At 42.5% G+C, this 72,089-nt stretch overlaps 1 protein-coding gene across 1 annotated transcript; it reads left to right on the forward strand.

The window, feature by feature from the left end:
• Positions 1-276: 276 nt before the first annotated feature.
• Positions 277-44,535, forward strand: LOC143172834 (methyl-CpG-binding domain protein 2). The gene is made up of 7 exons (XM_076362655.1): positions 277-521; positions 14,761-14,920; positions 21,641-21,778; positions 32,094-32,184; positions 32,945-33,122; positions 41,780-41,920; positions 44,066-44,535. Exons 1-6 carry the CDS (start codon positions 409-411, stop codon positions 41,907-41,909), a joined length of 810 nt encoding a protein of 269 aa, XP_076218770.1. The 5' UTR covers positions 277-408; the 3' UTR covers positions 41,910-41,920; positions 44,066-44,535.
• Positions 44,536-72,089: the final 27,554 nt, after the last annotated feature.

The raw sequence follows: 72,089 nt of genomic DNA on the forward strand, positions 1-72,089 counted from the left end.
CTCGCAGGACGTCCTCGGGCGCCCCAAGATGCCGGCGCCGGCAGCCCGTGCCCCTGCCGGCGCCGGCACCGCCGCGGCCGCTCTGTCCCGCCTACGGCGCTCTCTATGGTCGGCGGGGGTTGGCCGCTCTGGCCCCTCTAGGCCGCGCCGCGCCCCGCTCGGAGGGCCGCTGACACGGATTCCGGGGCTCGGCCGCGGAAGCGGGCGCCGGGCGAGCGCTCCGCCGGCTGCGCGCGCAGCCCGCGCTCCTGGCGCCGAGCAGCGCGCCGCGGCCGCCATCGCCAGGGGGTCCCGGCCCCGGCCGCGTCCGGGAACAATAAAGCTCTTGTTGCGAGCGCCGGGGGCCGGGCGCCGGGCGAGCCCCTTCCCCGCTCGTCCCTCTTCCGCCTCGGGCCCTGCGCCCGGTGCATGGAGAAGCAGGGCAGGATGGACTGCCCCGCGCTGCCCCCGGGCTGGAAGAAGGAAGAGGTGATCCGCAAGTCGGGCCTCAGCGCCGGCAAGAGCGATGTCTACTACTTCAGGTACGTGCCGGCGGGGCCGCCCGGCCCGTGACAGCCCGCTCCCCCGGCGGGACGGGGTCGGCCCGGGCAGCGACCGGCGCCAGCGCTCCTACGCCCCCCCCCCACCCCCCCCCCCCGGGCCCGCACCCCGGCGCAGCCACCCGCTCCCTGAGGTCCCCCCCTGTCAGGGGCGGCGGGGAGGGTCGGGGCCGGTCCCGGTCCCCTCCCGCCGCCCGCCTGTCAGGGGCCGCGGGGAGTTCCGCTCCCCTCCCGCCGGCCCGCCTGTCAGAGGGCCGGTCCCCTCCTGTCGCCCGCCTGTCAGGGAGGCGCCGCTCCCCTCCCGCCGCGGCTCGCCTGCCGGGGGGCGGCTGAGGGGTTCGGTCCGCTCCCGCCGCCCGCCTGTCAGGGGCCGGTGGGAGGATGGGGCCGGTCCCCGCAAGCCGCCGCCCGCCTGTCAGAGGGCCGGTGCCCTCCCGCCGTGGCCCGCCTGTCAGGGGCCGTGAGGCCGGTGCCCTCCCGCCGCTGGGTGGTCGGGGCCGGTCCCCTCCCGCCGCCGCCCGCCTGACGGGCCGTTGCGGGGAGCGGCCCTCGCGGCCGCGCTGAGGAGAGCGCCGGTGCCGGGAGAGGAGGGGGCGGACGGGCGTCTCTCTTCGGGCAGCGCCCCGAGGCAGCCCAGCCCCGGGGGCGGCGGCGGGGGGGGATCGGTTGGCCGCCGCCTGCGGGGGCCGTGGGCGCAGGACAGCGGCTCCCGCCGGCGGCGTGGGGGGCCTCGGGGAGCGGCGCCCGCAGGGCAGGCTGGAGGCCGGGCCTCCCCCCCCCCCCCCGCCGCCGGAGCTCCTCCTGCCGCGTGTGCAGGAGCCCCGGCAGCCAGCCGTGCCCCTCGCTCGGGAGGAGCCGCCGGCTGGCTGTAGCGATGCTCCATGGTTCCCTGCCACCACCAGGCGACTGCCAGCGCGGGGCTGGCTGACTGCAGGGCTGACAGCTGGGCAGCCGGGGAGCTGGCAGGAGCTAGCAGGAGCCCCTCAGCCCGGTTTTCCTTTGGGAGAGGCGCGCTGGTGCTGCTGCCCGCTGGCCTGTGACAACCCTCCCGAGCCTAGTTTTTCAGTAGAGCGGGATCAGCCTAAAGAGAACACCCCCCTGCATTTAAACGGAGTCAGTTGCCATAATCTGTACCCAAGACGTCCTACCAAAGTAGTTAGGTCATTGGTGGGACACACAGCCCCCACACCGAATTAATTAGGAAGCTTACCATTAGTAACAACAGTTGAAATTTTAGCAAAGTTCAAAGCATGTGAAAATTGGAGAAGTGTTGCCACTGCTAAATGTTCTCGTTATTACTGCACCGGTTATAGTAAAACCAAGAGAAGCAACAGCAACCTAATTTTGTTTCACCCTCCCGCTTGCTTTCAGAAACTGAAAAGATAGTTCTTTTCTCAAGGCAGAAATCAAATAAATTCTGAAGTCTTGCTCTTAGGCCGTGCTTCTGTAAGTCCAGCTTGCTGCACAGCAGAGGAAGCCGTCTTCTGCAACGGCTAACCTCTTACCCACAGCACCTCTATTTATAGCTCTATATGCATCTGATGAACCACACCTGGAACCCCTCCCTGACACTGCTGTTTCCGAGCAGGCCTAGCAGTCTCCTTTTGTTGCAGTGAATGGACTCAGTCTTTCTGCTGCCCAGCTGGAGGAATGAGAAGCCGTGCTTGCTCCCTCTCAGATACCAGCTAATGGAAAAGGTGGTTTCCGTCAGTGTTGAGTATGGCATCATTTGACCCATCACGTGTTGCTGCTGAAGAAAATTAAACATCTGACAAAAGGGTCGCTAGATGTGGAGGAGGAATGTTGATTTTTCGTCAGCTTTTTGAATGAATCCGGTTGAAAACTTTTTTAGACAAGTTCTGTTTTTGTCTTACCGCCTTTGTCTGACTTGCGCTCCCAACCGTATGCTAATACTGCGGCAGATGATTGGGTAGCATCTGGCATCACTGTCTCTCTCTTTGCATCTGCCTTTCCTTTCTGCGGTGCTGCCTCGTGAAGCCTGTCTGAACGATTGCACTTGAGCCTACGATCTGAATCCTCTTGTCTGGATGGGTCCTGCTTTTCTGCAGATTGCTAAACTGAACTTTCTGCGTAGGATTATTCTTTCCGGAATTAAATGCCAGGCTTTTCTCAAGCCAGACAGTCACTGCTGACTATATTGGAATATATTTAGTGTAGACAGCCCAAATAACTTCAGCTATTTGCTCAGAATGACCTGTTTTAAAAACACTTGAGTTTAGCCACATGTTTGTCCCATCAGAATGTAGGGCTGTCGGTGTTTTATGTATTACAGATCCTTAATTAAACTATGAAAACATGGGGAAAATGCAGTAAGTTCTAGTATTTCCAGGTTTTAGTTTTTGCTTTGCAAAGAATGATATGCCACCCCAGTAAGTTCACTAAGGCACCTTAGTTAGCTGACTAAAAACCTGTGGTTTATGTTTTTATGATTTCTTAAGGCTAGGGAAAAACCCAAAATGGATTGGACAAAGCTTCATTTACTGTGATGGTCTAAATAATAATAGTAATTAAGAACAGCTCTTGCAGGATTAATACATGTTGCAATCTACCTCATTTGCATTTTGAAACTTGGTTGTTTTGGGACTGCTTTATGGTATTTTAACATGTCACGCTTTAGGAAGTTGTGAACCAGTTGCTCAGATAAAGTAAAACACTTCCCATAGCTTCTAGTAGAATGTTTTTTCCCCCCTCTTCACATACATCCATGAGCCTTCTGACCTTCGTGATTGTCATTAAAAAAGCTATTAAAAGATGGGTGTAGTGGAAATACTTCACAAATACTGTACTGGATCAAACCACAGCTTTTGAGGTTAGCCTCTTCTGTGTAACGATCTGAGCCTTCATTCTTCAGACTTTGCCACTCCTGTTGCCTAAAACCCTGTTAAGAAACTCTTTAACACAATTTTTGTTGAAGATGCAAGACTGTAATCTGCTCATCACTGACTCTAGAATTCTGTCTTTTTAATGTGGGAAAGTGGTAGGAATAAATGTTTCAAATTTTAGGACGCCTTCCAGCATGGTTAGCAGTGATGCAGATCTTCTGCCAAACAACCGCAAAATTGAAACTAAAAACTTACCAGGCAGCTCATAGCTTAGAGTTTGTTGATTTCACTACAGATTACAGGTTTGGAAAACTAAGTAGTCATTTATGTCTAGAGAAATAACTTCTGTTCAGTAACAGGACTACTTCTGCACAACCAAAGTGAAACAAATAAAAAATGTTTTTATGGCTGCAGGCAGGACTGGCATAGGAAATTTATCCTTCCCCCCCCCCCCCCCTCCCTTTTCATTCTGTTATAGCTATGAGGCAGATTTCAGCACTGCTATATTTAAAACAAATGGAAATCTGTTTTGATCCAGTAAGTAGAGCAGGCCAAATACATTCAAAAGAGTTACGTCACTCTAGCTCTGTTGGGGAAAAAAAAAAAGAATGTTAATAAATGCTACGTTGTTAAAATATGTAGTTGGGTACAAAGTGGGTTTTAGTTTGTGCGCCTTATACAGACTAATATTCCCTAAGAGCCTGCATCGTCAGGATTTGGCATGACCACTTAAAGAGCAATACCAGACTCTTTTGGCAACTGTAGGACAGCAACGAAAATGTATGTTGCATTTTAATTTTGTACATCTTCAGAATAATTCACTTAAACTTCCAATTGCTTAATTTTACGCAAACAGTCAGAAGAAATGGATTTCCATGTGTGTCTTGATTTGAGGATAGTAGGCTCACACAGGTGACACCAGAGGCCTGGCTTGGCTTGCAGAATCCTCATTGACGGTGATGGAGAAAAAGCTAATCCTTCTGGAGCTGAGTTTGAGGGGGGAGAGAATTACTATATTTAGTAATGTAAACTTATTTGATCTAGGGAATAGTGCGTTAAAAATCATTATACCAAATGTAGGACAAATGCAAAACCAGCACAGCATTCTCGGAATACGTATTTGGTTTAGACTTTAATCCTCACATCAGGTAACTTCCTGGAAGGTTATACGTGCGATAGGTCTGGTGCGCGGTGCCGGCGGCTCGAGTGCGTATTGCAGTGAATGCAGATGCTCTGTCTCAAGAGCAAGGAATATTCGCAGTGACAATGATAGGGATTAAAGTCAAGAAGAAGATTACGATGGTGCTGAGACAAAACAGTGTTCTTTTGAATCAGTTTGAGATACGTAGCAACTTCCAGGAATATATGTGATCTTTTCTGGTTTAAAGGAGGTAGGAATTCTCTTAATGACCGTCTTGTCCATACTATAAAGCAAACCCTCAACTTACAGCAAAGGCGAGCTGGAAAGTAATTTTTGTTCATCCTCAAGAAAAAGAAGTCCTCTTTCTGAATGGCTTGTCTGTCGTTGCTACAAAGTCCTTTATAATGTCCTCCCCATATCTGCAGAGTGATAATCTATGAGTATTCTTTCACTTTGTCTACAGACAGGATATTACATTTAAGGCTATGCATCTGATTTTTCTTTTAAATCAAGCTGCTGTGCTTGTATGAACCATATTTCCAGTTTCTCCTAACTGTTGTTACCTTATTTTAATCAAAGTTCTCTGAGAAACTGTACCTACACAAAGGGCATTTTTTAAGTGACTCTCCTAGTAGTAACCTATTTGTGTAAGGCCTAATACTGTAGTAAATTGGCATCAGGATTTTTTTAAAGTATTATTTATTCAGTGTAGTGTGAGGTAGGGGGTGCTGCTGTCCTGTCAAAAGACTCAGTCATACTTCCAAAGTCCTGCAAAAGTCTGAGTAAAGTGGGAACTTTGAACATGGGTATCTCAGCTTCTGATTTCTTTACCCCTTCTTTTTGTGGGTAAAATCCCTTTAGTGTATATAACCCCCTAGAGCGTTTACTGGTTGAAAAATGTTTCTTAAACTCTGGCATGAAATTACTTCTTTCATAGCAGCAGCAAGTTAATACTCTGTTTTGATGCATTTGTTCCTCGTGGGAAAAAAGCAAGCAAGAACTACTCCTTTCTAGTCGAGATTAAAAAAGCCAAGTAGTTGACACCGCTTTCAGTGGATTCTAACAGGCTGTTAAGTTTAACTACAAAAGCTTTTCCAGTATAGGTGTACCCACGGGGCAAACAGACATCCCTTTGAAGTTTGTTTTGTGGTTTGACAGTAAGATAAATGCCGGAGAGTTTCCAGTGACAGTAGGATTAGTTTAATTCTGTGCTTTGCTTTTTGCCTTTTTTTTTGTTTTGTTTTGTTTTGTTTTGTTTTAGGGAGACCTTTACCTTTGTCTTTAAAAGCGAGCAAGTCATGACTTCCAGAGTGATGTTCAATTGTGCTTATGTTATACATAGGCTTATTGGTTTGTTTTGTTTCCAAAGGTAATTAGTGCATAGAGCAAGTCCTAATAGTGAGGTCTAAATTTTGAGAATGTACTCCACCTTCTGTGCAAGAAAAAAATTGCTGCCATTAGCTGCTTGTTAATTTCTTAGTGCTGCTCCTATTATAGCTTTTTTTCTGCCGTGCACCCTCTTCAGGGGCTGGCCTTCATTGAGGAGAATTTTCAGTTGCCGTCTTGTTCTTCTCATCCCTTCTGAAGGTCTGCATCTTTTCTCCTTCACTGCTCATAACTGTACTGCTTTTCTAAACTTACATGAAAACCAACACAAGGCCAATGATAATAACAAACAAGTTAGCCCAAGTTTTCTTGTGTAGGCTTTCTCTGATCATCTTTAGGTTTTAGTTTGAATATTTTGGCTGCCTTTTGTTTTTGCCTGTTGGAAGGAGAATGTAAAAAAGAAGTTTAAGTGGAACAGGTGTTATTTTGTATTTCCATGGCTCAATTACTTTCACTGATCTCTGAAAATGCATGGTAACAATCTCCCCTTCGGTTTGGGGCAGCATTGGGAATGCTGGTTGAACTGTGCTGCCTAATAGGGTCTTAGTGTGTAAAATAAATTTATTTTCTTTATAGGGTGAATTCATCCCTGTACTGAATGATAATAAAGATTATTACGAAGTCATAGTGGTAACTCTGACTTCATTTTACGAGGGCACAATGAATCAGTCCTCTGTCCCAGCAAAGGAGCTCATCGGGTTGTTTAGGAAGCAGAAATAGGTTCTGACAAATGAATCCAAAATAGTTCCCTAAATAGAAGATTAAATAACAATCTAGAAATTAACCTTTTACAGTTTATTGGTGTCAATTGCTGTTGGTGATTTCGTGTGGTGGTATAAACTATACATACTATTGTGTAAAAAATATATTTTTGTTGCAAGTGAAATTAGATACCAAATGCTGAACTCCTTTGAAGGCATGAAAATGTATTATGTTATGCCATTCATGTAGTGACTTCTCTACCGAATCTTCGAACGTCTTGTTCAAGAGTGTGTGCTTGAGTATTTGCAAACAAATCTTTGAGGAAAGATACCTCCAACAGTTGCAGAGCAGTTTTGACACCGTGGTGAACAAATCTGTTGTGATCCCTTAGAGGTCAGCTACCTAGGAGGCTTTAGTCAGCAGCTGTCCAGTATTAGGTTCCCTTGAACATAAGATCAAACAACTAATTTTATTGTGGGATTTCTGTGGTCTTATTTAGTATTACACTATGAAATACTTGGATATATTTCCAATCTCCTCACTTTCCTGGGCTTCATTCCCAACCTACGGAGGGGAGTGACTGGAAGAAATACTTTGCCTTGCTCTACCTCTGTTAGGTAGCCCAATTAAGATGTCTTCAATCTGAATTGCCTTTTCAAAAGTGTTTAGCATTTTTCTTCCTCTTCACTGGTGTGTGGCTCTAGGTCAGACTACAGCCTGCCAGATGGGATCCTGAGAAAACAGGAACTAGGCATCTGTTGGCCACCTTGGGATAGGTGGCGTGACTGATTTGTTTAGACTGACCCTGCAGTGCTGTAGTAGAGGGTGTAAATACTAAATTAAGGGAAGGAATTGTAGTTTTAATAGCCATGAGATCACACCTTCTCTTTCTTCAGTTTCTTATCATTTTAGCCACTGCTGCAAAACTGTGAAGCTAGAGCTGCTTTGAAAAGCGAGACATTTTAAACCTGGAGAAGACGGCATGTTTTCCCAGTTATCATCTGCTGTTGGAGCACCTAGCTTGCTGTGGTTGAAATTTTCCTCAAAAATCTGTTTGATGGGGAGGGCCAGGAAGCAAAAACTCAAAAAAAAAAAAAAGGAAGTTTGCCAAAATTTTTTTGAAAGCAACCGAACCCAGAAATGTCTGCCAACAAGATTATTGTTTTAATAAGCCACACTACTATCTTGCCTGTAAACTTGCTGTGCATTTTGAACTGGGGAGGGGGCCAGATAGGCTACCATCAAGTAGGTTTTGCTGTATGATAAAATTCAAGGTAACTTCCTTGTACGTTAATTAGCTTGCTCTACTGCTTCACAGGAAACATCTGAAAAGTGTCTTTATTAAAAAAGTTCCTTGCAAGCTCATTATATAACATAATCACCTTCAGCCCACTAAGAACTTCAATTTGTATAGTATGTGAATTTGCACAAGCATATAGCTGGAGGTGAAGGGTTGTGTTCTTAATTTAATCTTGTATAAAGTGATTTAAGCCTTGATAAAGTCATTGAAAGAATAGTTTTCAGATGTTTTTGCACGTCACTTCTTTTGAGGTGTGCTGTTTTTTGTTAATTGGTTATGTCGAAAAACGTTGCACGGTGTTTAATTTGACAGGATAAAGTTTAAGTGCTCATACGCATGTCAACTATGGTAGAACTAAGTCTCTCAGGTGCACTAAATAGAATATTTCTATTTGGAAAAAAACCCCAGAAATTTCTAATTGAAGTTAAGAAATTTTTTAAAAAAGCTATAGAAAGTTAACTGTCTTTAGGTAAGACTAAATATTTGTAGCATTTTCAGTTAATACTTATGAAAAAAACAGTCTTACAACAATCTGTTGTCGAATTCTATGTGGAGATATTCCTGTGTAATCCCACATTAGTCTTGCAATTCTAAATTGTCTCAAAGTTGGGTCACACTGCAGTTTAGTCAGACCAGAGGCTCCGCTATGTCATAGAATCATAGAATCACAGAATGGTTTGGGTTGGAAGGGACCTCTAAAGGCCATCTAGTCCAACCCCCCTGCCATGAGCAGGGACATCGTCAACTAGATCAGGTTGCTCAGAGCCCCGTCCAGCCTGACCTGGAATGTTTCCAGGGATGGGGCATCCACCCCCTCTCTGGGCAACCTGGGCCAGTGCTTCACCACCCTCAGCGTAAAACATTTCTTCCTTCTATCTAGTCTAAATCTACCCCCCTTTAGTTTAAAGCCATTCCCCCTTGGCCTGTTGCAACAGGCCCTGCTAAAAAGTCTGCCCCCATCTTTTTTATAAGCCCCCTTTAAGTACTGACAGGCTGCAATAAGGTCTCCCCGAAGCCTTCTCTTCTCGAGGCTGAACAACCCCAACTCTCTCAGCCTTTCTTCAGAGCAGAGGTGTTCCATCCCCCTGATCATTTTCGTGTCCCTCCTCTGGACCCGCTCCAACAGGTCCGTGTCTTTCTTATGCTGAGGGCTCCAGAGCTGGACGCAGTGCTCCAGGTGGGCTCTCACCAGAGCAGAGCAGAGGGGCAGAATCCCCTCCCTCGACCTGCTGGCCACACTGCTTTGGATGCAGCCCAGGATACGATTGGCCTTCTGGGCTGCGAGCGCACATTGCTGGCTCATGTCCAGCTTTTCATCCACCAGTACCCCCAAGTCCTTCTCGGCAGGGCTGCTCTCAAGCCCTTCATCCCCCAGCCTGTATTGATACCGGGGGTTGCCCTGACTCAGGTGCAGGACCTTGCACTTGGCCTTGTCAAACCTCATGAGGTTCACACGGGCCCGCTTCTCGAGCTTGTCCAGGTCCCTCTGGATGGCATCCCATCCCTCTGGCGTGTCAACCACACCACTCAGCTTGGTGTCATCTGCAAACTTGCTGAGGGTGCACTTGATCCCACTGTCTATGTCACTGACGAAGATATTAAACAGTACCGGTCCCAACACGGACCCCTGCGGGACGCCACTCGTCACCAATCTCCATCTGGCCATTGAGCCGTTGACCACTACCCTCTGGATGTGACCATCCAACCAATTCCTCACCCACCGGACAGTCCACCCATCAAATCCATACCTCTCCAGTTTAGGGAGAAGGCTGTTGTGGGGGACCGTGTCAAAGGCCTTACAGAGGTCCAGATAGACGACATCTGTAACCCTTCCCGTGTCCACTGATGTAGTCACTCCATCATAGAAGGCCACTAGGTTGGTCAGGCAGGACTTGCCCTTGGTGACGCCATGCTGGCTGTCTTGAATGACCTCCCTGTCCTCCATGTGCCTTAGCAGAGCTTCCAGGAGGATCTGTTCCATGATCTTCCCAGGCACAGAGGTGAGCCTGACTGGCCTGTAGTTCCACGAGTCTTCCTTTTTTCCTTTTTAAAAATGGGGGTTATGTTTCTCCTTTTCCAGTCAGTGGGAACTTAACCCTGAAAGAATGCTTTCATGTGCTTCTTGTTGCATGAAAGAAGTCAGTATAAAAATGAATGTGCAGAATATGTGGATCAGGGCAAATTTTACTGGGTCCTCCCATATCCATGTAATGTTTCCTTAAAATAATGTAGTGGTCCATGCTTCTGACTTTTGTAGCAGCTGAAATTTTAGAGTATGTGAACTCAGAGCAATGCATTTTAAAAATCTTCTGCAGCAAGTGTGACTTCAAAGTCTGAGCTTTCTTCAACGTCCCTTTCAGTTTGACTTCTAAGATATCTCCAGAGTATCATCCAGAGTGCCTTCTCAGAGAGAAGAAAGCTTAATACCTCTCCTTCCACCTTTCTTTTCTGCTCAAAACTAAGTTTGAACATAAACTTGGTTTTAACACCTTTGGGGGGGGGAAAGAACATGCTGTTTCTTAGTTTCACCCAAGATGTGTAAGTAGCAGGCTTTTACGTAGACACACTGGTTTAAATAGGTTCTATAATCTCACTCTTTTCCGTTAGTGCATACTAATTATTTAATAGATGTTCAAATAAAGCCTCTGCAAATAGGCCTTTTATTTGACTTTTACGTCATGGAGCTTTCTCTGCAGGTAAGAGAAAGCTTTGCAGCAGGAGCAGGTTAGAGATTGAAGATAATCTGGGAATGATTCAGAAATTAAGGCATTACTTTAGTGGTTTGACAGCCTACACTTTCAGAGTAGAAAATGGAAACAACTGCAGGACTGGTAGTGAAAAAAAGAATATATGTGAAAGCTAATATAGGTGGGGTGGAAATAAAGTTTTGAGTTTATTCAAATCCTTCCAGCTCACGTATTCATCTCCTACTTAGAACAGAGGGAAGGTCTGAGATATGAAATGATGAGTCTGGATGGCAACAGAAAAAATTGCAGCCTTGAAACTGAACGGAAGGCCAGTGGGTATTTTGTTTGCCAGCTATTGAGGTTGAACCAGAAGGCTTACAGAGCATATACTTTCTCCAGTATTTTGACATCATATGAACTTGCTGAAACTCTGAAATGAAGAACAATTAAGGATAGGGGCTTTTGTGGAAAATGGAATCAAATGAAATGTAGTGTCGTAGTAGAATTCACTAGATTTTAGAGTTTGTGCCAAAATAATGTTCTGAAGTAAGCAGAAGGAATGCTACTCAATCTGTTGGACTTCAACGAACTGCACTTTCAATTGTGTGTCATTAGATTTCATTGAAGCTGGAGAATGGACAATACTACAGGTTTTGTGAAATGGTTAAGGTATGGAGTGAAGAGGAGACAATAATAGGTTATGATAAAACAAGGGCTTCTTGGTTGTCATAAGCTACTAATGGAGTTGCATGGATAATATTCTTGGCACCAGTCTGTTATTAATGTCCGTTAACTTGGACGCACAAGTGGTGTGTGCTATGCATCACGAGCAAGTTTCATACCTGGGGCATCATCAGAACAAGTGAGGATCAGAAAATAATCAGGAGAAATTGGATGATTTCAAAGATAAGGGGATGATTTAGGATGAAAATAATAAGGAATAGAAGACTATGCACTTAAGGACTAAGAAAAAGAATTTCTGCTTTTTGTCAGAGAGGGCAGATGGTTGATTCACCACTTGGAAGGAAAAGATGCATTGACAACAATATGAATGTAGTGGGATGCAAAGGAGTGACATACTTCTGTGGAGACAGGGTGGTACTGTGGTCACTGAGTGCTGACTGGAGGCAGCAACACCTGGAAAAGGAGTAGGACAGTGAGAATGAATGGTGGAATAAGGGGGATGTGGAGAAGTCCAGAATAAGTACTTGACTGAAGTGGCAACCAAAGCCAAGGCGGACAGATTCCTCTTTGCCTGCCTTTTTTGTTTGCTCTTGTCATGTCAGGTCAAGGGCAGATAGAGCAAGTCTATCATCCTTCACACCAGTGTGGGAAAACATGGAAGCAAAAGCTGTGGGACAGGATGTCAAACGCTTTTTAGTGAAAAAATGCCTATTTTCAGTTGCTTCTTTTTTGTCTTGGATTATTTTTTAATTTGTGTATTTTTTTATTTTTTAATCTTGGCACAAAAATGCAATTCTTAACACTGAAATTAAGATGAAACTAGATATTTAGCTAATGGATTGCAGTCTGTCCCTGCTAAGAGTTTCACCGTTAACTTGAATGGTAGATTTTGTGCTGTGGATTGAAATAGTGTTTAATACCAGCCCTACCAATGATCCATGCAGATGCTAATATGGAATATTGGATCATATGCTGTGATTTGCATTTTGATTATTGAACAAAACAAATAAACAAGACCCCCAAAATGTTAGATGTGTAAATAATAGAATTTAAGAATGTTGGATGCATTTATAAAGTTTGCTTTTGTTTCTGAAATCTGTTTTCAGGGTTCTACAGGAAGAATTTTTAGTGAAGGGTAGGCTGATACCTGCTCACTGCTGGAATTTTGGATTCCTTTGAGGTGTACATGAAGCATTTCTCTCCGAGGAACCTGAAGAGGAAAGCTAGTAAAAAGGGTGCTGTCTTGATGACACAGTCTGTTAGCTTCTTACGGAACAATAGAAGATGGTGATATGGGAAAAATGAAAGATAGCGTGTTTCATCTTTGGCACCAAAATTGGGATATAATAGAAGACGATGTAGGATGTCAAATTTCTACATCATTTTTAGTAGTTACTTAGCTGTGGGCTAAAATGACCCAGTGTATACAGTTTTTAATTAAAAAAAAAAAGTGTCTGGAATGGAGACTATTAACACCAACTTCAGGGTTTGCTTATAGTCATTGTTTTCTCCTTTTCATTCAGTGTTTTATGTTCATTAGGAAAGCTGGGAAAGCAATTCATAACAGGAGGCTTTATTCAGTAAATTCAGCCCTTCCAGTCTGTTAGGAAGCAGGGACATCTAGCTAGGCAGGCAGCAATTCTGGACAAGGTTTTATCCTGAACTTTTCTTACAGGTGCCTGAATAGGAATGAAAGACAATGGGTCAGATTATTTTAACAGCAAACTTACTTGCCCTGTCTCTGACCTTCAGTGCAGAATTTTTCCTACTGTTAACAAGCCAGGGTGTTAATCGCCACTATCTAAAATAAAACTGGTGGTGTGTTTAGTTTGGCTTATAGCATAGCTTCAATTACTGGTTTACGAGAAGTAGAAAAGAGTTTTGTGGTGGGGTGTGTGTACACGTATGTGTGGTGGGTTTTTTTTTTTCCCTCCCACACCCATCCTTGAGGAGGTTAGCTTCAGATTGTGATCTGTTTTAAGTCTTTTTCTCCCACCCTTTACCTCTTGGTAATTATGTCTTTCCATATTTCTGGATTCATTTAAATGACTTTGAAAACTGTTCAGCTTAATTAGCTATTTTTCCCAGAATTCAACACATATTCTTCTGTGGGGAAGTTCTTGCCTCAAGGTGTTTTTAAGTTTAAAAAAAAAAAAACACACAACACTTTGGAAAAGTGAAGAAAACAAAAAACTTCGGTAGTTTTCTTCAGAAAGGAAGTGGCGTGAAAAACTCTCTGAGCTCAGTTAACCTTTTGGGTTTCAGTAGTTGGGAGGATTTTGACACTTGGCTTGTTTCATTGGATAGAAGTTTGCATTAGACCAAGAGAGTGTTGACTTCACATGATGGGTATTTAGCCATTTTCACGGCTGTCTATACTGAGAGGCTATCACAAACTGGTGTTGTAGTCTGAGTTTTACATAGCAGTTCTTGATTTTCTGCTGAGCTTTGAAGTCTGGGGGCAGCACCATTGTCCCTTACAGTGAAACGAGCTATATAGCTTCTTGTCAATAAGGTGCTTATTAGCAATGGTTTGCACACAGGGCATGCAGAGTAGTTAGTAAGTCTACGGGAATCCCCAGTGAGGTCGGTGAAAATATGCATGGATTAAATGTGTATTTAGTGCAGACAGTATGCACAATGTGTGTGACTGTGTTCGGGATGCTTGAGAATGAAGTAGAGATGAGGGGATAGAAAGTTCTGTGATGTAAAGATCGGTAGATATACCACTTCCTTAGGATAGCTGGAAATCAGGTATTTGCTGATGTTACTCAAAAACATCAGCTGGGACTTTGGGGTAATAATAATTCCATAATTCCAAATGAAGATGATTTAAATAACTTCCCTACAAGTGGTTTTGTTTGTTATGGTGGCATCTATATACACAGTTGCAGCTTTGGACCTGTTTCATGTTCTGCATCATCTTGCTTGCTGCTTGCTTGCTTGTTGCTCGGTTACTTATCTGGCTTCGCTCACCAGTCTTAATGACTGAATAGCTAAGAGATGTCATGTCACCTCAAATCCTAGTTCTGCGCATCTGTTTAATGCCTTGCTGCTTGATAGCTGAGAAGGGTTGCTGTTGAGTCTAGGTTGGCCTTAGCTAGCATTCGGTTTAAACCTTGCATACAGTCTTTACATTAGTGCAGAGAGGGTCCCTCACTTGGCCACAGTCTGACATTTATACTTCTCATACTGGAGTTTGGTTTAGCTGTGCGGCTAACCCAGCTTCCCAAGGTGTAGTGTATCCTAGCCTCCAACAGTCTGACATACAAATTAAATCCTGTGCAAAGGATGGGAGTGGATATGCAGAGGTTGGGCAGGTATACCATCACCAATCAACACATCAATGAACGTGCCACATGGAATAAAGATAATGGAAACTTTTTAGATATTTAACAAGGTATAAAACCTGTTATAAGAAGTCAAGGTTGTATCCTCTTGTACAACAAAACATACTAAAGTGTTTTCTTCTTTTTAGTCCAAGTGGTAAGAAGTTCAGAAGCAAGCCTCAGTTGGCAAGATACCTGGGAAACACTGTTGATCTCAGCAGTTTTGACTTCAGAACGGGAAAGATGATGCCCAGTAAATTGCAGAAGAACAAACAGAGACTAAGGAATGATTCTCTCAATCAAAATAAGGTTTGTTAGTAAATACTGTGTTTAAGGATATCCTAAGAATTTCCTTTCCTGTAGTTCATTTAGCAATTTCATTTCTGCTTAAAGCAGCCCGCTTCTAAGATGTACATGTATGTTTAATTTTTAGTAGTGGTAGAGACGTAAATTCATAAATAGAAGGAATACTCTGCTACTACCGAGAAAATATCAAGGTGAGGTTAAGTATGAATCAAAAGTTTGAGTAATTCAGGAGTTGGCTTGGGACTAAGGACCTCAGTGCTAGTCATCTACCTGAATGATGTTCTTCTAAATGGGAAAAGTTAGTACTGTTGACACTGTGAGATTCTCCTGTGCAAGGCTTCAAATTGCTATGTTCATCTTCCTGTTCTGAGATGAAGTAGTTCACATTTTTAATGTGTGCAATATGTGCCAGGAAGCTTGTTTTCTGAGGCAAATGTGTTTATCTGTACCAGTCTGGATGTCTGTGTACAGCTATGTAGCTTAACAAGGCCAGGCGTTTTCCTGTTTAAGATTGGGCCTTTCTCAATTGATCTGATTGTTCTCTTACTGTCTATTTCTTTTTGAACAACAGTGAATATTGACGAAAATGTGTATAATAGATTAAAAATAAAAGGCTGAAGCATACGGAAGTGAAATAACTGATGTAGCACATAGGGACATGACAAGTAAATTTAGCTGACCCTCAGATAGTATGTTCCTGGACAAACTTTAGAAACCTCATATGACAGTTTGAAACGATGTCTGTAACAACCTGCAATGTTTTCTTTTTAAAGTGTTTTATTCTTCAGGATTTCATAACTTACAGTAGTGTATGAAAATACCTAACAATTTATAGCTATGCCTTGTGCACTGATGTTTTTTGTCATCTGTCGTTTGTAATGAACCACACATTTCATGCTGATTTCTTTTTATTTAAAGCATGTGTTCAAATTATTTAATATTTCCTTCCCACAGACATGAGGCTTTCAAATAATACAACATTTGGGCGTAGTCCAAGGAAAGGTTTTGGTTAGGCTTTTTGCCTGAGCAGAAATTACAAAATTTGGTATATAAAATCTAGATGAGTCTGAGCTCACTTTGCATTCCTGTGATCTTAGATTACTTGAATGTTGCTCATAGTAGCTCTGTTAAATACAAGATTAGAAAAAAATGGGGTTTTTTTTTAGGTAAATAACATTTGTTATTTCAAGGTGACTGAATCTGTAACTCAGGAGCTTTCAAGAATTTCTGCAGTATTTCTGTGATAGTTAAAAATGAGATCTCAACTTACTCCTGAAGTTACGTTTTCTTCCACAGACACCGAGAGAGATTGTTTGTGGTCATCTTCTAGTCCGCCTTGCAGCTGTGCTGCTGGGGGCCATAAAAGACAGACTTGCATAGGCAAGTTTCTGTATAAACTTGCTTACATTTTGTGGGTTGTTTGTTTTTGTACAAACAGTTTACCACAAATGTTTCTAAATTCTTTGGCTCCCTTTATGTTTCAAGAAGGAATATCAAAATATACTTGAGTCTTCTTTCTCGGACGTGTCTAGGCAGTTAGATTTATGCAGCTGGTGGATGGAAATGCTGTCTTGCCATACTTCTAACTTTTGAGATTGTCATCATTAGCAGACTAGAACTCAATGTCAAGATTGACATATTAATGCCACCTGACTTAAAATGGAACTGAGGATGGTACGTGCTAATGAATGCTCTTCATTTTGTGATGTTAATGTACAACAGTGTAAATGACATGGAAATACTCTTCTAGCAAAATACTTCTCTTCAATCTTAGCGTTGTGCGTTCTTACTGACCTTTCAGTATTGGCAATAAAGGCATACATTTGATAGGCTTACTTATGGTAGAGCCGCAGGAGTTTTGCTTCAACCTGTACTAATCTTGCCATTGTTTTCTGTGTAACCATTTTTACATTTCATTTGCAAATTGAGTTACTTTATTTCTTTGAAGTGCTTTTGAAGAGACAATGAAATAAGGAATACAATTGAATATGAAGCCAGTAGATGCAGCATACTGCTGTGCTTATAAAAATATGCTTACCAATTCTTTCTATTGAAAAGAAAACACAATAGAGACTACTGGTTAAACATGCTGTGTGGTTATAAGCGACTTCTTAGGTTAAAGGATTTGAAAGGCCTGGAAATACATTGCTGAGTTTTTAAAACGTTTTTACGTCTGGGGCACATCGATGCTTCTGGAAATACATGTCTTTGGAAAGGTAGTGGACTGAAATTCTTTTGGAAACTGTTGTTGGAACATAAAATACTCCTAATGAGTAAAAATGAGCAGGGAGCATTGCTAGTTCTGCTAGCTGATACATTGCTATAGTTCCCAGAGTAGGAAGAGATTTTGTTTTGTGATAGTAGTCAAGCAGTGTGAAAGCCCACAGTATGTCTGTGTTTCTGAAGGCTGAAGTTTTGTAGATGTGCCTAAAACTGAACATTGTGAGCTTAATCACCCATCTGAAATGAAGTGATCTGTGTCTGACCATTTGAAATACGTAGATAATGTCTTCTCTCTGGAAAGCTCAAAAGAGCTTTCTGTTCTTCAGGAGAGGTGTTGGTTGTAGAGATCTTTGTTACTTATTTCACTTAGGATGTACTGGAAGCTTTTCCTTTGTCATGAATAAATCTTACGTATGGCTGGCTTATGACTTCCTGTGAAAAAGAGTTTCTCTGAATATTAGTCGCTTCCTGTTAACGTGTGGGTTTTTTTTTTTTCCCCTGTACATCTGAAGATCTGCAGGTGCTGGAGATGGCTGAACTTAGCAAGTTTCTGTACTAAAGAGTTTATTTCTGTTGTTCAAAACGCAGTGCCACAAATGAGGGACTGTTTGTTTAGGATGAGATCAGAAAGCCCAGATGTGACTATGATTAGAAAGGAAATAAAGTAGGAAAGTAGTAAGATTATAATTACAGTACTTAGGAATTGATCTGGTCTTAGTTTAAACAGTTTATCCTAATGACCATTTTCTAGTATGTAGCCTTGATAAAGAGTATATGGGACATCTAGCCGTTGAACCTGTATTTCCTGCATAGTTTACAACTCATCAGGGTTTCGCTTTAATTCTGGGGGCCATGTCATTAATGTAGCTGAATTTTCTTAATTTCTCACACTGCCTGAAGAAATCTCCCTTTTTATTTTTCTAAGCTTAATGGATTTATTTTTTAACTTCTCTTAAAGTCACATTAGCAGCTGAAAGGAACCTGTAAATATTTTTCATGAACTTGAGATGAAGACCTTTGTTCTAGAAATGTTTGCTAAACCAGGTTTATCCCCCATATGGCAGATGGCTCTGTAATATTATTGGTTTTGTCAGTTTTAATAGCTATTTTACCACTAATACTGGTGCTACTGCACATGATGCCCTGGGGTCATGGACTTCAAAGCTTCAAATACTACTTTGAACTTGATGTCACAAGATCAAGGAATGCGAAGCTTGTAGGATAGGCAAGGTCTATCAAGGTTCTGGTGTAAATGAAGTTATGTGGTGAGGAAAGTTCATTGTCAAAATACTTTGTGCAAATTTAAGTACATGCGATTACTGTCTAGCTCTGGTTGGTGATGCTGTGCTCATCAAAGATGCTTTAATTGTATATGAAAATATATATTATATATGAAAAAGCGTAACATTATGTTTACTATTGTCATCATCAGTGGGGAAAAAAATAAAGCCCATAACCAGTATCCACCATGCAAAGCACATGCTAAAAGCAATGACCAAAGTATCTGAAAGTATTTTTCTAGTGGACTGGGACTACCTGGGTGAAACATTAGGACTGATGTCTAGATTTGTTTATAAGCTTAGTTTCTCACTTTTGCTTTGTATAAAAAGGTCTTACGACTTCTGTGCTAATTGAATGGTAATTTCTCCGGTTGGTTAAAACTATGAAGTGTAATCAGGCAGAAGTACTCGTGGTCTGTTGTCATTTGCTCTGGCCATGGAAACCCTGGTCCCAGTTAGACAAGAATCAACAATGTGTTAGGGATGGAGCTGAAGATGTGCTGCTTTTCCCATTTGAAAGCAGTAATATTGCAAGACATGGAGACTGGTTAGTTTCTGGCTGGAAGTTTATAAACCAGAAACAATAAGTGCCTGAATTTCTGAGGAAAACTTCCATTGGAATTTGTGGGTTTAGCCTTATTATATTTTAATGAGTTAACTGATACCTGCAAATGATGAAGAAAGGGGACCTGTAAAATAACAAGGTATATTTAAAGGAGTGGTAGGAATCGAGACCTGTGATCAGAATCGCTTCCATTGAAAAGGACAGGTTTCTAGAACTTTTTCAGAATTTACCTGTATGTTCTAGCATATTTCTTCTGTTGGTCTGGAAAACTGTTCTGGCTCTTATGAGAGGGTGAGCATATCAGTATTAAGCAAGGATTCCCAAAATGCTACAGCACTAACTTATAAACGAGTGAGTGTATGAATTGAGTCATACTGTTGAATAGCTAGGAATACGCATAGTACTCTTGATAAATCACCTTCTTTGCCATCTGCATGAAAAATTGAGGCCTGAAATTTTAAAACTGTCCCTTCATTTAGGTTATGTTGAGATGCCTAGAGAAATACAAAGTGTTATTCTGTTGCTCCTTCCTGTCAATTACATTCCTTAGAATTACATGGAAGAATTAATCATTTTTTCTACCAGGAAGGATCTAATAGCGCCGTGTCATCTGGAGAGGCTATAGAAAGAGGGTCCTCTCTTGCCTCTCCCCCCACCCAACAGATGAATCAAATAGTTGGGTAGGAGCAGCCAATATAATAACCATTGTAGTGTGTAAGGATGTATTCTGGGATTAAGTGGCTTGCCTGTAGAATGGTCTTCATAATGGAAATTACTTTCTGTGGAGTGCAGAGATGATATTCTCTTTATTGGTAGTTTATAGATTATGCACTGTACACGTATAGGAAGAATGATTTCACACTCCCTTTCTCATGAGCCATCCATCTTGCAATAGCAGAGGTATGCTAAAATACAGGACATTCTGATGATGGAGGAACTACCCTGTCAGATTGCTCTAGCAAAGCTCTAAAAGAGGGATACGTATTTTTAAAATAAGAATTTAATCTGAGACAGATGCAGTGAAGAGAAGACTTATTGCTTAATAAGCCTAAGCCTCTTGCCATATTTTTAATTTCATTTTTATACAGATCATTACAGAATATCTATAGTCAGTATTCTAACTTTCATCATCTGGAATTCCAGAGGAACAAATGATTTTTAAACAAGCATGCGGTCTTTGGTTCTTAACATAGTCTCTTTTATGAAGTCGTGTAGTCCAAACTGTATAATCTAAATATGGAGGATTTGAAGATTGAGATTTAATTCCCATTTCTAAGCCCAAGAGACTGCTTTTTGTCACAAAATTAGGAGTCTAAGTAAATCCTAATGAAAAACTCTTTTAACATGATCCTTCGATGGAGTTTAGTATCGATGTTCATTGTGTAACTTTTGAGCTATGATCTCACAGCCAATTATAAAACTTCTGAGATCTGAAATATTACGTAATAACTTATTTTTCTTCCTTTTGAATGAGTAGAAGTAAACTTTTAAAAAGCAAAAGCTTAACCATTTTTCTTTATCAGAAACTAGATATGGCTATTAATGTGTTGAAGTGCTTAGCACTGTCCTGCAAAATAGAGAACATGGGTTTTGATACACGTTCATTGGGAAAATATGTATCATGGGATATTTATTTTCGGTGTCTGTCTTGTGTGGATATAATCACGTCTTCTCAGTCACACCTTTGTATCCTTGGGGAAAAAAAAAGGGAATGATTTCTGTTGTTAGGAAAAATACCAGACAAAATGCAAGAGCAGAAAAGACTGAAAGTATGTCTTCAGGACTTGGAGGAAATGGGATTACAAACAAAAAGCTGTAAGGCGCTGTTCTGTTGGCACAGCACTTCAGACTGGCAGTCTGCTTTTGGATAGAGAGACAGATTTAGAAAAGCTGGAATGGTGTGTAGCTGATGATGTATCTGTTTCTTTCTTCATCAATCTTGGGGGTTATGGGAGAATTCCATTCCCCCACCCCAAATACTTCTGGGGTTGTTGCTACAGAGAGGGGTTCAGGCACTAGTATCTCCAAGGGCCTAAGGGTTTGATGTGTGACAAGGTATTATTGGTAAAGTTCTATCTGATGCCTGGGAATCATCAGTTCACAAACCTGATAAAAACTAGCTTTGCCAAAAGACTTTTTTAAAGTTGATACAGTTTTAATTTCATTCCAGAATAATTTACTGCACTTAATTAAAAATTGTTTGATGTAGGAATCGCTTAGGAAATTTGTGACCAAAGTTATGTAGGAAGTTTCTGTTCTTTAAGACTTGGAACTCTATAAGCTGTTGGCTACAAACATATTTTCATGAAGCTTTAGAGATTTCATTTTGACATCTGATGGCGAAGCTGTCTCTTTTCAGAATGTAAGTCACTTGCACGATTAACGTATATATTTTAACAAAAGAAAAGATGGACTTTCAAGCTGTTTGAGTCTTCCCAAGAAGGTGAAAATGTGTGGAACCAGTTAAGCGTTACCTTTTTTTTTCTTTAGAATGGATGACTGCAAAGGTTAGTTAAGTACAGCATTTAAGGGAAATCTTTACTCCAAAAAAGACTCCTTCTCTTGCACATCAGTAGAAGAGGGTGAATCCAACGTTAATTTGTGTAATTTTTCTGTATAATTTTTGTTAATTCACTTTTTTTCTTTTTTTAACAGGGAAAACCAGACTTAAATACAACTTTACCAATCAGACAAACTGCATCAATTTTCAAACAACCAGTCACCAAAGTTACCAATCATCCTAGTAACAAAGTAAGATCTGATCCACAGCGAGTGACAGAGCAGCCACGACAGGTAAGAATTAGTCTGTTTCCATTGTCACTGCTCAGAAAGTTGAAACAAGCTGAAATTGTGCTTGTTTTCAGCTGTGCTTCAATTACAGATGAGAATTCCAATCTTGAAGGTTACTTATAGAAATGTGTGCAATACATACAATTTAAAAAAAAATACAGAAATAACAGTTCATATGGAGATTAATTTTTCTTAATCCAAAACTTCATTCATATTTGATTACCATATTCCTCTTGAAATTCAGATATATGCTGTACTGTCACAATTGGACGTCAAATATAAAAAAAAAGTCATGTGCAGCTTCTTAATAGAAGTTTATAAAATACATGGTTATCATCAAGAAGTAATCTCTCTCTCCTATATAAATGAACTTTGTGGAAAATCAATAAAATTTGTATTTTAAATCCCTCTTTTTCACTGTAATACTACTATAAATATAAGACACAGTAACATAAACTCATCTTACACAAGTTCTTCTTTAGCTGCTTTTCTTTCTATCAATGACAGATCGCCTGTTCACACAATGCTTTTTTGGTTTTGTTTTTTATGAGGAGGAGGGAGCTGAGAAGAAACGGAAATCTAGTTAATGAACGAATGATCGGCTAGATAATGTAGTGTATATTGGATTGAGGTATTGTTTTTAAGTCTGACTTGTGTTTTTTGAGTCATAGCATTACTACCATCAAATTGAAACACCTTATTGTATCTTAGGAGTGCAGGGATGAGAAGAAAATGCAGAGGCATGTTCAAATTTTTGTACACTCATATGTCACTAACTTTTAACAACATTTCCTTTGAAACTCAAGCTGTCTCTAATATTGCACTTTCAAACATCTTGAATGCTGTTCTTGTAAGAAATAACATAAGGAATTTAGACTCTGCATCCTCTAAATTCAGGTGAGAAAGAAAAAGAAGAAATATCGAGCCGTATTGGATCATCTTGTTGAGATGTCTTTTAGCAAGATTTGAAGGCCTCAGCTAACCTCACTGTTGGTCCCGTGAAGTTCAACAGGGGCCATGTAAGTGTATCACATTCAGATCTAAAAGATGCATAATTGCATGTGTCTATTGATTCTCTTCACATTCTTTGGGTTTTCCTTTTGAACTACTACACTTTATGTGTCAGGAATTTCCTTTTGGTCATGTCTGCTGAACCAGTAATAATCACCAAAGCATATGAAAGTTATGGCACCTTTGTGGCAAGAGAAATGGATGTCTGGCAATTCATATCTTGATGGATTCCAAACCCTTTCCTGCTTGCCTATTTCTTCCCTGTGTTCTTTCTTCCAGAATCTTTTCTTCAAATACATAGTGACTGAAATCTTCAGGAATGCATCCCTTGTCTTTTGAGAATGACTATCCAGTAAAGATTTGCAGAATAGGCTATTTTCAAACCTACCCAAGTTAAATCTTTGCCTCCTTAAGATAGGTTCTAACAGATTAAGCTATAGCAAGATCTTCAAGAAACCATCGTCTGCTGATCACTGTGTCAGCATTCTTTTTCAATCACATTCCTTTCTCCTTGCTTGCAACAGTTCATCTTTGGAAGAGGACACTTTAAACACTATTCTTACTCTGTATTGACATACTTCATTTAGAAGAAATGGTAGCTCTGTTTGCATTGAATGTGGAATAGTTAACCTTACATATCTAATAGCAAAACAAAATCTTGGTGTGTCTCACTCTTGCTTTTCTCCAAGCTAGAATGCTGCCTTGAGCTGTTTTCTGGTTTGTCGTGGTTTTGAGTAGTGATGATTGACATAGGTGGGAGACTTGGGGAAGGGAGAGAATAGATTGTTACAGTTGTTTTTATATAAAATTTGAGTTTTCAGTAAAATTTTCATTAAAAAATCTGGAACAAAGCAATTTAATGTAGGTAGTATGCTGTCAGTTACTGGAGAATCTTAAGCAAATTGACAGCTTTCATAAACAATTTCCAGTGATCTGGTTTCTTTACACGCAGAGTTCCATCATACAATTATCAATATTTCTTTGGTATTAATAACCAAAAGTATGGAGGAATTCCAGTCATTGATCATGTGTGCACCCTTCATATATGCATACATAGATGCACGCACATGCACATCTTGTTTGAACATAGCATGCAGTTCATTCCGATGTTTTATTCGCTAGCTGGAGCGTAAATATTAATAGATACAATCTTTGCTTGGTTTGCAAAAAGCAACAATTCTTTTCTTGATGTGATCTGTTGAGATAAAGTAGAGAAGCCAGGGTGAGGACTGAAGTTGCTGGAAAGCTTCATTCTTAATAAAGCCTGCACCATGTGGAGCACCTGTCACTTGAGATACAATTGTTGGACAAATGCAGCCTTGCAAATGTATTTGAATTCTCTTCCCCTCCAGATAAAGCCTATATTTTCCTTACACAAATAATCCCTACATGTGTCACTGTCTTCTCCTTCTCTCATACTCAGGTGTGCAAACTTTCCCGTACATAGACTGCAAATATATCAGTGTTGGATATTCAAGTGAATGCTGAAACACTGACTATATTGCCTATTTGTATATAAAGCTTATTCAGTTACCGCTTCCAGTGTCATTCCTCCCTGTTTCTTCAATCCTTGGCCCAAATCCCTTAAGGGATTCTTGCTTCTGTAGTTCTAGATATCCATCTCCGAAAGCTTTATCGGCTTATATCTATTGTATCTCCCTTTTCAAAAGACAGTCTAACCAGAATTCCCTGAAAATTCTCTTTGGCCTGCCTCCTTATGTAGAGATCAAAATAAATGAGTACTGTAGTTCCTTTGGCAGTCAGTAGGTTTTTTTCGTGACCTGAGAGTGAGAAGACATGCTTATTGGTGTTGGCAGGGAAGATATTTGGCAGCAGCTCTTCTTTAAGCAGTAAACCCTGTGGTAGTTCTTGGAAAGATAAACTAATAACAGCTTGCCTATGATCTTCGTATAGGTAAATCTGTCAGTTAGAGCAACAGATCTTTGTGGCAGCTGCTGGTTCCATATATTCAGCATGCTAGTTCGTTGCACACAAAAAGTGTCATGAGGTTGTCTAAGCCTTTTTCAAGCAACAGCTCTGCAAGACAGCATCTTAAAGCTTTCAGAACCATTCTTAAAGGTTTTATAGATTACTGATTATCAGAGTGGAGAACTTTACCCAAGAAAAAATGGAAATGTTCTGGAGAATCCTGGAAATAGGAAGTGCATTCTGTGAAGGGTCTTCTGGTACTCACTAGACTTCTCTCCTCTTAACTATCAGTCTTCTTCCTCTATGTGGCTTTTGTTCAAATACCAGTACCAGTCAATCCACGGAGATTTCTCAAATTCTTCATATCTAATCAAATGATAGGAGTATCTGTAAGTTCCTAAATAGCAGATCTAATAGCCTCAATTGCAGCTTTCTTCAAAGTGCTTTAACATCTCTTTTTGAAGTATCAACCTGCTCAAAATATTTTGACTGTCCATAAGCTTACTTAAGATAGGTTTTCTTACTATTTCTGTGGCTTTGGGGTTTTTTTCCCTCGCAGAGTCCACTGATAAACCGGTGTAAGAAAAGGAATCCTGAAAGATTGCTAGTGGGCCCTGCAAGGAAAGGAAAAAAAAACACCAAACAACAAACCCCCTTGTTTTAGCCTCCTCTCCACTGTTAGACTTAGTAAGTTTTGATAAGATATGATACATTCTTGATGAATTTAAGGGTAATGGTTTGGATTTTAAAAAGTCAGATTAGCATTGCTGAAATTGAAACTGGAATTAACGATGAATCAAAAAATCATGCAACTATATCTGTCATCTTCCTCTTAGGTGGTGTTGAGTACTGTCTTAAAACCACATTGTTTTCTCCCTCCTTCCTGTTTAGCAAAACGGCCACTAGATGTAGCAGTACTTCAGGGCACATTAATGCTCCACTTGTGCATCTGGATTTGAGTATTTCTCAATGAGAAGAGTGAATGTGAAGCAGAGGAAGTCCTGTAACCATCTGAAACTATTACAGGCAGTAAATCTTTTATGTAATCACTTAAACTTGAGTTACTTGCCTGTCAAGTGTTCTGTACCTAACTAGATCAAATGGAATGGTGCTGCAAATCAAACTTCTTTCTTATGGATTCACTGCCCTTTGTTACTACACTCACTTGGTGCCTCCAAAAGGTCCAGGTCTGTGTCCTATGTAGAGCACTTACCCTCTTCTTCGTGTGTTAGAGCTTCTTGGTTCACACTGTTCCACGCTTATTGACCTTTTTCAGGGTAAAGAGGAAACTCGCTCATTTACCGCTGCGCCCCGAACATAATGATACCTGAGGTATTGCTTTGGGAGAGCCTTGACTCCTGAGGACCCACTGATCACTAGTTAATTCTGTTGTATACTGTTGATTGTGGTGGTAGGGCTATTTGAAACCATACTGGTAGAACTGATGCTCATATAAGTGGTAATCATAACGCTGAATTTGCAAAGCATTGACCTCAGCATCTTCGTGATACATTTGGCTAAAAACATTCCACGAACATACCTCAAGTGTTTAAAAGAAGGCCATCCTTCTCTTCAAAGCTCATTTTGAGAAAATCAGGTAGTTGGTTAGAATTATGTGATCTGATTCCTCTAGTTCTGTGGCAGACAACCACCTTTAAAAACCACCTTAGGATAAATCTGAGGGGATTTACTTTTTAAAAACACCTTAGGATAAACCTGATGTATTTAGTTATAACATCATCTATCTGTAGGCCAGAAGTACTCTTTAAAATTGATTTGAAAGTCTCTTTAGTACTTACTGTCATATATATTTGCAGTGGATTGTATCGTAATGGATTACTGACTAGGATTATATACAACAAATTAAATCTGACCATAGTAATTTTTTGGCATAGGATATATGCAGTCTAAAAAGCCTAATTTACAAGAAAAATTGCAGGATGTCATTTTATGTGTGTCTTCTTGTGAACAGTTCTTAACAAGAAAGACGTATTTAGCTCTTAGCACTTTGTATTTTGTCAGATAGATGTTATTTTATTTCCTGTGAATCAACTTAAAGGAATCTAGAATTAGATAGGGTTGGAAAACTTAAGCTTCTTGGTTCATATCTATTAGAACTATCAAAAAGAAGGATGGAAGGAACCCAATGAGATTGTTAAGTTTCATCTCCCTCGCCCAGGCAACTGAAGGAGCACTGAAATTTTGATTGGCAATTATGGATGCAGCAGAGCTGAGCAACTCAGCAGCTGGATATAAAAAGAGGAAAAGTTTTCTAGTATTCTGGAGAAATTCTCGTTCCTTTTAAATTCTTCCATGGAGACACTGAAAAGACCTCTCTTTAATCAGATTTCCTCATTGAACTGCCAGCAGTGTCAATCACTTGAGCAGTTTCCCAAATGGTTACTGGCATTCTGGTCTCACTTAGCCTTTAAAACACATTCTAAAACATAACAAAATTGCAGGCTGTCTGCGTCTGCAGTACAGTATAGATATGTTGACTGTATTTTGTGTACACATGACTAACTTTCAGTCAGCTCGCATACCAGGTTTTAGTGCATCTGCAAGCAGCGTGGAAATAAATGTGGTTCCAGAGAGCTGAGAAGATGCCAAGGCAGCTACCTGGAGTTGTGACTGTGCTCTTAAACTTGCTGTGTCCATCACGCTTCTGAATTATATGGTAGCTGTATGGTGTAGAAGCAACCACCTCAGTAAACAAATCTCTGAACTCACCAACACCAGAATCGTCGTCCTTTCTTCTGTGTGTCCTGTCAAGTACATCATTCTGTTGACATCTACAGTATTTTCAATACTCTGTAAATAGTAAATGACAGGTGAAATTTGAGGTTCTTGATTGATTGATTTATGTATAAATCAGTCACCCTCCAAGAAGTTTGAATATTAAGAACGTATATGCTTTTCTTTTAAAAATAATAGAATTGGAATGGAATTTGCTTTCCAGCAAAAATTTCCTGTAGGCTGCCATTGCTTGAGCAACTGCAAATAGACTTATTTATCTCAGGAAAAGGAGCAGCTCATAATATGTTTGTATTTGGTGGTTCTTGCAATAGAGAGGTTAATCTATCATTTCTTTGTTGTCTGAATGAGAAATAATAGTTGCTTAGGAGATTGTGTTTTTACAGAGATTACGGGTTAGATTATAGTTCACCATTAGTCACAAATAGCTTTTCTTGGACAAGAAACAATTATGGAGGAAGCAATATTTTATAATTCCCCAAACAAAGAACTTCAGAAGCACAGCTGTAGTACAGCTCTGCCATTATGGAGTTTCAGAACAACAAGGAAGTGAAAATTCTGCTCCACCCTGGGGACCTTGGCATTGCGTTCCTATGCTGCCTCCTCTGTCACAGGAAAAAAACAGGGTTGCCCTTAGGATAGTAAGTTTGAGTGATAAGGGATACATTTCTTGCTCGGCAAGGAGATTATTGCATAAGAGGTCACTTTGGGGATAATGCATATTGATAAATTGCCTAGGAAATGGAGCACTTGGCTGCTGGGTCTTTTTGAATCTAGAACGCTCAAACATCGGTATATGAAGGACCTGGGTTTTAGGCTCTTTTCAGTGTGTGTTCCCTAACCGCTACTTCAAGCAAAACTGAAATAGAGCCGTTTTTCATCCTCCAACAGGATGAATATCCATAACTGACTGATGAATCCTCAGAATGGTTATTCATTTTGCATTAGTAATGAAATACCACATCATAACAGTGATGAATCTTGAAATCCAGTTCTTCTCTCATTCCTTCCTATCCTGGTCCCATCAGGATTCTCATTACTGAGTAACAGGGTCTCATGTTTGCTAATGCTTCTTTCCTGGAGGCATGAATCTTGCTTTTCTGGCTGTACTGGTGCATTCTCAGCAGGAGGAAGGAAGATTGGACTGTATCAGCCTGCCCTGTGCTTCAGGGATTACGGTACTCTTCAGGGTACTCAAGCTGAGAAAAGCCCAGAGTCTGGCTAGCTCACTCCATTTTACAAGGAAACCTCTAACTGTGAGATGATATAAGGTTACTATGCAGAAGGTGGCCTCTGTTGCTGGCAGTCATTTACTGAATTTGAGTGGCTGTCTCTGCAGACGCTTGCACTGTGTGAGGGGCTGCTGCTTGTTTTATGAAGTCCAGATGGCTTTGGGCAGGAGACGAATGCCAAGGGGGCAGTCTGCCTAGGCTGTGGTCTATGCATGCTGATGCCTGTTAAACTCGATGGTATTTTTATGAATTGCTCCTAATTCAGGTGCCTATTTCTCTGCGTAGTGGGGCACAAAGCCTGTGAACCTGAGCTTTATTTTCCCTGTTTCTATTCCCTGTCTCACTAATGATGAGAGAGTTGCAAGTTAAATAATATAAGCTATTTTTAGGGCTGTAACCTCAGAGGCAGATATTCTGCGCATCAAGGCTTGCATGATCTTTTTCAGTGACTTGAATGCATACTTCCGTTGCTGTGGAATGGTTGCATCTTCATCATGTAAGTGGAGTAACAGCAAAGTTTTTTCTGAGTTTGTATTAGCAGCTTCCTTCCCTCTCTCTCTGTCCCTTAATAGCTATTCCTGGTGCAGCTGGTAGGGAAATACTTGTCCAGGCCTGGTCCAGCTCAGAATCTTCAGTAAGATACAGGAAAACATGCAGGGGTTCAGGCGGGACTCCTAAGAACCCATAAAGGGTTGGGGAACAAACTTCCTAATAAAACTCTAGGAACGTGATTGATTTCTGAGCAAAAAATTAGTAAGAGTGACTTGTGCAGTCTCAGTGGAGATGAAAATTTGGAGCACAGTTATTGTCGTTCGCAAATAATTACATATAATGGTGCTGAAAGCTTTGTGCTAGGAATATGCTTCACTTCAGTCTGGTTTTAACAGGTGTGTCTAAGTGCCAAGTGCTTTTTTTCTACCTGGCATTGACCTCAAAGTCATCTGAGGTGTTGACAGTTGTATAGACTTTTCCCTGCATTTGCAATCAGTGCTTAAAGAGCTGAGTGAGTACTGGTGTTGGAAGCTTCACCCAATCAATATTGCACTACACTTCCCAAATCTTCTAAGCTTTCATATGTGCTAGTTGTCTTTCTTCAAGCACCTCTCTCTCCCACACAGGCATTTGCATTCCTATACACCCTCTGTAACCAAAACGTTCTCCTGATTCCTCGTTCCCTCTGTGGTGTGTACTGGGTTGATTTGAGCAGGGAACCGAAGAATCAAAACCCAGTAATATTTGATGGTATTTGGTGATGTGTTTGCTGCTGTAGACCAATTAATTTCATCCTGAATAAACAGAGGATGTTCTTATGTTTAACTGTAGCATATAAAAACATAGCTTGGATTTGGAGTTGATGGGCCTTTTGTTTATCTCTAAAAGTTGATGAAACGGAGAGGGAAAGGGGAACGAAGGGTGAATTCTTTTAACAGTGGAAAACATGAATAAGCTTTGTAGAGACTTTATGAAGATGGGAAGCTAACCCAGAGATGAAATACTGAATTGATAGGATTTTACTTTGACTTCATTTACCTGAATCCTAATACTCCTTTTAGAGTTTGGCTAGTGAGTTGCTGTTTTTGCCTTTGTAACGAAGGATTTCTTTAGCGTTTTAGACAGCTTTAAGGCACTTCCACTTCATCCACGGAGCTGTGAGGACTGCTACAAGACCTCTGGAGTGCTTTTTTGGGGTGGGGGCTTAGCGATAGTGGTAAGCAGCAGGAGTGAATGACTGGAGGTACTAAATGTTTAACATTTAACAAGATAAAAGAGGTGCCTTGATACTCACTAGCAATATAGCTCAAACCTGGGTTGGAATGTTGAAAATTAGTACTAGTTAAGAGTGAGGAGTCAGTTTACAGGAAGCATTTGAAGTTTAAGTGGCTCTAGTAAAATGAGGCACAGGAGGCAACAGGTATTTTCAAAAAGCTGTCAAATCACGGAGTTGTCAAGAATGTGTGAAATGTAGTCACACGACTACACGTGAAAACATTGTAGAGCTTACTTAGGTGATCCTGTGTGGGTTTTCTAAGCCACTTTAGATCTAACTCGGTTACAAATGTGTCCTATTGTCCAGAGAAGAGTGCTTATATAAGCAGATCTCTAGAAAATGACATAGTAATCTCTCGGGCAATGCAAGTATCATTCAACCTACTGCTTTATAAAGCTGTACAGCTGTGTTGTGGAGAATATTGTGTTTTTCCTGGCATAACTGCATGTTTTATTTTCAGTCAGTAGTATACTCTTAATGCTAAGGTAGATGTTCTTTGTTGCTTTTTTCTTTGCCTTTACTACCTTTGTAACTGAAAAAATGTTTTTTTTCCTGAATAAGAATCGCTGATGTACAGCTTCAGTTATGATGTTGTATGATTAGCAATATAGGTTCCACAGAAGATGAAAGAGGATGCTCTAGTTGTTTCAGTTCCACTTTTAGAGCAGAATGTGACATTTGAAAGCCCTATCTTAAACTGAGACTTTTGGGTACCCAGCTGCAACAAAGAATTTCCTAGGAATGAGAATAACTGCTTGTCTAGTTTTTTGTCTCAGATTTTGCAGGCATGAAAAGAAACAGATTTTTTTTTTTCCTCCCCCCGTATCCTGCAGAAAAATCAAACTATTTCTGAATGTCCTTTCCACAGGAAATTGCATAGCTACGTTCTTGCTTACCTCCTTATTAAGATTATTTGTTAAATGTAGCTTCCCGTGGAATGGAAATCAATTTTTTAACTAGCTTTCATTGCTATCTTGCTAAATAGAAAAGGCCCATTTTAAAGCATAGGTGTGGCTAATCTCCAGCCCAGAACTTCAGGATGAATCTTCAGACCAGTGAGATAGGAGTGAGTAGGGAAATCTGTATCATTAAACAAAAATCTCTTAGGTCAAGAAATTGGTTTCTGTGAGAAATGGAAACATGTTCCCAGCTAATAAACAAAGCAATAGAAAGTACAATGAATGTGAATTTAGTTCATGTATCTTCCTAAAAGTGGAAAGATTTGATTCTATTTCCAGATAAGTCAGGAGATCTATACAGCATCGGAAAGGGCCGGGTCATCAAGCCAGCATAGGTCTGAAGTGGTATAGCTGCTGATTAGCATTAGTGTTGGTGCAGCTGTTCTGCTCCAACGTGCAGAGCTGTCTCCAGCTGGAATTATACACGCTGCATAATTCCATACAAGCATGTTCCCGATGTCTAAAACTCCATCAGCAGATAGGATATTACCTTTTCGGTAGCTTATGTGACCGTTAGGTTGACTGTTCTGCAAGCTGCTAGGCACTGTCTGTCTTTTATTGTTCTGATGCTGTTTTGATCATGAATGCTGTTTATTTCCATGAGCTGACTTAGGGTTTTTTTTTTTTGCTATTTCTAATGAGCGATCTCGTTTTCTCTTTTTCAGCTTTTCTGGGAGAAGAGGCTACAAGGCCTCAGCGCATCGGATGTCAGTGAACAAATCATAAAATCCATGGAGCTACCTAAGGGTCTTCAAGGTATTGTGTTCACTTACTGCAGTTGCTTTAGATCCACAAAGTTGTTTGTGCTTAAAAAGGGCAGAGTTTTTGATGCTCGTAACAAGTTTTCAGTTTACAGACAGATTAAGTACACTTCAAATTGTAAATGTTTTTGCTGACAAAATACCTCAGTCTCCAAAACTATGTTTATTTTTAGTTCGTTTATATAGTTAATATAAACCACACTTCAGAACTGCACTCTTATTGGTGAAAGTTGATCTAAAATATGTTCAAGTCATAGTTCAAAATTAATAACTTTGTTCCACTGCTTGGGAGATTTTCTTGGGAATTTGAGTGTTGTAAAAATCTCCGGTGTTTATTTTCCAGAATTAATTTCATACCTTGGAGTGTTAAAGCAAAGGCTGTGCTGGTGTGGATTAGTACCATGAAGCTGCAAAGAAACTATTTCAATATGTGACTGATAAATTTATGATGTGATCATTTTGATTAATCATTTTGATTAAAAAATTGATGATATTGTAATTGTTAGTGTAAGCGAAAAACCTAGCCAATTTTAGAAATGAGATGCCTTTTGAAATGCTAACTTATACTTAAATGAGAACTGTGCTATTACAAAGCCATTTTTAAGAACTTGCACTTAACTGTTTAGATTATACAATCATGTATCCAGTGGCAATTATATCATGAGTGTACATAACCTTACAAACTGAGAAGAGCTCTGCCACTGGAAGTTACATATGGAATGTGAATGGCAACTATTCAGTTATCTTTGTTTTAGGAGTTGGCCCAGGTAACAATGACGATACCCTGTTATCAGCTGTTGCTAGTGCTTTGCACACCAGTTCTGCACCCATCACGGGGCAGCTCTCTGCAGCTGTTGAGAAGAACCCAGCTGTCTGGCTTAATACATCTCAACCCCTCTGCAAAGCTTTCATAGTCACAGATGATGACATTAGGTAAGTTTCATAAAGTCTTAAGTAAAACAAAAAGCAAGTTCAATTACAGTAAATGTCTTCCTGGATCAGTGCAGTCCTGGAGATAAGGGAAGAGAAGCGTGAACATTTTTCTTGTACCTGTTGATTAGTTCAGTAACTTGAAAAAATGAAAACCTGGGTTTTTTCTTTGTGGTCAAAATAGTAATATAAAATATTCACTAAGGTATGAGTCGTAATCCACATTTTCTTTCCCGGGAGAGTGCCCTAAACAGTAAGCTATAGTCATGATCAATATTGGCTTTCTTCCTTCCCATTTCTGGTTTAGTTAATTTGTTGATCTCAGTTAAAAAGTAAGTAATTCCGACAAAGGAGAATAAGAATATTCCCCTATAGCATATAGCTTTGTGGCTAATGCACTCTCTTAAAGTGGGAGGTTGGGATATGATACATGAAGGACACAGGTAGATCTATTCACATATGGGCAAAGATTTTGGTTTTTAATAGCTGCACTGTTAATTTTCAAAGAAAGACGCATCCGTTTTTGGGTACTAAAAGCAGGGGCTTCAGCACTGAATTTCAGGGTTAGGACTTGAGTGAAGAGAGAGATTTCTTGTTGTACTGACTAATTGCCAGAGTGTGGCAAGACAAGGGACACAGTCCTGTCATCCAATTTTTCTTAGTATTGCTTAGCATGAATCAACACATGGGATGAACGCTGCCTTTAGTATCACATTTTTAGTTAAATTCTAGGTTGCATAGGGTATCCGAAGACCACACTTGGATCTTGCCACTTAGTGGAATTCACTCGGCACCAAAGTCCACTACTATCACTTTTTTTTCTAAGACCTAGGTGGCTAGCTGAAGCTTCTGCAGAGCTAATGTTAAGGTCTAAAATTATCTGATTATACTTTGCTTTATTTTCTTAAACATCAGCTTGAAATGCTTTCAGAAGGTGAACTGTTCTTGCTTTGTTACAGGGCAGGATGAGAAACTTTCTTAGCATATTTGACAATGTTTACTATTTATTGGAAACAAAATTCCTTTTTTGTCTTATCAGTCATTCAGTTGTTTTTACAAAGCAGATTCTAAATTTGATGTCGGACAGTACTGGCAACTCAGGAAGGACACGGATTCTGAACTGGAGCAGCTCTACCTCTATGAATATGCTGCCAGTTCAGTGTCTCTTCTGGTTCATGACTTCGTAGGCAGCTCACTACAAAAGGATTAAATATTCTTAGAAGTTACCTTTTCGTACTGTTTCTGTGAAGCTGGCTTTCATTTTAAGACCATCCAGAAAACACATTGCACGAAGAAGTAGTATCAGAATACAGCACCTGTTTTCACTAAGGAAAGCAGTACTAAGGAAAAGTTTGCCATTGGCGATATCTGGTAAGGTGCCAGCATATATTCTTTTGTACTACAGATTCTTCAGGGAGATCATAGCAGTTGTTTACATCTAATGAAATAACTGTCAGCTTGACTCATGTTTAACTTGAACTATTCTTGGTCATGTAATGATGGTAAATCTCTTTCATAATCAGAGTAAAATGCAAAATTTCCTCTTTTGGTTCAGCACGTTTGCTGGGAAAACATTAAATAACTTCCTGTAAATGCATGGTTAAGAAACAACTGTGCTTCCTTATCACTAGGGACAAGCACCTATTTTTTTTCTCAGTTGTGGGATACACCTTCTGAATAGTTCTGAGCCTCTTAATGCTAGTCCTGTGGAAGGTACATATGTAAAAGGAGTATGGTGTGGTTCCCAGGAGTATGGTGTGGTTCTCAGTGGTCTTTACATCCAAATCTTAGCCTCCTGAGGCAGGCTTTTACAATTCCCTATTAACTGTCTTCTCCCACACTAAGTCTGTGAGATCATTTATCTTGAGACTGCTGCTTTGCAGCTTCTATTTGTATCTTCTTTCCTGACCAGCATCTAGTTATGTTCTTTGCAACTGCGCTGTTGAGTTGCCTCCATTTCCATGAAAGGCTAAGACTGACAACCTTTGTGTCTCTGCTAGATAAATGCTTTAACCAGCTTCTCTCTTTTGGGATGAACTGGGGAATGGTATCTTCTGAAAGTAACAAATAGGTGCATTGTTCTTTCTAGTCGTGCTTAGGTGGATGAAGTTTTGCAATATATTATAAAATTCATTTTTGACTCACATTTTTGTTCTGTTCTGCTTCATAGTCCAGTCTGTCATTCTTTTCAAATGTCTCTCTTTAGTGGGATTTTCTAAAGCTTATAGTTTTCAGGGGATTTATTTTCCTAAAGCACATAAGTCGTTTCTGAAAATCCCACCTTTCAGTTTTCAACAGCCCTTTCTCTTGCTCAGCCTAGGTTCTTTGCTGAGCACTTACCATCACCCAGTAGGTTTTGTTCCTGAGCTTTCTCGGGTATCTTGACAATTACCCTTTTCAAATAGCATGGTAATGGGACTTCTGCTTTTACTTGTGGGTAGCCGTAAACTGTTAAATTTACCAAAGCATAACAATTAATGTGGTATGCCTGGCTGTGTCATGCTCTGCACAGTGGTGGGTAAGAAAAAGTACCTGTTAATCTGTCCAAAAACTAAGCTGTATTTACCATGAGACAGGAATGGAGAGTAATTCAAGTTTAATGCTCTCTAAGTTTGTTTGGCATGGGTTTAAGAATGTCTTCATCTTAAGCTCTGTGAACCTTGATCCAAGCCAGTCAGCTGTAGCTTAGTCCCTCACAATATTCCTCAATACCCTGTCTCAACAGTTGTTAATTTCTGCTGAGAAGGGAGGAGGAGATGGGAAAGATCTATCGGAAGTGATGTGTTGGAGAGGTGTATGTGTAGGGGGGAATTAGCGGATGCCCCTAAACCTGAGTTTAATATAATACAGCAAATACAGTCAACATACTAGTAATTAATTCCCCTTTCAGCAGCGCATCTCAGATCTGGTTAGTGGAAGACTTCTGGAATCCCTGCTGCTGAGAAACTCTAGAGTATGTTTTCCATAAGAACAGAGTAAATGTTACTGTAAGCACTTACGGTGATGGTTCTCGATTAGACTGTCTCCAAAAAATGCTATATTTGTATGTGCTGGAAGAGCAGGGGAAAACGGGTATTACCTCCCTCCTGACACGTAGGGAGGTGGGATTGGAGTTCAGACAAGGACAAGCTGGTTCTGTGGACTTTTCCCATCTAATCTGACACCAATCTTAAATGTAAAGATACCTTTGTGTTTCTGCTGCAGCTAAATGCTATTACTAGAGCTATATGCAATTTTTGATTTTGATGACAGAGTAGATGTTGGCGTGCCAGCACATAAGGAACTAAATCAAATGGAGCCTCAATAGATTTAACAATATAGAAAAATAGATGGAGAAATCAGAGGGGAGGTTGGCACAGTATCGATAGCTTGATTGCGTACAGTAGTGTGGAATCACACGTCTTTAAAACATGCACACATCACTTAGTTGTGTGGGCCGAGAAGAGTGCAAGTAGCGAGGACAAATAAAATCGTTCTAAGCACTAAGGAAATCACTTGAATGCAGAGCTATACACAATCCTGTTGTGTAAAGCAGTTCTCCACTGAAAATAAGGTCAGAATTGGAATTAGGGGCTTGTGGATTTCTGTGTTAGGAGTAATGTGTCTTTAATTTTAGCTTGCTCTCGAAGGCAATAGTACTTAAACTAAAGGATGAGGATTGTGTCTTGCTGGGAGGAAGGCTGAAAAGAGCACGTGGCCAGGGAGCTGCTTAGCAGCAAGTGATGCAGCCGGTGAGGTGAGAAGGATCAGCACAGGCTGCTGCTGCGTGGGAGCTCCATCGCCAGGATGGTGCCGGGGAGCTGCGGAGCTTAAGGACTGAGGGCCGGTAGCGAAGAGTGGGCACTTGTGAGCAGCACGTTTGCCTTCCCTGGCAGCACTGCTAACCCTGTTGACTTAGTGGGCTAAAGCAGTTTTACTGAATATTGCTGTGCTAAATTAGCATAAGAAGTCAAATTAATCAATTGAATGGCGATACTCTTAAGTCCTAGAGTTTTACTTAGTGTTAAATATGAGCACTTTTTATTAGTAGTGTTTTCTTGCTGTTGGTTCTTAAACATTTGCTCTTGGTAGTTCACAGGCTTTAAAAGTCATATTACTTGTATAAAAAGAGCTATGGTTTTAATACTTAAAAACTCTGTTTGCTAGAAGACCAGACTCTTCAGGACTGGGAGCGCCGTGAATTATATTTTGGTTGTTGCTCCCTGGGAGATCAACTAGCTGGCTGAAAATCTGGAAATGAGATAACTGGGGAAAGCTATGTCTTCACGTGGGTTTGGGATGCAAGACCTGAGAGTAACCTCCGGAGAAGGCCACATACACTGTAATAGCGAACCTGGGCCCTTAATAACAGAAGCTAGTCCGAGATACAGAAAACTGGCTGTCACTTCCGTGCATCGTGAGAGTTAAATACTACAGTCATATGTCCGAGATGGTAGGAGGGAGCTTGTTACAAATCAGGATAACGATTCTGAAATCTAGGACAGGCTGAGCTTATGCTTCAGCATATAAGTTTTTCAAAACTTTATCAACATAGTTAAGTACATTTAAAAGAAGATCTCGAATAAAAGAGCCTAATGAGGTGGTAAAGCTTATGATTGTTTTGTGCCCGACACCTCAAAGTTGATATATAAGATACTTGCTGGCCTTTATGTTAGATTCCATGTCTGGACAACAGACTGACTGAAGAGCAAAGCAGGGGAGGGCCTTGTAGCACCAAGAAAGAAAGGATGTTCCAGATTAATTTTTTGTGTGCTTTCTGGCAAGTGCATTCTCTGATACACATTGATGTTACGAAATATTCACAGCCTAGAATGGGCCTCCTTTCTCTCCTAGCTCAGCTGTTCGTGGCTTAATTCAGGTTACTGAGTGGGTAAGGTTGTATAAATGCCCTGCGACTTATTGACAAAGGGAGGACTGATGATTTCCCGTATCTTCACTGGATATGTGATACTTCAGGACTTTTCCATGAGATACACTTAAAATGCCCAGTGACCAGAACCATGTTCAAGGAACATTTACGTTTCATTCTTGATCCATTCTTTGTAAGAGTAGGGAAGCGTCCTTACTGTGTTTTAGTTCATTGGAATGTTCTTCGCACTCTAAAGGGGAGCTTTATATATAAAGATATTCCAGCAGCTTTCTTCTCTCTGATTTGGTCATTCAGGCACTTTTTAAAAAACGCTGTCATTAGATGTTTGTATTTATTATCATAGCCTAAATTAGCCCTGAGTAAGGAACCACCAGGAATCTAGGGAAGGGATCTGCTGGTGTAAATGGCTATTAACTGTATGACTCCATAATCTTTGAAAAGTCGTGGAGATCGGGGGACGTCCCAGAAGACTGGAAGAAAGCTAACGTCAACCCCATCTACAAGAAGGGCTTAAAGAAGGATCCAGGAAATTATAGGCCCATCAGTCTTACTTCAGTCCCTGGGAAAGTTATGGAACGAATCCTCCTGGGGTCTATCACAAGTCAAATGAAGCACGTGATTGGGAAAAGCCAGCACGGATTCACCAAGGGCAAATCGTGCTTGACAAACCTGATCCCCTTCTGCGACAAAGTAACCTGCTCGGTTGATGTGGGGCGAGCGGTGGATGTTGTCTACCTGGATTTCTCCAAGGCTTTTGATACGGTTTCCCACAGCCTCCTCCTAGAGAAACTGATGCGTTACGGTCTAGACAAGTGGTCCGTGCGGTGGGGGGGGAACTGGCTGACAGGCCGCACCCAGAGGGTGGTGGTAAATAGCTCCTTTTCAAACTGGCAACCTGTCACAAGTGGGGTCCTCCAGGGATCGATATTGGGCCCAACGCTGTTTAATATCTCCATAAGTGATCTGGATGATGGGATCAAGTGTACCCTGATGAAGTTTGCTGATAACACCAAACTGAGTGGGGAAGTGGACACTTCGGAAGGGAGAGGCACCCTGCAGGAAGACCTGGATAGGCTGGAAGAGTGGGCTAACAAGAACCTTATGAAGTTCAATGAGGACAAGTGTAAGGTCTTGCACTTGGGAAAACATAATCCAGGAGTGCAGCACAGGCTGGGATCTACCCGGCTGGGGAGCAGCTCTGTGGAAAGGGGCCTGGGTGTCCTGGTGGACAGCAAGCTCAATATGAGCAAACGGTGTGCTGCTGTGGCAAAGAAAGCCGACAGGACACTGGGTTGCATCAACAAGGGCATCACCAGCAGGGATAAAAAAGTTGTTACCCCACTCTACTCAGCACTTGTCAGGCCGCACCCAGAATACTGTGTTCAGTTTTGGTCCCCGCTGTACAAAAAAGATGTGGACAGGCTGGAGAGGGTCCAGAGAAGGGCCACAAAGATGATCAAAGGACTGGGAAGCCTGCCATATGAGGAAAGGCTGGGAGAACTGGGTTTGTTCAGCCTTGAGAGGGGAAGGCTTAGGGGAGACCCTTTCACATTGTTCCAGTATTTAAAGGGTGGCTACAAAGAAGATGGAGACTCCCTTTTTACAAGGAGTCACATGGAAAAGAAAAGGGGTAACGGGTACAAGTTACTCTTGGGGAGATTCTGACTGGACACAAGAGGAAAATTTTTCACAATGAGAACAATCAGCCATTGGAATAACCTCCCCAGGGAAGCGGTGAATTCCCCAATGCTGGACACTTAAGATTCGGCTGGACAGGGTGCTGGGCCATCTTGTCTAGACCGTGGTTTTGCTGAGAACGGTTGGACCAGATGATCCTTGAGGTCCCTTCAACCTCGTATTCTATGATTCTATGATTAACTGTAGTCTGAAGTCTGTTACGATGGAGTTTGTAGGCTGTGGATTGTGGAAAGATCCTACTGTCTTAAAGTCAAAATTCTAAAGCCAAAAAGGGGAAAAATAAAATACGCTTAAACTATTTATTTTCCATAATCTTTGGCCAGTTCATAGTGTATTCCAACAGTGAGATGGTGACAACTTTTTATTACTGATTTTTAAAAAAATTGTATTTCAGCTTATGTGTGCTGTTGGGATCATTTTCATTCCATTAACAAATACTGGATTTGCTACTCTGACTTTTATTTCTCCTTTGTCACACAGGTTCTGCAAAAGATAAAGCATCTTTGGTTTTGTTCGGTTCTCTGCCCCAGGGTTTGAATGATCACTCTCTAGGCATTGAAAGTTAACAGCTCTGGGACAGTACGCTGTATATTGAAGATAGAAAACAAGGATAGAAAACAGCTGGAAGATAGAAAACAAGTTCTGTACTGAACTGCTAGCTTGTTCATTTTTTTTCTTCCTTTTGCTATCTCTGTAAGCAGACAGCCTCCTCTGAAGTACTTAGGGAGTGCTGGTAGTGGTTGCAGCCGTAGAACTGAATAGCCTTCAAGGCTGGTGCTCCTCAGAGGCTTCTGTGGAGCATGTTGAATATCACTCCTGCTCTTCTAAGATTTGATATTCTTTGTATCTGTCCTGCCATCCTAAATAGCCACAGGGAGTTTGCGGCACTAACGAGTGTTTTCCTGTGCCTGCTTCTGATGAGTTCTGGCCATTTTTAAGCATATGTTTTGCTTCAAGATTTTTTTTTTTTGGAAAACACAGCTTGATAGAACAAGCGGATTTTCATGTAAAAAACCACTGGGTCTGATGCAAAATTTGTGTTCTCTTGGGAAAACTTCAAAAGAGGACTTCTTGTTTTCTGGTAACATTTGAAGGCTAAATATTACCTTCCAAACTAAACATTGAGTCAAAATATCTTAAATTTATATTGATATCAAGGTAATATTTCTGAATTAACTTTCCCCAGGGAAACAAATCTTTGTTTCAGCAGAAGTTGCTGCCATCTTAAATGCATCACTGACTAGTAGGTAAGACTGAATAGATAGGTGGGAGTAATTAAATAAATAAATGGAAACAGTGAAGCTCCTTGAGGTTCTTCCCCTGCACACGCTCTGTGTGGGACTTGGAGTTGGTTCTTTGAGCACTTAGAAACCGACTCAGTGTCCCACCGTCCTGTGAAGGTGCTCCTGGTGTACACACCCTTAGGTTGGGAGAGAGAGAGAGATTGCCTCAGATATCCTTTACAATGCTCATGACGGGAATCTCCTGCTATGATTTTCAGTGATCTACCCTAAAATGTCTCTGCCAAAAAAGAAAAAAAAGAACAAAAGAAAAAAGCCAGTCTGACAAAGATGGTCCAGTGGGATATTGCTCCATTAACTTTCTGTTTGGTCTTTTCAAGTATCTAATCTGAGAGTGGAAGATCGTATGTCACACTGAATCCTTCTGTCTCTGTACAAGGCAAAGTAAACCATGCATGCTAAACCAGCGAGGTTTGTGGCTCAGAGTACTCTCAGTTTTAGCACCAAGCACTGTCTGTGTGCATGTGTAGGTGCAAAGGTAATAGAACTAGTAAACGAGTTTAGAGAGGTGGTCGGTGCCCCGAGCCTGTCAATGTTTAAGAGGCATTTGGACAATGCCCTTAACAACATGCTTTAACGTTTGGTAGGCCCTGGAGGGGTCAGGCAGTTGGACTAGACGATCGTTGTAGGTCCCTTCCAACTGGAACTGTTCTATCATATTCTGTTCTAAGTTAAAATAAGAGTTGAGAAACCAGTTCTGGGTCATTGTTTATGCCAGTATTATGCTCCCAGCCTACTAGTATACTTGAAGGATTGACGTTTGTGCCCCTTCTTCCCTTCTCTCCCTTCAGAAAACAAGAAGAGCGGGTGCAACAAGTGCGCAAAAAACTGGAGGAAGCACTAATGGCAGACATTTTGTCACGAGCGGCTGATACAACAAAAGATATAGATGTAGAAATGGATAATGGAGATGAAGCATAAAAAGAAATCAGGTGAGTCAGATCTCCTGGAGGCACGCTCTGAGATTTACCTGTCTCAGCCGGGCCATCACTCAGCAGTCATTCAGTGGACAGTAGCATATCACACACAAGCAGTCCTGCTGTCTCCCCACACGTATGTTAGCTGACATGCACTGTATTGGCAGAACACTAGGCTGATTTTGCATATATAGACATGAATATCCTCGCATTAGATGCTACACAGATCACCAGGGAGGAAAAAACAGTGGTTTTTATCCTTTACAGCAAGGGCCCAGTCTCTAGAAACGATTGCAGGTATATTTTCTGGCACTTAATACTTGATGTGAAACTGGGGTAAGGCAATCAAAGTAACTGGCCTTTTTCTGTTCTTCAAAATATAATTTAGTAAAATTACACAAGTTCCTGAAACTTCTCTGTTTATTTTTAAATGGATAATACCTCTACAAATTAATTTTCCAAGGCATCTTCGTGTATTTTGTACCTCTTTACAGTACTGATCTGTGGATTTGCCAAACACTTTCTTAAAAAAATCTTTCTCTTTTAATCATCTGCAGAAGAATGGCAATTCATTCTCTTGTTTCCATTGAGCTCATAGCGCTCATTTATGAAAAGCGCACAGCTTTGAGATCTGGCCTTTTCATAAGGAGTTAGCAGAAGTTTTAACAACTAAGAATTCTGTCTGGAGATGGTTGTGTAATTTTAAAGGAATTAATTTCATTTTTTAGTTCTGGAGTTACTACCCACAAGGGAAAAGAACATATGTATTTCCTATTTGACAGACACAAAGGAGTTAGCTTTTATACAGCTATGAATACTACGTTCAGGTAACTTGCAGACATGGGATGGAAGTTTCCAGGCTGTGACCTGCTTTAGCAAGGCTGCTGAACATTCAAACTGGTATTCAACCCATAGCGTAGAGTGGTAATTCCATGGCATTTTGGCTCCCCCCTGTATGAAGAAGGTGAGCCCGGTGCACCCGACAGCCAGCTGTTATTTTTGCACTCAGTGTCTGGACTGCGCGCTAGGTTAGTGCTTCAGATACAAGGGTGTGTTGCTTGAGCAAATTCTTATAATTGGAAAGAAAATGTGTTTATAATGTACCCACCAGCCCCTGAATACTCATGTTTCTAATGCACAGTCATTTTTATTACTTACAGTGTCAGTGCAACATAAAGGGACATTTGATCTCTAAGTTGTGGACAGAGCTATTTGCCAGTGTTGTTTAGTCCACTTAACAGGCCAGTAATCTCGATGTTTTCCAGGCTACTGGAATCTTTTAGTTACTTAAAGTTACAGCTATTTACTATTAAACTCTTAATCCCCGAGTATTTCTCCTGTAAGAGTCTAATTATGGATAACTTTAAAGGAAGTCAAGAAAGAACAATGGTTTAAGATGTGAAATTTCAAACCTTTGCCATTTTAGAATCAAATTGTCAATCTGATTTTTTTAATTTAGCATAAAATAATTATTTTGTAATGGAGTCATACATTTATTTAGTTTTGCACTGGTACTGTGGTTCTCTGCAGAAATCAGTCGGATCAGTAGACCTTGAGTTTCACCAACTTGTGAACTCATTACCTATCTACATGTACGTAGCCAGTGTACATGTAAATGTACATGTGTTGGCTGTGTTCTGTAAAACTGCTTTTTTTGCCCTGGTGGCTTTAATTACAGACTTGAACAAGATTTTTGCGTAAGTGGATTAGTTAACGTGAAGTAGCTTGAAAGAGGCAAGGTTTTGTTTTTCCTTTGTACAGAATAACGTTCCAGTATGATCTTTTTATATTAAGAAACTTTTTATGTACGCATTATGCTGTATTTAAAAAGCAAGAATTCAGAAAGTGATTTAAGTGAAGTGCTGCAGAAGCCTGGGTAATGTGCCGGAGGGGACGAGGTGAAAGAGGCTGGATGCTAAAAGCGTGTTGGGTATGCGGGTTGTGCTTAATGGAAAGGTAACTAGGCGTCGGTGGGACTCCTGACAACTGAGTAGCCACGTACATTGTATTAACTTTTTGTTACCCGCTTACCAGCTGTTTATGGTGTGCTCTTAACGTGGAACTGAAACACGGCTGTAACTGCTCCAACAAAGTCATTCTAACTGATGCAACCATCAGCCTTTGCTTTTCCAAAAGGGATGATTTCTTTCTCTTTTACAGGTACTTTTAACTGACTTGTCCCGGGAGGAACTTCCTAAAAGACAGAGGCACTTTCTCCTTCGGTCTTTCGTTATAAGAAGAAATGGACCCATGCACATTTATATAGCTTTCTAATAGCATTAAAACCAATGCCTTTTTTAGACTCCTATTTTTGATGTATATATCTTATTTGAAAAGCAACTTTATTTTGTGTCCTATGACTTAAAGTCCTTTTTTAAGTATCGAACGTTACCCTTAATCTAAAGCTGAGCTTTTGATGCCAGGTTGCAAACCTACTGGAATTATATTGCCTGTACTAAATATTTGTTTTTCCTGTGGTTTTTAGTAAGGATGGATCAGGAGAACAGAATGATTTCCCAATTAAAGATTATTGTGACTCTGTATATAAACAGATTTTTATACCTATGGGTGAAAACACCTGTACATTCTTCAGTCATCACTGTAAAGATAAATAAATGATTATATTCCAAGCAGTTGAAAACTGTGTTGCGTTGTGGATAGAGTAACCAAAGAATGTCCCTGCTCATGTTTCAGTGTTCCCTTGGCCAGATACTGGATAGGCTGGGAAAAGCGTTTATCAGCGAGTACTGTCTCTGCCCAGAGCACCGCCTCAGGAATTCTGTCTGAACTGGGGAGCAGTTGCGGATTTTTCAGCCGAGGTGAAGGACAGTTGCGTATTTCCTCTGAGAAAGAAGACTGTCAAAAATAAGTAGCCGGCATGACTTTACGGAGTTCTGCTTTGAGGTCGAAGTGAGACTGTAAAGAAAGTGTCTCCAGTGCCGAACGCAGCAGGTGCCGAAACTTGGGCTTGTTTCTGTCTGCCTGGGCGAAGCAGTTAGGACACCAGGATGGCCTACGGCACTGCAAAATTTCTGTGACGTGAGTTGGGTCTCGCACAGTTAATCAGAAAACTCAGAAATAATCAAAAAAACTGAGCAGGTTTGCTTGACTTCCCTGGGGACTTAAAGACTAAATTGCCTGGCAGGTCAGAGCAGTTCCAAGGTTAGAATAATGTCTGCTTCTCCGTGACGAGTAACGCATCATTCTGCTCCGCAGCCCACGGCAGGGGAGCTTTTCCATCGCCTCTGGAGTCCTTCTTCTGTCCACACAGTACCGATCGCAAGAGGGAAAGGGGAGACAGGTGATCTTGCTGCAGGATTAATCCTGGGACGGGTGCGGGCTGGGAATCAAGACAAATCATCTTTTTTTTTTTTCCTGAAGTAGCTTCCTTCAGCTTATAGTTGGGCAGAATAAAAGAGAATAATGGATCTGGTCTTTTCCAGCCGGGTCACAGACTGGGGAGCGATCAAACTCTCTCCCCAAGGAAAGAATGGAGCCTGTTACTAACAGGCTTCTGTGAACTTGGAAGGAAGCCACGTTCCCAACAAATAATCATTACTTGATGGATTTCATGAAGATTGCTTTTTGGGAGTGTGTGTATGCTGCACTACCCAGTAACTTTTCAGAACACAAGTTAAGGGTTTGACAGATAAAACTCATGAAGTAGAACTTGAGTGAAGATGAGTGAAAACACATCACCGTTGATAATTAGTTGAATTTAAGAACAGTTTTTACTTGTTCTAATTCCAGAGTGGTATTGCCTAATTACTGATCAAAGAGTTCATGAACGGGGATGTGAGTGACTCCTCCTGCGTAGCTGTCCAATGCAGTCTCATTTTAGGGATGAAAATGCCAGGACATTACTCTCCACACGGCTGCGTGTTGAAGTGCAATAAAACCGGCACAGAAGTGGCTTTAAAAGGCTCTTCCCCATTAAAATATTTCATGTAAGAGCAAAAAGCAGATACAGCTCTTTCAGAAGAAAGGTTACTCTTAATAGTAACTGTTTAGCTGTGCCGTGTAGTTTTTTGCTGTTCGTTACACCAATATTAACACTTAAAGCCCTCGGGGTCGGGGGTTGTCCTGGTCTTGCACCCAAAACCTCCGGTACTGCGTGTCCGGACTGCGCTGCCCCCGATCGTGCTTCAGCGCCTCCCAAGCAGGTGCAGAAAGCCATGCCGGCTGTCGCAGCTCCTATGACGTGTTGCTACGCTATTTAACACGTCGTTCTATTTCTTGGTGATGTCTCGTGTCACTTTTTTTTTTAGGGGGTAACCACCGTGACTGAAGGTAGCTGAAAAGCCTTGGGGGAAGAAAATGCCTCTCCCTTTTAATGAAAAGATGTTCTCTGTCAAAACTTGAAAGCTTTGTATTAAAACCCAAGAAGTCGCCAAAGTTTGGACTCAAACTTGACAAAAGAATTTCCAGTAATGCTTTCGTCACCTTTGGGTCAAAATCGTGGTTCTGCCGGAAGCCTTTCTTTCACCCGTTGGCAGTAAGATGGTATTTTGGTACTAAAAAGATGGGTATTAATCCACTACAGTGGTGGCTTAGTGATCCTTGGAGCAGCTTGGAATGGAACGATTTTCTGGGTTTAGTGATACTTTTCTATCTGGAAATCAGCAAGACCGCCGAGAGGGAAGGGCATCGCTCCAAACCCCGGTGGATCTATCGCACCTGTCCTGGGCCGCTCCTGCTCTTACCTTTTGCACAGGGATTAAATGGCTTCGCTGGTTAACGGGTGGTGGGGATGGTGGTGGCTACGGGTTATTCAAGATACGGGATTCTACATCCCGACACCTCCCCGCCCCTCGGTATGTGCTAACCCTCATTTCATGCGCTCCACAGGGACGTTCCTTGGGCTCCCAACTAAAGCCAGCCCCCTTTTGAGAAAATAATGCCGAATTCCGGGGCCAGAAGAGAGGAAGCGTGGCATGCTATAGCTTAGTGCTCGGGTCACCACCTGCCGCTGGAGGGACCTGGGGTTGAGGGGGTGCCTGAGAACTGCTGGTGCGTTTGGGGGAAGGAAGGAGAGATTTATGGTTTGATGCTTCTTCAGTTGCAAAAGATCATTAAACAACTTTTTTTTTTTTTACATTTTTTTTTTCTGGGAGAGAGAGAAATAACTCTAGAAAAAACTGGGTTAAAGGCATTTACCTCTGGGCATGTAAAAGCAGTGATCTTCCCTATTCTGCCTGCCGTGCTAACGACGGCAGTCTGTCGCTGCAGGAGGGAGAACGGGAAAAGACTTTTCAGGTTCCTTGTCCGCCTCACTGCTGCTGCGAGCAAGCTTGTTTCCCTCAGACCTTGGCCGGGCAGGGTGCTGCAGGGCACGCTCTCCGGTACAGTACCTCGCCATAGTCCAACTGAATTTGAATTTATCGTTAACAACCTTCATCATTCTCTTATGCCCTTAAAAAAGTAGATTATTAATAATTTTGGCTAATGTTTTAGTATTCTCAGTGTCACTTAGCTTTATGCTGTCATGAATAAATTTGACAAACAATATAAGCTGCAGCTATGTAAAATTCTGAATGCACTTTTTCATATAGAAGCAGGCATCAAAACAAGAAAGTACGAATGATTCCGTTCCTACTGGAAGGAGCCTTTCTTATTCGAAGAACTCTGAAAGTTCACAGCACCCAGGGCTCTGACACCCAGCCTGTGCACATTCACAAGTCTGCCAGCCGCTTTCAAAAACAAACTCTCAACTAGCTCAAAACCACTATTTTCCTCTATTTTCTCAGTATTCACTGGACCAAGAACACCCAAAGCACCGCCTGGATCCAAGGATTAGCTCTTCCCATCTGCAGAGCAGACGATTGAGCCGAGGGCTCAGCAGCCCCTTTATTTGCAGGGGGGTGGGAAAGGGAACTTCTTGTTTCTCTTGACAAGCTGCTGCCGTTCCATCGGTGTCACTTTCTGCTCAGCTGCATTCTCTGATTTAGCCACCACAACCACGTTGCATTATAAGGAGTGAAACGATGTCTCTGAGCATTAAGGTAACTCCAGGATCGTGTCGTACCAGGTAGAGAGCATCTCTTGCATGCAGACAGCAATTTGCAAATCCCATTCCGCGAGTTGCGATTCCCTTCGCGTATTGTAAGAATTAAAGGCTTGGCAAACACAAAATGTGCTTCGTGAAAGTTTTCTGTCCCTTCTCCCTGCCTCACTGTAGAGCTCGCTCTACCTCTGCCACCAAGTATGTGCAGGGAGGAAGGGTGTGATTAGGTTGCCCGCAAACTTCTGGCACGTGAGTGAGTGCATCTCTGTGCAAGCGGAGTTTTCCTCCCAGAGCATTAAACCTGCCTGCTGTGTACACATTACAACACTCGTTTCTGATTTTCTTTCCAGCAGGGACGTGTTCACCTGCTGGTTTATGTTGAACTTTCTGGTAATAAATATGCTTTGCAACTCATGCAGGTTATTTAGTTGCTACAGTTCCTTAAAAGGTGAGTCAGTTCCCTTCATCAGTCGCTGGGATTCCTCCTCCTCTCTCTTCCCCCGTCCCGATCGAGGACTGCTTTGTAAAGTAAGCCGTTAAAGGTACCTTTATGAAATAGCTGTATTTAATGTGAGATCAGCAGTTTAGGTCAGCATCCTTGAATGAAGGAGGAACCAAACAGTTGCCGCCATCTCCTGTTTGTAGCTCTGCCCTGGATAAACTGGAGGTTGCTGACCGGAGAACTGTTTGTGACCAAAACTCACCCAGATCTCCCCTCCGCGGTTATTTGGATTTTGTTTACGTCACCTGCCTTAACGTTTCGTCCTTGGAGGAACTAAAATATGGTCTAAATTAGGCAATCACTTGTATGTTGAATACAATATTTATAGTGTATTTTGTGCATAGAAGTGGCTTGTTTTTCATACATGGGGTAGCTGCAGACTTCCCATGGGTATACTCTATTTGCCAGGATCAGACCGTAGAGATTCACTGGGCACACTTAAAGAGAAATTAAGATCCCCTTTAAATCTGAAGCAGCCTCTTTAATACAACCAAAACAAAATCAGGTGCTCTATATAAGTAGTTCTTCCTTTGTGTTCTCAAGGAGCTGGGGTTATTTCTCAGGCAGCAAAATGCTCAACTCTCCCTTCTCCTTCCTTTGCGGTTTGGCTGGGGATTAAGCCCAAAAGCCAGCTTGAGAAAAGCCATGGTGCAGAATACATTGCCACCTTCTAGAAAAAAGCATGCGCTGGGTCGTGGAGCAAACGGCACCGACGCTGTGCGCCCCTCCTGAGAACAGCAGCAGTGGTCGTTACAGAGGGAGGGGTGTCAGGGATGCAGGAGGTGTTTTGGTGTGTGAGTATGCATCATCTTTCACATCGCCTGTCTTTTGAGGCAGATGTTGCTTAAAAATAATGCAATCGTCTTTTGGGGGTGCTCAAGTTCTCTGCTAAAATACACCTCGGTGAATGAGCAGCTGCTTTTTCATTGACTTCAGAAGAACCTAGGTACACGCTTTCGTTTTTATATCTACACCAGAAAGATTGGCTTTTTCCTAGCTTTTATGTCGAAAGTTTAATGACTTCTCCATTAAAGCTGAGCTCGCTTCATTGATGCATCACTGGTCGCATCTTCAGTGAATTTCCAGTGTTAGTAGCTTCTTCGTTCAGGTGCTTCGTGCAGCTTTGGATGAGAGGTCCACATTCACTGTTAAAACCTGCATTCATGCATTGGTCCTGAAATCAATTAAATGCTAACGATCAAGTAGTCTAAACTGGACATCTACTTAAAAGAGGGATCATAGAATCGTAGAATCACAGAACGGTTTGGGCTGGAAGGGACCTTTAAAGGTCCACCCCCCCCGCAACGAGCAGGGTGCGTGGCAACACATCGCCTGGGACCGGGGAGGGATGGTACCTATTTTTTCCAACAGGATACAAATAAATTGGCCAGACAAGGTGTCCAGGCACTTGCAGCATCGCAGGCAGGTGCCTGTCCCTAGGTTTCCCCAGGGGAATCTTACGGATTTCCCCATTTGTGCAACGAAAAATTACAAGTGACTCCCCGCAGGCTGCTGCACGCTGTCGCAGGCTCCCGCACCCGCTGCCCGCGGCCCCCCGCGGGAGAGGGGCTGGACAGCGGGCGAGAGGGAGCGGAGGAGAAGGAACGGGCACCGGGGTGTGTGTGTGTGTCCCCCGCCCCATCCCGTCCAACCCCTTCCCTTCCCCGGGGAAAATCGCTGCCGCCCCCCGGGCCGGCCGCTGCCCGGGCGGCGATGGAGGGAGGCAGTTGCGGCCGAAGCCTCTAGAGGTCGGTGCAGCTCAACCGATGCGCCCGGCTGCTGCCCGCATCCCCGGCGGCGCGGGCAGCGCCCACCTCAGGCCTCCGACGGGCAGCGCTCCGGCCGGACCTGCCCGCCCCGCTGCTGCAGGCAGAGCTCTCGGCAACCCCCCCCCACCCCCGCCCCATCCGTGGGACCGGCCCCGGGGGTCGGGCTGAAAGAGCCCCGGGAAGAAAAATGGGTTTATCCTGCCCGCAGAGCACCCGCGGGCAGCCGGGGCGCCCGGAGGTCGGGGCAGGAATAGCTGCTCCCAGGGGTGGCCCACGGAGAAATTCCAGGCGCTAGGCAGCAGCAGCCGCCGAAGTTCAGTGTGTTGAACGCCCCTTTTTTCCCAGTCTTTTCCAGAATTACGGTTGTCTGACTTTTGTGACCTGCGTATTGACTGTTCTGGGACGTGCCGTATAAATCCAGCTCTAGAAATTAAGCTGTAATCCTGCTTTAGCGTCACTCTGCGGTACGTGTTCTTGGGCGGGAAAGCCATCAACCAGTTCCCTACAAAAGCCTACACGAGGGAGGGAGGACGGTAGGTAGGTAGATGGTCAGATATGCCAAAGGCTTCAGCTCTGGGCTTAAATGTCCCCATTCTGCTGAAATTCCACCAAAGGACCTCGGCCCTTCGATGCAAAGTACCTTGAGGTCTAAAAATAGAAATGTTTGGAGAAATACAAGGCTTTACTGTTTCAATTATATTGACGGCGGTACACAGAGAGTCTGATTCACAGCCCTCTGAAATCAAGGAAAAAATCAGTTGACTCCAACAGGCTTCAGCTGAGGTTGTTTTTGAAGCCGTTGGAAAGCAAGGCGGTTCTCGATTTAAATCAAGCGGCGGCACGTCTCCGAAGAGCCGCGTCCCGCACCTCGCACAGCGACCTGTGCTCTCCGGCCTCCCCTTTCCCCGCCGTCCCGCTGCCCCCTGCTAGCAAGGGGCAGAGGCTTCCCACCGCCCTGCCTCTGCCGCAGCAGCAAGCCACGAGGGGCCGACGAAAACGGCCATAAACATGTAATTATTTGCACACACGACCTTAACTATAAGACTAATAAAATGTAACAATTAACATTCACAGCCAGAGCCTGCTCGTGCAACCGCCCGGTGACTGACGCCATGACTACGTAACAGGACGGACGGCCAGGGTTCAGGCAGCTTTTGGTTGTTTCCTTGGCGCGTCCAGTTGGAAGGAGCCCCTACAACACATCTGTGCTTCTGCAGGCGGCATTTTTAGTTTGGCTTTTTAGTTTGCAGCGAGCCGCAGAACTCCCAGCTTCCTGACAATCAGTATTTAGCTGTCTATCGAGGTTTTCGGGAGTTCAGCTGCACCCGAGCCGACAACACAAAAGTAACTGAAGCAGTGTCTTACACTCGCTGTATTTTAAAGGGTAGCTGCTTAATATTTTCTGATGCCCAAAGTCTTCACTGAGCCTCTGCAAACAGATTTAACTGCTCGGTGTCACCCACACTACCCACTGAAATGTTAGTAGACCCACAATGAAAACATATTTTTCTTGCTTGAAAAATAAGCGCTCTGCTCCAAAACATTTTGTTTCCAGGTGGCTCTGCTCTTTACGACGTTTAACCAAACTAAATTAAAAGATGAAATCTCTTCTGAGTGAAGGTTTTGAATATTTGGTTAAAATATCAAAGTGAGTTGTGCAATATTTCCAAATTTCTCCTCTCTTCTCTTTTAACCAATGATATTTATCCAGTTCTAGCCAAATTCACAGATTCAGTGACCTTCAACTTGCATGTGAAAGACTCTTCTGTTGTTTTTTTCTCTGTACCCATATGGCTTTCTGTGCTTCTGGAGGTAGTTTGTCATAAACAAAATACTTGTAAAGATTTCTGCTCTACAAATGTTGGGGGCTTTTTTTTTTTCTTTTTAAAAGTACTGTTTTCTGTTCAGCTCTTCTTCTTTAATCTTATGGCACTTACCTTACCTAAACCTTCCAGCAATTACCTCATTGCCTTCCCAGAAACGTTATGAACTAAAGGCTTCTCGTAGGCGTTTTGCTCCGCTCAGCCTGCTGCGACCTCCCCGCCGGCCGGCGCCCGCGGTGTCCGTCTGTCCTGCCTCTGCCTGCGCCCTGCCTGCACGTGCTCTGCTTCCCTTCGGCCCGGCACCGCTAACGCTGCCCCAGAAAGGGCTTTGCCGGGTCCCTGATATTCCTTCCACTCTCGTAAAATGCTCTTTTTAAAAATACGACTGCACTAAGCAGGGATAATACCAGCAAATTCTTCAGGTAGAGACAAGGCTGTCGGAAAAATGGGAACTCAATCCGTTTGGGATTAGGCAGCAATATGCATTTGCTGGATGACTGCAGCGGTAGATCATTTGAGGTAGAAACCCCCCTATCAGCGCCGAGGCAATATCCACCGCATTACCTGCCTTAAACGGCGAGTTCCCACCGACCTGTTTTGCAGGTTTAGGTGCCTCTGGGAAGGTAGGAGCACCGAAAAGAATTTAAAAGGGCATTTGTCAAGCCCAGCTTAGCCAGAAATGCTGTGCACCTTCTTACAACGGCCTGAGGACCAAGGAATTGTTTCCGTGATTTACAAATATTAGTGGAAAATGAGCCACTGGTAAAGCAAGCGTACCACGTGCGTCACGCCTCTCGGCTGCGGCGAGTCTGAGATACAGGGAGGCGATGCCTTTCCCGGGGTTTGGTGGTTGGACTCGTCGAGCTCTCACTGATGCATCGTATCCGTGGGGCTGAAAAGTTTCTCTCCGCCTGACCCCATCAGCGGTTCCCGTTCCGCGTTCCTGCTCCCAACTTCAGCTGGAGCCCCGTGGCTTTCTTGAAGGTACTAAAGAGCGAAATGGGTATGCCGCCTCTTAAATTTTTTTATATTTTTGACTTGTTAATATCTGCTCACGCAGCTGAACGTGAGCTTGGAAAGTAACACACAAGGGAATTGCATTAGCATGAGGCTGAGTAAGGCGTGATTGCCAGGCACCTCCCGCGGGCGCCGCCCTGCCTCCATACCAAAAGGCACTCGGAAAAGTTTCACGCTGAGGACTGAAGGACAAGTTCAATCCAACCCACACTGTATCCTGCAGATGGAATAATGTTTACTACCATGTAAAATGATATAAAACAAATTTCTGAGTGCATGTCCAGCTCAGCAAATAACCTTTATCAATCCTCAGGTTTTCTTCATCTGTTTTGTAAGTTCAAAAAAATAAAAAGAGTCTTCTTGTACCTGTATAATGAACAACGATCTCATACATATCTTGGTTTGGGGTGTGAGAGAAATATTTCCAAAATGTTTTGCTGACAGACGATACACTGCCAACAGCCGATCCATTATGGACTACTTCAGCACGTACTCATCCTCCGTGAATGAGGCTTAGAACAGTATTGATTCCTGTCTCGGGACAGATTTTAGTCTCTGAATGATTATATTGACATTTGCATCAGGGGGAAATTTGTAGTAAAAAAATAAGCACTTGCCTCCCCCTGTCAACGGTGACGTCTTCTCAGAGGTTTCCAGAGGAGACAAGCGTGCAGGAAAGCTCAGATTTGCATCCTCAAATCCAGAGATCAGCAGTCTGAGGGATAATTTAGCATCACTCTGTTTTCGTAAAGGATTCCAAATCTCCGGCGGTTTTACGGTCCCCAATCCCACGTATTTCAACCCAGAAACTCTGGCAGCTTCTGCTAAATGGCAAGAGTTGCCAGCTTAGCAAGAACTAGTCTCATGGTGCCTCCTTGCTTCCTAGCATCTCTTAACCAGTCTCTCATCACTGCGGTGACCCATGACTGTCCTTCCCGGTAATTTAATTGTTTTGTAGAGAGAAGGCCGGCCACCTTGCTGGCCTTCAGCCAGACCACCTTGATGCAGGTTGTGGAAGGCGAGCGTGGTGGGCTGGTGAGTGAGTACCTGGTGGGTTCGAGGTTACCTGCCTGCTGCCGAAGTCGGTGTCGGTGGGTGATGAGGTGGAGTGCCGCGTTATATTCCCCCTATACTGCCAGCTCTGAACGACTGGTATGAGTGTAGAGGTACCTCTTGTTTTTCAAAATGCCGCCTCTCCTATGAGGTGGCCTTCCTTTCCCCGTCTGACCTGCTGGGGTGTTATATAGCTGCGCTCTTTTTTATGTAAGTGGAGAAATGCATGGAAGATATTCCTGAAGTGGTTGGTAGAGGCATTACTGTGGGGGGAATCCAAAAGTAGTAGCATTTGGCTTTTGCAGTTAAAACCACTGGTGACAGTCTTCGTCCCTAATCACTTTAGAAAGCATCTCCCAAACTGTGACCGGGAGTCCCGGGTAGTGCAGTGATCCGGATGGGCACGACGCTGCTCCGGCCGTGCTGCCGTCACCGGTGCTGGGCTCATCACAGCGGGAAGTCCCCTCCAGCTCCCTCTGCAGCCACTGCAGAAAATTAAGCACTTGTGGGTGATGCACAAGGGCAGGAACCAAATAAAAGCACTCTGAATTCTAACGGGAGCGATTGCTTCGCAGGGATTTTAGGTGCACCCCCGGGCAGGGGCCTGCCGCGCCACCTGGGCAAACCTAACAGCCCCTTTGGGTACCGCCAGCCTGCGGTCGTCTGGCGTCCCTGACCGGCATGGTGCTTGGCAAATAAATTAAATAACACCCTATAAAGGCTTGTCTGCGCTCGGAAGTTTGCCAGCAGACCAGTGATGGACTAATTATTCCTGAAAAGTTATTCCAGTGGAGGCCCCCTGTGGAAATTTATTCCAGATTGCAATGATTATTTTTTCATATTTAGCTCAATCCACCTCCAGATGGGGAGAAATTAATGATTTCAGATTGCAAGAGTTCATGCAGGGGTATACCGAAATAACTCTCAGAGAACAATTATTCCAATGATTACTCCAGCACATGTATTTCGGGAAATTTCCCAGCGCATGAGCGCACCCCAACCTCGCCGCCTTCACAGGGATCATTAAAGAAACCAGCTCTGCATTTCCAAGGGTTGGGTCATAAGGGACAAAACAAACGCAACTTTAAATTTTTTTTGCTCTTAATAGAAGAATAACATTAAAATGAAAAGTTTAAAATCAGAAGGTGAAAAAGATAAGGGAAAAAAAAAGAGAAGGAAGCAGAACGGGTTTCCGGGGACAGAAGAATTTTTATCACCACACTTAAAATTAATCAATATTGTCAATGTTTTCCATTTCCAAGGAAAATAACTTTTTCCAATATCTCTCATTCTATGAGTTTCAAGCAAGATGTAATTAATATAATAAATTATCTTTGGTATGAACCTGATGTTTGTTCAGCCAATGCTCACAGTTATGCTCCTGTCATTAGAAACTCCTTGTTCCCGGCACAGAATAACGTGAAACATTTATTTGTATGGGAAAATCCTATAGAGTTTTTATAATCTATACTCGGTTTTATAGTTGGTTAATCAATAAGCGTGAATGCCATTTTTGTAATACTATGATGTAAAATACAATTTTTAAAATGACACTTTTATGGGTGTGCAAAAACACTTTCTCAATTAAACCCCTGGAAACCTTTCAGAGATGTCTTTCATGGCCAGCTTTTTAAAACCCAAATTCAAAATTTAGCAGAGGACTTAAACTCTTCTGCTTTATTCTAGACTGTTGCTTATGGAATTTCAGAAGTAAGTCTTGGATGCTACAGATCATCCGTTCTGGAGCCCCATTTTATTAATGAGAACAGTATAGACCAGACCAGACCAGATGAGAAGAGAAGCGCAGATGCAGGTGCCGTTGTGCTGCGGATGCCCCGCCGCGGAGCACGCCCGGGGTGGGCAAGCAGAGAGGGGCCCGTCCGTGCCCCCTCGCCCAGGCAGTGCCCGAGTCCCACGCAGGACACGGCGCCGGTGGGGTGGCTTTGCGTCCCCCCGGGATGTCGCTGTGCTGGGATATAAACTAGTCAGGCGTTGACAAACCCCACGATAGGGGGTTTAGGGAAGCGATCGTGCCCCTGTACTCGGCCCTGGTGAGGCCGCACCTCGAATACTGTGTTCAGTTTTGGGCCCCTCACTACAAGAAGGACGTTGAGGTGCTGGAGCGTGTCCAGAGAAGGGCAACGAGGCTGGTGAGGGGTCTGGAGAACAAGTCTGATGAGGAGCGGCTGAGGGAACTGGGGTTGTTTAGCCTGGAGAAGAGGAGGCTGAGGGGAGACCTCATCGCTCTCTACAACCCCCTGAAAGGAGGTTGTAGCGAGGTGGGGGTCGGTCTCTTCTCCCAAGTAACTAGTGATAGGACGAGAGGAAATGGCCTCAAGTTGCGCCAGGGGAGGTTTAGATTGGATATTGGGAAAAATTTCTTCACCGAAAGGGTTGTCAAGCATTGGAAGAGGCTGCCCAGGGAAGTGGTGGAGTCCCCATCCCTGGAGGTATTTAAAAGATGAGTAGATGAGGCGCTTAGGGACATGGTTTAGTGGGCATGGTGGTGTTGGGTTGACGGTTGGACTCGATGATCTTAGAGGTCTTTTCCAACCTCAATGATTCTATGATTCTATGATTCTATGGTTTAGTGGGCATGGTGGTGTTGGGTTGCTGGTTGGACTCGATGATCTTAGAGGTCTTTTCCAACCTTAATGATTCTATGATTCTATGATTCTATGATAGTCCTTGCTAGTATTTGCACTGCAAGGTTTGGTAAAGACTGCTCTTCTGCATCACTGTTTGAATCCCAGCAGCGGGTCGTACAGAATTCTCTCTGTATTTAACGCTACACAGAGCGCTCTTTTTTTTCCTGACAATGACAATATCTTATTCCTTCAGCATTCACAGCCTGATTTTACCCGTTGGTGCATTGTCAAGAGTGGGCCTGTGTGTCTGCGTGATGCACCTGCAATCTTACGTCCTCTTAGAAGTAACAGCAGAGAGGACGCTTTCCCGCAATGACGTCTCACCTTGAGTTTTCTGAGGTCCAACCCAGCGGCGATGACCACAGTGCCATTCACCGACGGGGTCTGTTCACATCCATCCAAGGGGTGAATCTGTCCCTAAATTAGGGAGTGTGAAGAAATTGTGTGAGAGCATTTCATTAACGAGTCTTCAGACTTCTTGTTCTTTTCAATTTTATGCCTGGAGTTCATGACCAGGAAAGTTATGGGGCAATAATATAGAATTATTAAAAATGAAATGAGCTTGTGCAGTGGACTTATTTTACAGTAGAGCTTAGGGACAGGAGAACCTTATAACTTTATAAGGTTATAGGCTTTAAAGTGCTTTAGAACTTTTCTGAAAGTTTTAACTGTTTCATAAGAGGAAAGAAGGGAGCGGAAAACATTTATTTACAGAAACACGAGTACCTGGTTGAAGAGCTGGGCATGTCCCAGCTGTTCAAAGAGAAAAGAAGGAAAAGAAGAGAAGCAGAGAACGAAGGTGGTGTCTGGGAGGGGAACAAGATTAGTCCCTTTCTCGTCTCGTTTGACTACGGATGTTCTGCTGCTGCTACGGCGGGATCTTGGGCACTGTCCGGCTGGATGTTAAACTCTTTTGCAATGAAAAGCCCTTAGAGGTGGCAGGCTGTCAGGTCATCCATCTGATATTACAGGACTGAGTCCTCCGTTACATTTTAGAGCTACATCCAGCCTCGTTAGAAGACCCCACCCCACTCGTCTGCCACATCGACTACTCTTCAAGCAACTATTCAAAAACATGCAGATCCATGAGAAACTTTGCCCTGTAATTATAGCCCAAATGTCTGTTTTCTCACCTCACCCTCATTTGTAGCGTCTAAATGCTTTAGACTTTTCTTTGTCGCCATGATCTTCACTCCCAAATCCTGTATCCCCCTCGAGTCCTCTCTTTCGTGTACCATCAGACCACGCTACCTAATTTGTCATGTTTGATTTCCGTACGAGTATTTGCCAGCTGTCTTTCTTTTGCTGGCAGCCTTTCCTTTTGATTCCTCTCCGAAACGGATCCCCAGTCACCACCGGGAAGGGACTCACTCAGTTTTTATCAGTGCTAAAAGAGACTTTGGGCAGTGTGAGTGTTTTGGTGCCCAACGCTGCTCCGATACCTTGCCGGCTTCAAAGGGGATAGTGCTAGTGTTGGTGGGGATGGAGTTTCCCTCTGCTCGCTGGTGGCACTCAAATTCCCTGTAACTACAGTGAAAATCATAGAATCACACAATCGCAGAACAGTTTGGGTTGGAAGGGACCTCTAAAGGTCATCTAGTCCAACCCCCCTGCCGTGGGCAGGGACATCAATATAAAGGGGACAAAATATAAAGGACTGAACTACAGAGTTTTCTGAAGAAACATCAACGTTTTGTGGGTTTTTTCTACTGCTATCTCTGGATTTGTGCTTTCACAGTCCACCACTAGGAGGGAGATCAGGGCTATTCATCCCTCAGTGGAAAGGAACGGGGATGCAGAGGTTTAACAGCTACTTTTTTTTCCAAGTACAGGCTTTAACTTTTGCTCCTAAAATTCTGGATGCATTTTTCTAAGATGCTGAGTAATTCATGGAGAGCGGGCATGCATGAGGCTCAACGAGTCTGAACGTGTTGTCCGAAATATCATTCATTAGATGCTCAAAATTGCCAGTTCTTGAAAATTGTGAACCAGGTCAGCTGCCCCAGCTCACCTCGGAAGGCTGCAGATCTGAAAATGTTGACTTTTTGCACATCTGTTGTTCTTCTCAGCAGCTAAAATATATTCCTTTCTCTATCTGTTAACATTCACTGCTATCAGCAATGGAAGAAAACCTTGCTTTGAATGATTTATTTATATACATTTGTGCTTGTTATTTGTGTGACTGGGTTTGAAATATTCCTCCTGCCAGCAAGAGCAGGTTATGCTGCAGCTTCCAGACTTAGATGGTATTTTGATGGACAGCCAAGCAGTTATTTTCAAAAGACAGTCTGAATCAGGAGTTATAAAATGATGAGCATCACAATTTGCAGTTAGAGGAAGAGAGATGCATCTTCTTCCCCAGAAAACAAGCTCTGGGAGAAGGAAGATTTGAGTTAAACTGGGATAAGGGTTTGGGTTTTTTTTTCCCCAAATGAGAAGCCTTATCAAAAAAAAAAAGAATAAAAAAGGAAAAAAAGGGGGGGGGAAAAAAGAAAAAAGAAATAGGTCCAGAAAAAAGCAGAATTTCAGGAAACAAAAGCAGCGGTGTGTATGTAAGGATTAGAAGAAATACCTGGAAGCACAAAGCAATTTTCATGTAGAAAAGAAGGAGCTGTGGGCAGCGAAAGGCAGAGATTTGCGAAGGCCCCTGATGGTGACTGGCTGGCTTTAAAGTGACAGTGATCAGTTTGGGCAAAGGCTCTTGGAAAGAGACTGTAAATCTGAAGAAGAGAGATGCAGACTGTTACTCAAGGCAGGTCTTGGAGCTCCTGGTCTTCTGCAAATGTGTTCCTGTCAGGAGCAGTTCAGCAGACAGGCTTTCTGTTTAAGTAGGTGGTGTTGGCTGATAAGATAGCAGGCAAGAAGCTATTTTCTGATTTAAAGATTGTTTATCTCCCCTGTGACAGTTTTTGTGGCAGTTTAAAAAGTTTTAACAAGGTATTTGGCATAGCCGTTAGAATTTGAATTGTCGAGGGGCAGATAAAGGTTGTCGAACACTACAAGTCTGAAATAACCGCTTGCATGTGTGAGCTTTTGGCTAGTACCCATTGTCGGGCATCTATTCCAACTAAATGCATTTATTCTGAAAAAGCTGTGGGAAGGAGTGAGGAAGGTATGGTGGGGAGGGGAGTCGTACCCAAATGGTAGCAGTGTGTCCTTCCTCCGGGTTGCTGCCTGCTTTGTGCTTATTTAGGCATGACAACAGGGATTTGACTCTTCTGGCCAAGTCTTTGTGTTGATTCAAAAGTGGCAATGGTCAAGGTACGGAGCGAACGAGAAGTAAAAAAAAAAGTCAGTACGTGTCAGTGGCGGAGCGTTGTGGGCTCAGTGGGGGAAAGGATTCATACCCCACAGAATGAACAGCTCTGATCTGGAAGACCGAGGTAACTTGAGAAATTAGCAACCGTCGCTTTTATAGTAAATAATAGTGTTTGCAAACAGAATTGGGATAAATTCTGCGGACAATGGTAAAGACTCTGCACCAGGACTCTCCAGGGGAAGGGTCCCGCTCTGGTGTGTGTATGTGTGTTTACAACAGCAGAAATTTGCCTTGCCCCTATTTTCTACGCCATTCAGATCCCTTAAATCATGATGGCCCTTTATTTTCTGTATTGGAAAGGACATCCATTATCTCCTTTGGCAGGAATACCTCTTTCTCTGTCACACACTTTATTGTGCTGAAAGTCCCGTCTCAGGGGTGATTTTTAAGGGAGTGGAGGGTGGTTAGGGGGATGCTGTGTATCGCAGTCGTGGAGCAGGAGTGCGTGGTAGGAGCCCTGCCTGGTCCCTCTTTGTGCAGCCTAGGGACCTCAGGTTGCTCCATTAACTTCTTATAACACTGGATGCTTTGTGCCAAAAGCTATTACTAGCAATTCCCTATTTATGTATGTAATACGTTCACATTTTCATAATTAGGAAGCTGTCTATCCAAACTAATCAATCTATTCACGGTGTTTATAGGGCAACCAGTATCACAGTGTGAGTACTGTGTCTTGCACCTTGCACCTCTGCGATGCTACTGAACGTCTCACAGCTACATGACTGGTAGATGTTCTCCCAGATGAGAGAGAACCTCTTTACCTGAGGTTATTTTTCAGAGTTTTTCATCCTTCCTAATCGTTCTTTCTCCTTTATCGTGTTTTTGTAATCAAAGACACCTACTAAAGGAGTTCAGCCCTTGTCCATGCTCCGATTTCTTTGTCAGTGGCTCTGTTTTCTCCTAGCAGTCCTATAAAACAAAACCAGACTTAAAACGCCAAAGATGAAAACAAGCAATTGACCTAAATACAGGTCAAGTCTCTTTGGTGATTATTTATTTTTTTTAAGTAAAGGTTTAGAAGTATTAAACAAATGTATACGCTGTAGCTGAAAGATACATTAGGTATGGTCAGCAGTTGCTTAGTTTATTATAACATGTTTTTAAAATAAAAATTCTTTATTTTTCTCTCAGCTTTCAAGCTGAAAAGGATAACGTCTTGATTTGCTTCTTACCTTACCCTGGCACTTATGCACACAATTGCCCTCAATGGTGTTACATCAGCGTGAGGGGAGAAATTCTTCTCTAAAATCAAGGGCCAGACCATAATTTAGCTCTCACTGACATAAACTTCTGCTGCGGGAAGCTAACGTGTGTTTGTTTTAGTGTTCGTTATTCTACGGAGACATAAGGAGGTATTCCTTGGTAATGTCCTTTCCCTGTGCTTAACTGCGGTGTTTAGGTACAGGCAACAGCAGAAATGGGAATACAAGGGGAATTATGATTAATTGCATGGCTTTCCTCTTCAGCTGAATGATCCATATATTTAACATATCTGTAATTTCCTTCCATTGCAGTAGGACCAGGACTCACCCAGGCACGAGTAATTTCTTGATATTGTTGTTTCACTTTAATTGACCAGAGATAAGGACATCGTGACTGGAAGGTGAAGATAGGCAGAACAAGATAGTGTATCTGAAGGAGAAACGAATTTGATTTTATGTTAATGCTCAACAGAACGACTTGGAAACCACTTAACGGCAGCCTTAAATTGGCTTCATATATAGGGCACCTGATTTTATCCTTTCTAAGTGAACACAGCCTTTCTCAGAAGGATTATGTACGGACCTGGTGAAAGAAGATTCAGTAATGATCACAGGGGAGCATCTGAGGGGCTTGAGGGGAGATAGGGAATATTCAGTTTAATTACATTTGTTCAATCCCACAAAGGCAGTGGGAGCTAAGTACATCTGTTAAACGCTTCAGAAACTTTCCTTTATTAAGGCATGGAACTTTGTGTGGATGCTCTGGGATTACAGAACTACAATGTAGGTAAGAACTGGGGCTAGGATCATTAATAGAAGATATTTGCAATAATTTTTACTTAAAGACAACCCTAAACAATAAATGAAAGGCATGAGACATAATCACAGCAATTCACTTCATATCCCATGTGTTTTGTGGCTTCCTCAAGGCTTCTTAATTGTTCTGGTATTGAATAGCAGTGATTAGCAAAGTCTCCTTAGCACAGAGGAGTATAGTATTTCACAATAAGCAAGTTCTGCAAATTAGTGCTTTTAGTCCATCTCAGAAATCTAAGCACCACGGTCTGGCTGCAGGAAAGAATGAGCAAGGAGCAGCAGTAAAATTGGCACAAAGAGTTTTACTATAATCTAGGTGACGTGAATAACTGATGGAGAATAATAATGTCAGCATTAGCTATACCACAGCTGTGGAGAGGAATGAAGATGTGGATTTTCTTTAATGCGCCAGAAAGTATACATTATTAGCAACTGTGCAAATGTGTAAGAATCTGTTACTAATGACAGTAACACAGTTCTGTCATGGTCCGATTCTCAGGCCCCTGACCTGGAAACCACAGTGATCTTCTAATGCAACTTCTTGTAATGGTGCAAGGTGATGAGGAACCCCAAGCTGATGAAGATCTGTTAGGCTGTGTGCAGGCACCACACCCTGCGCCTGAACTCTTAAAAACTCGGTGTGTAGAACAGGGTATTCTCAATGAAAAAGGTAAGCAAGCAGGTTTAACAATAAACACGGAGATAACGGCAAAACACCTTTTTGTCTTTAAAGCACACAATTAAATTGTGTTTTGGTTAAGTGGAGGTCTACTAAAATCCTACTTTACTCTACAGCGTGTTTTAAAGCAGCCAGCTTTTAAACTAGGTAAAATGACACTGGGCACAGACAGCCTAAGCTCTCCCTCTGCAGAGGATGGAAAGAGCTGGGTGGCTTCAGAGTTATGCTCACACCATCCTGAAACAGCATCCTGGGTAGGTGGGAAGAATCACTCTCTGATGCTGCAGGTGGCACGAGCAGCGTGGTGTTGTCTCAGGATTATTGCCCGTGGCCTAACAACAGGGATGAATCCTTTAGTCCCAGACACGCATCAGGCAGATTAATAGATTTCTGTTTCAGTGCAGCAACATTGTTTAATACAGGAGCGTATGAAGGAAGACGTGAGGCAGATCTGGTTCTCCCTGGTGTGACTGCAGAGCAGTTCACGGACCAGGGTGGGATGAGAGCAGGATACACAATGCAGACAACCAAAAGCTGTACACAGGGTGGCTCCGGGGTTCTTCATTACTTGCTAATGAGTTTCTTCTATTTCTAGCTTTTACCGGACAGGCTGCTCATCGGTTGGGTAACTAGCATTTACAAAACCCTCTGGTCTGAGGTGAGAAGTCACTGAGCTCATCTTCACCATGGCTGCTACCTTGCTGCCTCCAAGCCTCGGGAGCCTCCGGCTCCACCTCGTTAGCGAGGAGGTTTGCTGTGTGTTCAACGCTCACTGGACTTCAGCTCCACTGTGTTTTAATCACCCACTTGCTAAATTTATGTTACTGCATGGCACTTTAAATCCTTGCTTGTCATGGCATGAATTATTTGTGGTCCTCTCCTGGAGGATTTCCCCACATACTGCCACGGTCTTTGGCATTTTCAGTAAAGGAATAGAAGGAGTGGAACTTCGGATGGTTAAAATACTGTGTCTGAAATAAGCATCAGTCTATTCTTATTTTACCTCTTACCACACACTTCCCATAACTGGCAGCTCTGAGGTAATGCTGTTTAAAATTGCATGCCCACGTCACCCGTCAGGACCTGCCGATCACGGAATCACAGAATGGTTGAGGTTGGAAGAGACCTCTGGAGGTCATCTGGTCCAACCTCCTGCTCAAGCAGGGCCACTTAGAGCCGGTTGCCCAAGACCACATCCAGGAAGCTTTTGAATATCTCCAAGGATGGAGACTCCACAGCATCCCTGAACAACCCATGTCCGTGCTCGGTCACCCTCACAGTGAAAAAGTGTTTCCTGGTGTTCCAATGGCACCTCGTGTGTCCCAGTTTGTGCCCATTGCCTCTGGTCCTGTCACTGGGCACCACTGAGAACAGCCTGGCTCCAGCCTCTCTGCACCCTCCCTTCAGGTATTTATATACACTGATAAGATCCCCCCAAACCTTCTCTTCTCCAGGCTGAACAGCTCCAGCTCCCTCAGCGTTTCCTCACAGGAGAGATGCTCCAGTCCCACCATCATCTTGATGGCCCTTCGCTGGGCTCCCTCCAGTATGTCCATGTCTCTCTTGTACTGGGGAGCCCAGAACTGGACACGCTACTCCAGGTGTGGTCTCACTGCTGATGAGTAGAGGGGGAGGATCACCACCCTTGACCTGCTGGCAATACGTTGCTCACCCAGCTCTGGGGTCAAGGCAGGGGCTTGTGGCTTGTATCCTAATGGTCCTAATCAGAGCTAATAACAGGTTTTCTAATCTGTGACCTCCTTGAGTGAACCTTGCTTTAATTACAAGCAAAATGAGCTGAGCCAGGGATAAAAGCCCCAGTAATTTTATAGTCTTAATTTCCTGTATTTTGTGGGATTAGGTGAAATCTATAATTTTGTTTGAGTGTACATTTTATGGCTTAATTTCTTACTGCTTTTGTACTAGGAAGGAAAAAAAAAGCTTCCGTATATGAAAATCAACATAATAAACCTTTATTGCTGGCACAAGAGACATTATGGTCTCCCTTGGAATAGCACAAATACATTAAAAATGTATTTAGATGCATTTAAACATGCATATTATTTCACAGATGAGCATAATGGTTTCTTAGGAGCTATTAGGTTTTAGTATGCAAAAAACATGTTTATTTGTACGGCTTTGAAGAAATTTATGTAACAAAAATGACAGTAACAGGCCCCTTAAGGTTTCATTATATAAATCTTAATTCAGGCATTTGGATTATTAATCCAAGAAAGTGCCAGGGACCTAAATGACTCATTACACACACACACTTTGCATCAGTTTATTAATAAACTCATAAATAGCCCATTATTATTAATTGGATTTCTCTAAAGCATCCAGATTTGCAATATAAACAATGCAAGGTGTGTGCCTCTAAGGGCTTTTATCTTCACATCCATGTCACAGGGAAGTTCAGGAAAACAGGAAAGGAGATGCAGAAATAACCAGTCATCAAGGTGTCTGTTCCTAAAGCCAGGTATACACGAGGCATTTTTAGTTACGATTAGCACAGCTTTAAGTCCACATACGAAAAAGTTTTTTAAAGTTGAGAAATTGTAAAATGAAGATGCCACAGTTGAATTAATGCTTGTAAGCCATCAAGACATGACTAGCTTCTAAGCAACTCACTACGTGGACAAGGCAAAGCAGGGAGTAGGCGACCTCTGTTATCCTGGGGGAAGAAGGAGCGATGGAAGGCTGTTGGAAGGAACGTTGAGGATACCAGAAAAGCTCCCTCATCTGGTGGTAGCAAAATTATGGCCAAGTCAAACTGCAAAGGGAGCCAATGGGTTGAATTTTTGGACAAAGAAAAGAAGGTAAGAAAAGGCCCAGGGGAAGAAAACGCCACCTTCTTCATGGTTGAGGCAAGAGCTTGGAGTAAATGAGGTAGGATGGAGCAGAACCCAAGTGATAACTGACCAACAGAAAATTTTATAGTGCCTGATACTCTGCTGCTTTTTTTAAGATCTGTACTTGGTGACATCTTTGCTTATGCTTCTTTTCTCTTTGCATTGCAACTGTTGAGGCTCTTAAATAAAATCTAATAAAAAAGAAATGGGAACAAAATCCTGCCTGGAATTTTTATGCTTGAGTATAAACTTCTCAAGGCAGAAGTGTATCACGCAGGGTTCTTCCCATAAAACCTTGGAAGCCTCTTGCCAAAGGCAGAAGAAAAAGGGAAGGCTTCGAGGATTGACTATCGGAATAGGACACAGAGCAAAAAGACGTGTCCCGTTTTTCTGCATCCTTACACCAATGGAGGAAGGAGAGATCATGAGCCTTTTTGTTAGTAGGAGGGAACCAAAGTGGCTGCTTTTATCAGAAAAGTGAAGGTTTCACGAATTGGGAAAGTTGGATTTCTCTTTGAATTGCTGCATGTTGTCAGCTCCCACCTCACCATCCACGCACGCACAGACACAGAAAATGCCGGTGGTAAGAGTTTGTCGCATAAAGACAGTGTTTAAATAAACAGTGAGGCTGAGGCTGCCTGTGTCACGTCCAGAGAAGGTTTTGGATCTTGGCTACTTATTCTCCAAAAAGCCTGCCCTGTCAGGGTTATCCTTAACGTGTACGATGAAAAAGTACTGTTAATGAAAGTCATTTACTCGCAGTTTCACTCAGTCAGACCTTTCTCTGGAGGAACAGAAGTAAGAATGAAGGAACAGGGACCCCAGCTGTGTTGTGTGGTGGAAGGGGCTGTAACCAGTAGCAATAATGACAGCCTATCACCCCATTTCAGACTGCCTGGGAACTCTGCAAATTCAGGTGGTCTGCATTAAATAAAAAAATTATGTGTCCTTTGGCCAGGAAATGTGGTAACTGCAGGGTTAAAATTATGCTCAATTTTGCTTTATTACTTGTGCATGAATAAAAGCATCTAAATCCTACATAAGCCAAATCTCAAGGGGAAAAACATTTCTATTTTGCCTAATTTTAGCCATTTGCCTCAGGTGGCAAACACTTTTTTGTGTTTGTTTTTTTAATGGGGCTAAGAGTAGAGCTTTACGCGGATATAGGCGTGAGGTCAGCACCAGAAGTGCTGTAGACATGTTACCATGGCACTGCGTAACTAAATAACCATCCTGATAAATTTTTCCCAGGGTGTTTCCTTGTAAGATGCCTTTTAAGCTGCTTAAGAGCAGCAGCTTCAGCCCTGACAAGATCTTATTTCAGCTGCATGATTGTGAGGAGCTCGGTGGGGTGGGGAAGCGTTGCTTGTAGCAGCTGGACCAGAGACAGCAGTCCTGCCACATCTACAGCCTAACGTGGCGTTAGCTTGGGTGGCGAAAGGCTTGTGCTTCCACTGCTGAAATTTTCTTATTCAAAATTCCCTGAAAATCGTGTCTTTAAGCTTGTAAGTACTTTTGAGTCCTCTTATGTTGTCCCAATCCTGTTGCTGGGTAAACGACACAAAAACATAGAATTATAAAGTAATTTAGGTTGGAAAGGACCTCTGGAAGTCATCTTGTTCACTCTCATGTTCAAAGAGGGTTCCAAGTAGATTAAGTTCCTCAAAACCTTGGCCAGCCAATTTTTAAATACCTCCAAAGAAGAAGAGTCCACGACGACTCTAGTACATGTTTCAATATTTGACCATCTTCACAGTGAAATTTTTCCTCATTACTTTTAATTGGAATTTTCTATACTGTAACTTGGGTCCGTTGCCTCATCTCCTGTCACTGCACACCTCGGAGAAGAGCCTGGTTCTGTCTTCTCTAGCAACTCCCATTAGGTAGCTGAAGACCGCGAGGTCTCCCCATAACCATCTCTTCTAAGGCTGAGTAAACAACCTCCCTCAGCCTCTCCTTGTTTTCTGGACTGTAGACTCTCCCGACCACAGATAGTTGAGGAGTTCAGTTTTTAGGCCTGTTGGATTGGCATCTTTCACCAGCACTAAAAAATAATTCACTTTTCACTCTTCTTCCATAAAGTCTTTACTGCTCAGCTCTCAAAAGGGAAAGTTTTTTGGAAAATTTTATTCCCCTGATGTGCCACCTTTTCAGTGTCAATTAAATAGCATCCAGCATCCAGGCAATAGTATATTGTCTGCAGTAAAAACCAGCAGCAATGAAAAACTAAATACAGAACCGCCAGCAGAATAGTGAATTAGTCTGGAGTGAGCTGCATTTGAGTGCGCTCACTGATATTTGTGTGCCAACGGTAGGTGCTCTCAGGTTCATTCCTTTCAGGCTGAGAGAAAGCATTAATTGCAATTCTTTAAAACAAAAGCAACATGTTTGAGTAGGAGAAAATACCGCCTACAGGACCTTATATACATCTAAGCATTGAGAGACTTCTTTTCCCGTCTCAGTTATTTTCTGGCTTAATCAAGTCAGTCTAAGTTGTCTGAGCACCTGTCTTCTTCTTTGTCTTTTGTCATGTTTTGGGGTTAGGTGTGAGCAATATGCTCAGACCTATTGAAACTGAAACTCTGTGGTCCTTGTCCCCGCTTTCTCCCCAGTGCCTACATCATAATTCATACCGGGGCTCTTTTCAGGGCCAAACCAAGCAATTCCTTTTTTTTTGCAGAAGCAGAGGACAATATGCACCAGGGTTCAGCCTTGCACGGATGCAAGCCATGACAGGTTTGACTTAGACTGCCTCCAAGGGTATCCGAGCAGACCTTACGTCTCCCAGAAGACTTAGGAACGGAGTCTATGGAGGAGATGTCCTGTCTAGACGCAATGGGCTTATGGGAGTGTGGCACTGGACACAATCCATATGCAATTTGTTATTTCAAAGGATCCTGAGACTTGGACAGCACAGATATAAGGTAATCCAACCTGCTTAGTCTGGGGGCCTTAAGCCTCTCCACTATCTGGGGTTTATCACAGGCAGAACAGATGAAGCCAATTGCTGATGTTGGGTGATGGCGTCTTACAGAGCTGGCAATTTTGGATCCCATCCTGAGACACCTAACCCTCCTCATGTAAAGAGAGTCCTAGTCCTATTTGTCTTTAGCCTTTTTAAGACCTTATCATAAATCCTGTTATAAAGCAGCCACCCCAGAAATAAATAACTCCCCTACCCCCACTAACCCGTGAAATAAAAGTACTTCAGGGTGCTTCTTCCATGAAATGGACTGACTGCAGCGTTGCCCTCATGTTGCATATTCTATTCCTGTCACATGTTAATGTTTAATCCTTGTGCTTTGGAAACAAAATGATATGTTGCTTACTCAACATCTGGTTTGCATGGTTTATTACACAATATATTGTTCTGATCATTTATATTTTGACTCTAATATTTACTTTAGCTTAATAATCTCAGAGCAGCCTATTGTTTTAAAAAATGATACAGTTTGAGCTTCTCCATAGAAGAAAAGCTTGTAATTGTTTAGTCTAAATTCAGCACTAAGGCCAGCATTTTAAAAAAAACCCATCCATTTCAGTTTGGGTTTCCTAAGCCAGACGTGACTTTACAAATCATGTTCAGACCCAGCCAAAATGCATTACTTGTAAATTTGCCAGGACACCATGTTCTTCACTTGCACTTCTTGTTTTATCCTTCTTTGCGCTGCGTTGGATACTGTGCTCTGATCTGTAAAAATTGATGCCCCAGTCAACAAATCAATATGTTGATTTCCATGTTTCCTTGTGCACCTTCAGCAATGTCTGCTGCAAATTAGAGCTCTCCCCAGCCTTTCATTTGGGTGCCTGGTATTTTCTCCCAGACTGGCCCTGTCCTTGTGATGCAAGCTTGTGCCGGGGCAATTTTCAATTCCTTTTCTCTGCAGCGTGTACTGCAACAGGCAAGGAAGATGTTACAAAGGGCACGGCTGCCAAAGTAAGAATAGAAATTCCAAAGCTTTTTATCTTGCTTAGTTTTTTAGAGTTTTCGTTAATACTCTCTCTGCTGTGTATCAATGTAGTTCAATCCTCCGTATCATTTTCTGTTGCAGAAAAAATAAAAACTACTTCTCTCACTCCTAAATCAAATGCTCTTTTCCACACGTTTCCTTAATTCAGAATTTCCTTCATCTGAGTTTACTCTATCTCATTTTCCCTTGTTAGACTAGGCCATGCTGCTTCTAGCTGGGACTTGGTTTACTCACTTTCTAAGTGAGTTTTGAGAGGTCTGGTGCTAGTTAGGTGAATGGTTTCAAGGAGGTATTCCAAATCCCATTGCTTTTTTTCTTAAGAAAGTTCACTATTGCAAAATCTTTGCCTCTGTGCCTATTTCCCATATGCCTTGTTCTGCATTTCTCTGAGCTATGTTTTGCATCCCAGCCTGCTGCACTCCATGAAAAGGGAAGCTGTGAAACCACCCACCATGCCTAACGCTCCCTTTCCCCAGTGTATTGTCTCCCATGGCTCCCTTTGACCTTCTCCATTGAGTTTAACTTTCTTCCGTTTTAATAAGGGTTGGTAAAAGGAAACCTTTCCCCTTCCATTTCTCCCCCATGGCAGGAACCTCCCTGCTGCAATGCACATTTCAAAACGTGCCAACATTTCTGTCTGTCGGAGATATCCATCCATCTGGCAAAGCCGCGGGAGCCGCAGGAGCCAGTTCATCCAGCCTTTGTTCAGAGTGGGCTGTTCCTCAAAACCGGTTTCCAGCCTTGTGCTTAAGTGGGATGTAAAAAATAAAAAGGGGAGGGTTTGGGGAAGAATTTACTGGTGTTTCACGGTACATCTACCTTGGAGGCCAAATAGAAATGATTAAAGAGGAGCTGGGAGGGCACATGATATTGCTGCACAAAGTTCTTTTCCATGCAGGATTTTGCATCATGTCTACAAATCAATCAGGTCGCACACTCAATGCAGGTTATCCCGTACTACAACCAAGTGTCTTGCCTGCCCACTTCTTGGATATATGTTGAAAGAGGTTTTTTTTCATGTTGTAGAATCAGTGACCTCTGCTCTGTGGCTTAGGAAGAGGTTTTGCTACACCAATTTCTTTTGCGGGCCGGGGGAAACTTTGAAAAAAATAGTTCAGGTGAAGGTGGCTATTGTTACAGTTTAATTTTATTTTATATTATGTGCTTATTATTACCTGCTGCTGGTTTTGGTTTGGGGACAGTTGTGGTACGTCTAAATGGAGCAAAGCAGCCGTTTGCAGATATCTGAACCATCTCTGAATGATTTTGTCCAGAGCCAGAAACGGTAAAGCTGCAGTAAGGATTTGTGGCTCGGTTTATTAGGCTGGATTAAATGCTGCAGTAATGTGACTATATTGTTCCTTGTTCCAAGCCAGTGGCTTTGCATGGCAGTGAACAGTGACGTGTGGATGTGCCAGCACAGTCAGACCAGGAGTACTTGAGCATCTCTACAAAGAGCCAGACATCACTTTAGAGATGAAAATTACATTTTTTAATCCTATTTTACCATCTGAAACAAAGGTCCTCCAGTTTGCTTTGTAGGGATGGTGATTTCCTAGAGAAATGGGAAGAGCGTACACGATGCTGCCCTTGCGGTATTACTTCTCCACTGCCTTCATCTGTGGGCCAGCCCACGCTTGTTCTCTAGACAGGCTTTTCCAGTTGTGTAGAGTGTTTGATATATTTGCTCCTCCGTTTTCAAAGAGAATTTACTTCCACCTGTGGATGCAAAAAGTGACTTCTCAATTTTAAATAAAGATGCCAGTGCTCATACCCGTACAGAAAAGAATGAACCGAGGGAGGGAGGTGTATTAAAGTGCACTCGCTGCATTTGTCTTTTGACACCTGTAAAACGTACAGGGTGAAAACCTGACCCACTGAATTAAATTGGGAATTTTGCCTTTTATGTCAGCTGGGGTGGGGTTTTGACTGTGGAATTCAGAGTGTAGGTGTTTGGCAGCTGAGTGGCACATTAATTCACAAGCTTTGATATCCTGCATGGGAGTGAACGCAACGGCACGCACCGGACCCAGTACCTCGCCCACATTACTCCTCGTCTCCTTGTAAACCCTCGTTGGCAATTCAAACCATGGCGTTGTGTTGCACCTTTATTTATGGATGTTTGGTTTAAAGAAGCTTGGCATGGAACTTGCATTTTGATATCTATGTAATTGGAGACGTTTTAGATGTAATAATTAATTATTATTTTGTAAGTAGGGCCAGGTCAATAATTTTAAATGAGCATGCAGTTGATAAAAACAGTTCCCTTTGCCATATATGGACAATTTGCCAAATGGAGAATTTCCTGAGTTATTTGTTAACTCTTTTTTTTTTTTCCTTGCACATTTTTAATATTCCTTTTCCCTCCCTTTCCCAAGGATTGATTGCAAGCAGGCCACCACAGTTATTCAATGTTTATATTTGAGCTGGATCAGCTAGTTGTATTCTAGTGACTACAGTAATTTTTCATCAACAAAAGGGAAAAGTGTCAAAGGAGCATGTGAGATTAAAATTCTTTACTGTGGGCAT

This window comes from Aptenodytes patagonicus, chromosome Z (assembly GCF_965638725.1).
Source record: "Aptenodytes patagonicus chromosome Z, bAptPat1.pri.cur, whole genome shotgun sequence".
Taxonomy (NCBI): domain Eukaryota; kingdom Metazoa; phylum Chordata; class Aves; order Sphenisciformes; family Spheniscidae; genus Aptenodytes; species Aptenodytes patagonicus.

Bases quoted from the DNA above. Each gene is read 5' to 3' on its own strand.
- LOC143172834 (XM_076362655.1), top strand. From the start codon at position 409: ATGGAGAAGCAGGGCAGGATGGACTGCCCCGCGCTGCCCCCGGGCTGG. The intron at 522-14,760 runs GTACGTGCCGGC...TCTTCTTTTTAG, and splicing joins AGCGATGTCTACTACTTCAG to TCCAAGTGGTAAGAAGTTCA. The intron at 14,921-21,640 runs GTTTGTTAGTAA...TTTTTTTAACAG, and splicing joins ATTCTCTCAATCAAAATAAG to GGAAAACCAGACTTAAATAC.